General features: G+C 36.9%; 2 protein-coding genes across 2 annotated transcripts; both read right to left on the minus strand.

Annotated features, from left to right (window-relative positions):
- Positions 1–7,095: 7,095 nt before the first annotated feature.
- MEPE (matrix extracellular phosphoglycoprotein) lies at positions 7,096–18,950 on the minus strand. The gene is made up of 4 exons (XM_004756107.3): positions 18,897–18,950; positions 15,859–15,912; positions 14,869–14,961; positions 7,096–8,819 (listed from the first exon to the last, which is right to left on the minus strand). Exons 1-4 carry the CDS (start codon positions 18,948–18,950, stop codon positions 7,368–7,370), a joined length of 1,653 nt encoding a protein of 550 aa, XP_004756164.1. The 3' UTR covers positions 7,096–7,367.
- A 21,077-nt stretch (positions 18,951–40,027) lies between these two features.
- LOC101673394 (integrin binding sialoprotein) lies at positions 40,028–54,725 on the minus strand. The gene is made up of 7 exons (XM_004756108.3): positions 54,647–54,725; positions 52,138–52,205; positions 51,994–52,044; positions 51,819–51,896; positions 47,301–47,366; positions 41,902–42,066; positions 40,028–41,084 (listed from the first exon to the last, which is right to left on the minus strand). The coding sequence occupies exons 2-7, from the start codon at positions 52,189–52,191 to the stop codon at positions 40,539–40,541; spliced, it is 960 nt and encodes a 319-aa protein (XP_004756165.1). The 5' UTR covers positions 52,192–52,205; positions 54,647–54,725; the 3' UTR covers positions 40,028–40,538.
- Between the last annotated feature and the right edge of the window lie 17,364 nt (positions 54,726–72,089).

Consider the following 72,089-nt stretch of genomic DNA (forward strand, 5'->3'; position numbering starts at 1 on the left):
TGGTTCAGTCTGCCTTCGGCTCAGGTAATGATCCCAGGGTTCTGGGATCAAGTCCCTCATCAGGCTCTCTGCTCAGCGGGGAGCCTGCTTCTCCCTCTCTATCTCTGCCTGCCGCTCTGCCTACTTGTGCTCGCTTTCTGTCAAATAAAAAAATAAATAAATAAATAGGTACCCACTGTGAAAAATAGTATCAAGTTTCCTCAAAAAATGAAAACTAGAAATACTATATGGTTCAATAATTCCACCACTGGGAATTTACCCAAAGAAAATGAAAACATTAATTGGAAAAGATATATGCACCCTATGTTTATTGTGGCACTATTCTAATAGCCAAGACATGGACACAACCTAAATGTTCATCAACAGGTGAATGGATAAGGAAAATGTGGCATATCTATTATTTACATATAGATACATATAGACACACAAACACACACACAGAGTCAAATATTACATAGCCATCCAAAAAAGGATGAGATCCTATCATTTGAGACAGCATGAATGGACCTAGAGGGTATTATATCAAATTAAATAAGTTAAACTGAAAAAGACAAATACTGAATCATTCTACTCTAAGTGGAAAGTAAAAAGAAAAAAAAAAACCAAATAAATAAACAAAAAAGCAGAATCAGACCTCTAAATAGAGAACAAACTGATGGTTGCCAGAGAAAGAGAGGGGTGGAGAGATTGCAAAATGGGTGGAGGGGAATAAAAGATACAGGCTTTCAGTTATGGAATGAATAAGCCATGGGAATAAAGGTACAACATAAGGAATATAGTCAATGATATCATAATAGCAATGTAACGGGACAGATGGTAGTACATGGGTGGTGAGCATAGCATAATGTATAAACCTGTCAAATAACTAAGTTGTACATCTGAAACTAATGTCACATGTGTCAACCATACTCAAATTTAAAAAGGTAAAACAAGTTTTTAAGTACTTTTGCAATTAAATTTGCTTGGACTTCCCAATTTGTGCTCATAAGTGATGTCTGTCTTATAGTTTTCTTATTTTGTTCATTTTTTAAGGGGTCGATATCAAGGTCATTTTAGCTTTACTTGATGAAGTGGGCAGCTTTCCATCTTTCTCATTACTACCAAAACAGTGCAAAGTGCATGTATCATTCCAATTATCTATTCATTGAAATTATGAGAGAATATACTAGCAAATCCATTTGGCAATAGGGATATTTTGAGAAGTAATTCTTTGATAACATCTTCCAATTTCTTTCCTGGTTAATAATATATTCAGGTTTTAAGATTTCTTTAGGATTTGTATCTTCCCAGAAAAGGCTACTTCATAGAAATATTCTAATTTATATTCACAAAATTGTTTTCATTTTTATGTTCTATTTTACCCAGTGTTATATTCTTATTTTCATTAGCAGTTTTCTTTACTTTTTTTTTCATATATTTTTATCCCCAAGGGTACAGGTCTGTGAATCGCCAGGTTTACACACTTCACAGCACTCACCAAAGCACATACCCTCCCCAATGTCCATAACCCCACCCCCCTTCTCCAAATCCTCCTCCCCCCAGCAACCCTCAGTTTGTTTCTCTCTGAGATCTTTCAGAGGCTTCTCTCTATCTTACTGCTTTAAATAAAAATTGTAAAATTATAGTTGTTTAAATTCTATTACTAATCTGTTAACCTAACAATAGTAATAATCTACTTAATATTAAATATAGCAATGATCATATTCCTAATTATGGAGTACATATGCTATTCTACACTATCCTCATGAATTTATAAGGTATTGTCCATTCAATAAAACAGCCCACTTGTAGCTCTTCCTGTTCTTTTGTAAAGCAAAAACCACATATGTTCATGTAGATTTTCTTACAGATGTTGGGTTAATCCACTCATCATTTTTAGTTTTTTCTCATCGGGTTTTTGGCCTTGAGATTACATTGGAGTTTTGTTTTCCTTCTTTTCATATTTCTTCAGTAAGTTTTTTGTAAGCCTTTATTCATTACTTACCCTTCTGTTCCCAATTTCCCTTTCCATGACTTTTATCCAGACCCATCTATTTCTTCTCTTTTTTCTTTGGACTGTTTAATATTATATATTTTTTATTTTTAATTTACTATTATTTTTTTAAAAAATACCTTATTTATTTGACAGGGAGAGACACAGCAAGAGAGGGCACACAAGCAGGGGGAGTGGGAGATGGGGAAGCAGGCTCCCCACTAAGCAGGGAGCCTGATGCAGGACTTGATCCCAAGACCCTAGGCTCAGGACCTGAGCCAACGGCAGACACTTAAGGACTGAGCCACCCAGGTGCCCCTAGGTATTTTTTTTTAAAGATTTATTTATTTATTATTTGAGAGAGAGAGAGCGAGCAGGAAGAGGGGCAGAGGGAGAGGGAGAGACTATCCAGCAGACTCCATACTCAGTATAAAGCCTGATGCAGGGGTCGATTTCACAACCCGGAGACCATGACCTGAGTCGAAATCAAGAGATGGACACAACTGTCTGGGCCACCCAGGTTCCCCTAATATTATATTTTAACACCTGTGATTCCAGATATCAATATCTCGACTAGCAGGGTTTACCTTATTAGAAGTTGGTTTTTGAAATCTGGACTTCTATGAAAGCATCATAATGTCTTTGCCACTGTTGCCATCTTGAGTACCTACTTAGTTCAAAGCAGATCCTAATATGCTGAGTGAAGAGATAATATTATGTTTTTCTAGACTATAGCAATAGTCCATGGATATATATATATATTTTTCAAATACTTATTTGACAGAGAAATCACAAGTAGGCAGAGAGGCAGGCAGAGAGAGAAGGGGGGGAAGCAGGCTCCCTGCTGAGCAGAGAGCCAGATGCGGGGCTCAATCCCAGGATCCTGGGACCATGACCTGAGCTGAAGGCAGAGGCTTAACCCACTGAGCCACCCAGGCACCCTGTCCATGGATATTCTTACAGCCGGTCTTCTGCCTTCCAATTCATCCTACACTTCTCACCCACTACCACTTCCCCATCCTATAGTTGAAGTGATCTTTCTTAAGCTCTAAAATACTATCATTTAAGGTCATTGACTATCAGGCCCTCATTTGTCTCTTGGAACTGATTGTCTGCAGCACCTCTGAATGTATATTACCTTAAGGAAAATGGATTTACTTTATGTTTGCTCTTACCTTCAGCTGGAGTCATCTCTTCCCTCAGAACTCCTATAATCTCTTTATTTATGTTTCTATCATTGAATTTACCACAATTATCTTGTGTCTTTTGTAGGCCTTTCTCCTTGACTAAATAATAATCTCGATAAGGGCCAGGAGCATCTCTTCTCTCCTTTTGATCCCCTTGGAATTTTGTGAGATGTAGTCATTTAGTAAACGTTTTACAACAGAACTGAATGTTATGTCAAGCAGAATCAGATACATCGTCCTGACTAGCTAGATTGCTAAAAACAGAGGAACTCTAGCTGCAAAATCAAGGTAGATATTTTTAAGCAGAGATATGTAGGATGGTGAGGTTGGAGGGAAGTAGCCAGCATTGGAATAAATGCCAGAACCTAGAGCAATTTTTTTCTTTTTGGGCACAAGGTGGCAGAATATGCCCATTTTATGCAATCAATCATTGCATAAAAGGCCCCTTTGTGAAGCTGGAGTTTTCTGCCGTTTTGGAAATCTATGTTTGTTTAAAAAAAAAAAAAAGTGAAGCAGTAGAGCTTGATGGCTGAAATCTGTGTTTGGATACAACACAGATCCATGGCCTGACTGCAGGTTGTGTTTCCGCATCTGTGGTCCTTCCGTTTTGGTCTCAGCCCTCTATGTCTGGATCCCTTGGCAAGGCATCGAAGAAATCGAAACTTTTCCAGTTTCCCTTAAATGGATGAAAATCTGAACATTGTCAGTGTTTTAAGTGACTGTGCACCAATATTCAAGCTTGGTGAGAAGAAAATCTGAGAGAATTGAAATGTGCAATTTCTCCACTAGATAGCAGACTAAGACTGATGGCCTTTGGAAACTCTGCCTGCAATTACCCAAAGAAAACATCCGTTTTCTCCACCAGTTCATTTCTTTTCTTTACAACACCAAGTGTTTTTCATGTGAACAGTCCATTTACTTGTAAAAGTCTGATATAATCTGGGATATAAGTAGAGGGTTGATTTCAATTCATTTTTTCTGCAATTTAAATTCTGAAGTAGTTTTCTTCATTTCATTAACTGCTCAGGGTTTGTGTGTGTGTGTGTGTGTGTGCACGTGTGCACCAAAATTGTCTTTTTTCTTTAAAAAACCAAATTACGGGGCACCTGGGTGACTCAGTGGGGTAAAGCCTCTGCCTTCAGCACAGGTCATGATCTCAGGGTCCTGGGATGGAGCCCCACATGGGGCTCTCTGCTCGGCAGGGAGCCTGCTTTCTTTCCTCTCTCTCTCCCTGACTCTCTGCCTACTTGTGATCTCTGTCTTTCAAATAAATCAATAAAGTCTTAAAAAAATAAAAATAAAAAAATAAAAAAGTAAAGTACTAGGAAGAGCTTACTCTGGAATTCTGTTGGTGAGTAATTTATTAGGAGATATGTTAACTTTTCATGGACACTATTTACTATTGTACCTGGAAGATGGAGACTAAATGAGGGAAAGAAGATATTTCTTGTTTTCAGGTTCAACTTGCAGGTTCTCTCTTGCTGTGTGTCTGTGTGTGTACACATGCATATGCGTGTACACACACAGTCCATGTATAGTGTTTGTATATTCATCCATCCATATATTGAATGCATATTCTGTATTATGTCTATCTATCTATGTGATGTATGACAGTACAGTGACTGTTTAAGAGCAAAAGACTGTTTAAGATCAAATCCTATCTTACTGGTTGGGACACTTACAGTTCTGTGGCCCAGTTTCCTCAACTGTAAATTGGGGATAGTAATGGTATCCATATAGTCAGACGGTGTGCAGATAAATGATTGTAACAGAGCACAGCACATTTAGTGATTATTATTTGGGTGTATGTGGAGAATCTGATTTTTTCCATAGCTTATATTGCAATTTTTATTTAGCAAAAAAAAGTACCTTCTATCAACCTAATGTACAGTTTAGATTTTTTTAAGGCATGATGGTGTTGTATTGACACTGCTGTTTTTCATTTGTGTTATATACATTATTCAACTCAATAATCTAGGTGCTGTCCAGAATATACCAGTCATGATTTCTGCTTTTTGGAAACTCGTATCTTAGAGAGACAAGAGAAGTAGTAGGCACTTTTCTCTACCTTCTACCTTTCTTCTTCTCTTGGTCCTTCTCATTTAGAAGAATATCAGAAACAGAAAGGTATATGAATTAGTAATTCAATTCAGCTATCAAAAAAAAAAAAGAACAGTTGCTTAACACAGAGAAAATTGTTTTATTCACAGAACAAGCATTCTGGGGGCAGGAGGCTGATGGAGCTGGGGAGCTAGTTTAGTGGTATCTCTGATTATTTTGTCTTTTTGTGTTAGAAGACCTACATTTCTTCTGTGTGTCTCTTTTACTCTCACACTTCTACCACACTCACAATACCTCTGACACAAGCCAGGTGAGTTTTCCCCTCACACTAAGCACTTTGTGATACCAGCTGTATGTCCTACAACTTATCTTTGACACTATCTACCTAGAGATAGCCTCAGATCCCACAGGTTAAGACCTCAGTCCCATAAGACTGCCCCCTCCCCAATTCAGATGCCAGTTGTATGTCTAGGTTGTCACCTATGGTTCTGACTTATTGGACATAAATCAGACTTTCCCACAAACCCCTCCTCTGTTTCAGTTAATTGGTTAGAGCAACCCACAGCATTCAAGAAAACAGTTTACTTCCTGTTTACCAGTTTATTGTAAAAGAATAAGATAAATGATAGTGATGGACATCCAGATGGAGGAGAGGTGAAGGGTAAGGTACGTGGGAAGAGGTACAGAGCTTCGACGTACTGTCCAGATAGGTTACCTCCTGTCCCCTCCATGTGTTTGCCAGCCTGAGAGCTCTCAGGACACCAGACATTTGAGGTGTCTCTAGAGGCTTCATCACATAGGCATAACTATTAACTCCATTGCCAGCCCCTCCTCCCTCTGAAGAATGGGGGATTAGGACTGAAAATTTCAAGTTTTTAATCTGGCCTCTTTGGTGACCAGCCCCCATCTAGGAGCCCACCAACAGCCACCTCACTAGAACAAAAGTTCCACGAAATTCCAAGGGATTTAGGAGCTCAGTGTCAGGAACTAGGGTCAAAGACCAAATATTAGAACAAAAGATGCTCCTAGTGCCTTTATCACTTAGGAAATTATAAGAGTTTTCAGAGTCCTATGCCAAGAACCGGAGCAGAGACCAATCTGTATATTTTCTGTTGTCTCACACCTTTTCTTCATGGTTACAAAATGCTGCTGTGTCCCGGAGCATCATGTTCATGTCAAGCAAAGAACTAGGGTAAAAAAGCTGTAAAAGCTTCTCTTATCAGGAAGAGCAAAAGTCCTCCAAGAACCTCACTCCCCTCCCTTACCAGGCAGCTTGCGTCTAATTTCCAGAAGAGTGTCAGAAGGCCATTAGTTGGAAAAGCATCTAGATGAAAGATTGGGGAAAAGAAAAAAACTGGAAGTGATTTGGGATCCGCCAATGAAAACTCTCCACCAAAGTCAGTTTTGGTCTGGTCTTTGCACTCGCACTTCTCCTTCTCATTCTCCTTGTTCCTCCCATTCCCTTCACCCCTGTTTATTCTATTTCCTTCCTTGTCTGGAAAAGTGATAACATAGACCTTTGTTTTAGGAAAGAAAGCTTGCCTTATAAGAAGTTATAAATGTGCAACACGGGAAGGAAGTGTAGAAAGATACGAAGCAGGATATCTCTGGTACAGCACAGGGAGGTCAGATGAAGAAGGAAATGCGGGTTTAAGCACAGTGGGATGAGGGAATGTGGTTAAGCTTTATTCAACAGATTAACTTCGCAACACTGCCTTTGCCAGAAGGAGAACTAATCTCGTTGCCTCTGAAATAAAGCACCACAGACAACAGACGTTTTAATAGATTATTTAATTATAGATTATCATATGAACAATATTATTGCTTTTCATATCTATAGAGCAAACCAACAAAGGCTTTTGTGACATTTACAAACTAGTTTTGATGACATCTATTCAAATGTTACCTATTCCACATATCCTTAATTAATTTTTCTTCTTGAAAAAGAGCATGGTAATTTTGAATAGAATCTCATACTGTGACTTTTACAATAACAACAAATCTCCCCAGGAGGCCAGGTTTCTTGGCTTACTCAATTCTCTGCTCTGCCCTTTCTCACCTGGTATGCTCTCAGGTGGCTCTCCTTTTCTGTAAGGTTACAGATGACTAGATATTTGAACCTTAATCCTGCTGGGAATTTCTAGTAGCTAATCACCATCACTCTCACTGGAACTGCCACTGTCAGATGATTCACTACTGTCATGCTTTCTAGGGGGGCTAAACCTTCTCCTGGAATTGGGTTTTCTGTAACCCCAGGAGCCTTTCCTTTGTGACACGCCCTTATTCCGTGTAGAATTTTGTCTGTGGGGTACATAATGATTTTTTCTGCTGAGGCCATTATGGGAACCTATTTCATTTTTAATTTCATTATCAAGATCATGAGAAGGAGCAAGCTGGCCCCGACTTTTGCCCTTATTGGGAAATCTTTGTTTTTCAATTGAGATTACTTGATTCCTATTAGAATGCTCCATATCTTTTCGGCTACCACCTTTGCCATTTTTTGGAATTTCATTATAATTAGTACTTTCAGCAACATCTCTACTGCCTTCTTTCTTTTTCTCTTGTGAGGGTAGATGAGGATGAGGGTAATGAAACTCTACTTTCCCTTGGTGAGCATTTTGGCTGTTGGCATCTACTCTGTTTCCTTCTTTTCCAGGGAGTTCCTTAAAGTTGGTGCTACCTATGATATCATTGCTGCCTTCCACTAGACTTACATCAGCAGTGCTTGCCTCTTTTCTTGTTTCATCCCTGGTTCCAATGGTACTTCTGCCACTTTCTTCTTTCTCTGGAATCTCATTATAACCTGGCCCTCGTCCATCAGGACTGATGGTATTGGCTTCAGTTGGGCCAAAAAACTCTGTTTGAATATCTGCACCTTTTAAGTCAGGACCAATAGGTTCTCCTTTACCAGAAATGTCCTTAAAAGGTTGACCATCGCCACTGAAAGGAGAGAGATCATTGTCGCCCCTTTCTTGAAGATCTGGGTAACCACTGCCTTCAAAATCACTGGGGACTTTTTTGACTTTCGGGAGCTGTTTTGGATAGTCAATGTTGTGTTGGGTATGGTAGGTGCTTTTGCTTTTAACTGGAATATTCTGGGCTTGGGAATCTCTTTGATAATTCTTTCTATCTTTTGAGGAGACTTTAACATAGTTCATACTTGCTGGGATTTTGCTTAGAACATTCTTGGGTTTGTTCTCTTTGTTTTCCTCTGCCAAGAGTTCAGTCACAGTCCTTGGCTCCATTATATACTGCAAATTATTTCTGATGAGAGTTGCACCATATTCTTCTTGGTTACGGAATTTGTTCACAACATTGTCTTCATCCTCAGCCCCCTTATTCCCAGTGGATTCAGGATAAATGGACATCTTTAGGTCACTGTGGGCATTTCCTTGGTTATTAATACTATCATCTTCATTTGTTTTCTGTCTGTTCTCAAAAAGAGTTTCAGTTTTGTTACTTTGGTAATTTTCATTGGCTCTAAGAATGGAAGAGTTTTTCTCTCTTTCCTGGGCAATGTTTTCTTTAGGTGCTGGCTCTTGATTTCTTCTTTTACCAAAATTTTGAAGAGCAATATTGTCTTTATTTTTTTCTTCCTGCTAAAGTGTAATTTTCAACATAAAGTATTATTTTATGTTAAATTTTAAAAAATTAATAATTCCTAAGCAATTTAAAAAGAATTACCCACCAGATATGTAAGAGAAAGACTATTAACTCGATAGAGGTTTGTTGGTAGAGATAATTTAGAAATGATCAGAGCAAGTTTCATGGATAAAGAATGAGCAAGCTTTGAAGAATGGGTAGGATCCAAATATGTGATAGGATAGTAGTGAGGATATTTTAAGAATAAGTGGTATATTCAATGTCCGGAAACAGGAAACATTTGAAAGATAATACGAATAAAACTCCATGGTTTGAAAAGAGAAATCCTAAAGAAGCAAAAAATAAGTAAGTTTGGAAATATGGATAAGTGTCTGATCTTGAAGGAGGATCTGAATTTAAGGAGCATATGATTCAAGAGTGGTCCCCCTAAACACAGAGACATATTTGCTAAAATAAAAGAAATTAAAACCATGATTAAAGTCTCAATGACAACATTATTTGTTGTTGAGACAAAGACAAATATTTGGACCTAAAGTGGAAGTTCACTACTAAAATTTTTATGATTACTGCTCTAAACAATAAGATGTTTAAATGAAGATTGATAATATTTTTAGCAAAAAAAAATGCTGTCTCATCTTGCATAAGCCATTGCAAGTGAAATGGAGTTCATATTTTAAAAAATAATTATTCTCTCTGTCTTCCTTTCTGTGTGTGTGTGTGTGTGTGTGTGTGTGTGTGTGTGTGTGTTCTTGCCCTGGTCTTCAGAGATATTCATCTGCCTAGAGTGAAATTTCCTTTTTCTTTTCATTTCTTCTCCCCCAATCCTTATTTTTAGAAAAAAGACCAATAGATGAATCTAGGTAATACTCAGCTTCTGACATTCAAACAAAGGATTTGCAGCAAGTGTTACAAACCCAGCTGTTGTCAGAAAAAGGATTCATTACCTTTCTTTTCTTCCCTGTTTGTCATGTAATAAACTAAATTTGATAGTTTAGATAAATAGTTCTCAAATTTAGCATTTATCAGAACTGTTTGGAAGGTGATAAAACAAAAATTGTTGAAACCAATGGCCAGAGTTTCTGATCCAGTAGATCTGGGGTGAGACTCTAGCATTTGCATTCAATAACATTTCCCAGGTAATGTTGATAGTTGCTGGTCGATAGACTGTATTTGAGAACTACAGTTCTAGATCATAAGGTGAAATATGGAGATCTAGACAAGGAAAGTCCCTGAGTGATAATGGGATGAAAAAAAGAAAGTGAAGAAGGAAAGTGAAGTGTTTATACATGTATCTCCATTTGTCCTTTTTGGGGGGAGCCTATAAAAAGGCTGCTTCATAGGCTGTACTTTACCAACTTGAGGTGCAGCCAAGTTGCAATAAGCTTGGCAGAACAATATGGTCAAAAAGAAAAAGGGGCTGACAGCAACTTTGCCCATGACACTCACAGTATTTCTATGGCATAAGCTAGATATGAAAGAGTCTGGTCGAGAATTTTCCAGAGGGTATCCTCCACAGTGATACCCTCTGGAATCAGAGGTGGCTCTAAATCAATGAAAGGGAGTCACGTAGAAGGAACATATACACTATGGACAAAGGTGAGTCATACTCAAACACACAGGGGTCTAAATTGTTTACGAGAGCCAAGAGAGACTGAAACACCACTGGGCCCCAACCAAGACTATACTGTGCTGATTCTAAGCTATGGCAGCCAGAGACCTCATTTTATAATACAAGCAGGCAGGATAGCATACAAGTGGTCAAGCAACATTGCCCATGCATGTCTGAGGATTCCACATCTTCCCTTCCACTGTGGTGGAAGCCATGTTTGTACATATGGTATACTGTATGTAGTGGATGATATAAGCCATACCCTATTGTCTCATATATCTGTATGCCATCTTAGAGAAGAGAAAGAGAGTATCTGAGTGTTTTTACCCAAACTAAAGGACTTACTTAAAGAACTATTATAATGATTTGATAGCCTTAAGTTTAAACAGGCTGAATTTAAATTAATTTCTGTAGACTCCCCCCTTCCTCTCATTACCCTTTGGGTAGGAACTCTTGAGCAACAGAACAATTATAAACAGAATAAATAAGATACTTTCTCTCTACCTCCAAATTGTAAGGTGAGGTAAAATTGACAACACCATGACATAGGCTTTTGAACTGGTGAGTAATATGAAATGGAAATAAGAGGCATTAATCGAAGGACAGGGGCAAGTAGGAAATGTGGCTGGATGCCCCATGTACTAAGCAATACCTGATGACTCATGGAATGGCAGAGGCAGTAGACCTGCAGGACCAAAGACGGGGGTGTAGAGCGGTGGGACAGGGACCTCATATCCAACTGGGGTTCTCACAGACATACAGGGTGCTGGAGCATTCTAGAACCTGAGACTCGAGGGTAAAGAATTTGGATTTATTTTGCAAAGGGTGAAGAGCTAGTGAAGGTTTATGAGCAAGGGATTAACAAAATAAAAATCAACAGCTCAGGAGGAATAGCAGTAAGAAAGAACAGTTAGGAGGATTTGTAGCGTTCAAGGCTGAGATATAATCGCTTGGATTTGGATTATGCCAGAGAAAAACACTACAAAGGAAAAAAAAAAACCCTTCTACTGGTGTTCAGCCAGAAGGTGGGTTAATAACTAAAATGGACTGGAATATTGACCTGCAAAAATGAAGACAAGAGAGAAAGAGAACAACTCTAATATCGGACAGATTGATGCTGTGAGAATGTAGCACCTGAGCTCAAAAAACAATACCTAGTTAGAGAAAGGGTCAGGTATCCCAGCCTCACAGGGTCACCCAGGGCAAGTCCTTCCCAGTTTCATGACCTATGGTCAGCTGTTCCTTCCTTGAAGACTTTACAGGCAAATTGCTTGTAACGTTTTATGTGAGATCTTTTCATTTATATTCTAATTTTCATTGTGTTTTATTTTTCAAGTTTTTTGTAACCTGCACCTAGTAACTGATGCCCAATTAAGGTTATTTCCTCTTTCATATGCAATCTTTTTAATATCTGGAAAAGTTAAGATTTTCTCTAAACTGACTGGATGCTTTCTTTCTCTTCTCCAAGTTAACACTTGTGGTTCTCTTTTATTAGGTCACTATGTTCAGGACTGTCATCTGACTACAGATTTCCTTTAGCTTGTGGGGTTCCAGATGGCCCCCGACTCCGATGTGGCCTGGGTAGCCTGGGCACACAGCTTCTAGTAGCTTCCTTGCCCTGACCACCTATTTTTACTAATTTTTACAAATTTTTTTAACTATTTTTACTAATACAGCTTAATTTTGTCCCACTTTTTTTGGCCACCACTTTGGTCTGTTGGCTGCTATTGAACATATAGACATTTTCTTGAATGTATTAATTAAATATGTGCAAATACATAAATGCTCCCAGATGGAGGAAGAAAGTAGAGACAGGTTGGAGGCTTGCACGCACACAGCAAGGGTATAGGGAAGATAAAGGAGATGGAAAGCCCACATTCAGGGAAGTCAGGATAATGGGGAATCATATTTAGTGGAACAGCAGGCAGGAGGAGTCAAATGGTCTTTCTTGATCCATCAGTCAAGGGTTCATTGAAAGTAGGTGTACTATGGAAAGATCACGGTTACTGGATGCCCGACCCTGCCATTGATGAGCTATGTGACCTTAAAAACCTTATTTTACTTCTCTGTGGCTCAGCTTTCTTAATAGGAAAATAAGAAAAATGATAGTTGTCTTTCAGGATTGTTGGGAGAATTAAATGGTTTTATGAAATGTTATAATGTGTATAAAGTATCTAAAATAATGTCTATGTGTAAGATGAATTCTATATAAATGATGGTAACTATCATTTCATACAGAACCATATACAGCCCTTTATCAAATGGCCGTTTGCTTCCCTACCTATTGTGAGTGATGGGAATGATAGTGGTTTGATTATTGGATGCACAGCTGTTTTCCCAGGCTCTGTCCCTCCTTAACTGTTGTGGTGGTAGATGGAGATGGATGAATTCTGGGCCCTTCTATCCATGTACTACCTGAATATCACCCTCTGGGAGGGTTCTGCGAGCTTGCGACCCCTGAGACTATGCTATCCTAAATGTATTTTGCTTGATCTTCCTTTTAATCTCTTTCTTTGGTCTGAAAATAAGAATACCATTTTACCTGGAGGACTGCTTGTTTTCATACATGTATCTCACTGTTGCAAAACGGGGGGGGGAAAGTGTTGAATCAGCTCATTCTTGAATCTCAAGATTAAAAATACCTTATGAAAATGCCTTCTACCTTTAGGAAACTGCTTACATACAGCATGCTAAAGTTAGAACTTGTAATATCTTTAAGTTACAATTTGAAATTATTTATTTGTGGGAATTATGATATTGCCTGATCTTTTATAGTGGCAGAATGTTCTGAAAATAAGTAAGATTTTTCTGTGGGGAAAAATATAATAGAAACAAACTTTATAGTGAATTATTGCTGAATTAAAAGTATTTTGAACATTTGACTTATTTTAAGTCATTGAGTCTTGGAAAGTTTCACGTGGACATTTATATTTTCTTTTGAAATCAAGTTTATTTGCTCATTGTGAATATAGTCTTTTGAGTTAAACAGATGCGTTAACAAATCAGTAGTTTGGGATCATCCCTTTTAATTTTGTTTCTCCCCTTACTCTGCGGTGGGAAAGTTTGTTTTCTTTCTGGTGCTTCAACTGCTTTAAAAACAGTATCATGTATACTAATGAATTAAGTGCATTTCACTAAGGACTGAATAGAGCTCTTTTATAGATGAAAACATGGAGCAACTTTTAAACTGTGGAATGTGATGGTCAATCTTTTTTGTATTTGTTATTTTAAATGATTTCTGGTTGCATCGCTAACTGCATGGTGGTCCTTATATCAGTTGGCTGGTCTGATTTCCTGTGTTCTGTCTTTCTATCTCCATGCCCTAGTTCATATTATTCTTTTTGTCTGGAATGGCCTCTCTCCTCTACTTGTTTGCTCAAATTTCTCTCATCCACTTGTTTGCTTAAATTGTACTCAGCCTCCAAGGCCCAGCTCAATTATTTCCATTATGTAGGCTTTCCCTAAACACCAGACTAAGAGCTAATCTTTTTCTACTCTAAGCCCCTAAAATCATATTTTTGGGGGTACTACTCTCACAGCACTTTGCACATTCTGTCTTGAGTTTTATAATGATTTTATAAATGCATTTTTTTTCTTTTCTAACTCTAAGTTCCTGGAGAGAAAGAATTAAGTTTTCTCAATCATTTAATCTCACAAAGTATCTTGCACAATAGGAAGAGCTCAACATACATTTATTATACCAAAAAGTTTTAACTTACTTAATGTAACAAATTAGCTTAACAGGCAGTTAGTCTTAGAGATGCCATCTAAAGAATAATGAGCAGAACAAAATAACATTCTGAAGAGAAGCTACCACTTTCATGGGAAATGAAGCCAGATTTGGAAAAAGTAAATAGTCCTTTTGCTGATGGCATTTTAAGCTGTTTCCAGCTCTTCGGCCAATGAATCTGCAAAAAGGGGCTGAATGAAAAGAATTATTGTCCTATTCCAGGGACAAGGCCCTCATTCTTTCTCTTCCAAGCATTCTGACCCAGAATGGAGTCATCAGTGGAATGAATTTAAGGGACACTAAAACATGTCACTCTTTAGGCTAAAGTGATTTCTTCTGTTAGTCTTCTAATCCTCATCATTAGAACACATGATAGATTATGTTCAGAAACCCTCCTTATAAAAGATCAAACGTTACTTGGAAGCAATAAGCAAAGGTCACGGGCATTAGAGGTCCACCAGCATCACACCTGCTGGGGAAGGTCCCGAAGCGGGGCAGGATTTGGGCTAAGCTGTAGGGTGGCCCATCTGTGTGAGTTCTATAACAAAGTTGTTTAAGAAGCCAGGGACTATAGAAAAAGGGCAAAAGCACCCACCAGACAGAAACCCAGAGTAATTAAAATAAATTTGTCTCCTCTACATTTTCCCCTGTGGTTAGTCCAGATTTTGGCTCATGGTAAGGATCTTCTCTCAGAGATTTAGCTTACCTTTATGTCACTTTGATTTTTCCTCCCAGATGATGTGTAAACATACTTAAAAATATAATACCCGTGTTTCTCATGGTGGCCTTTGTACGTTATCTACAAAAACATAACATTGTATTAAGATGTGTTTATATCTTATTAACTTGTCTGGCTCTCTTTTTGATTGTACAAGATATTCTTTAACTTAAGTGAAGTCAAATTCTGCTTCTGACAAATGGTAGTTCTTCTTATAATCACAGAAGAGCACCTATAAACCTTGTCCCTTTCTTTTCTACATGTCTGTAAGTCTGTTTGCTCTAAGGATGACTATCAATGGCTCTCTCTCCCAAGGCGTATTAATTTTATTAACAAATTTCAATGGACAGGGAGCATGTGGAGATATTTGCAGGTGGGAGGGGCTGTAAGGAAAGGAGAAATGTGGGTTTTACAGTATTCATGTCTGATGTCAAATTGGAAAGACACAGCATGATCATTCAGACTCTGCTGTTTGCCATTTTTTGCCTTTGTAATTTTCAACTGAGATAAAGAACAGAAGATTGTTAGGTCCTAGAACAGAATTTCTGAGGCTGCCAGGAGAAACCATGGTAGGCTGCAATTTGGTGACATGAAAAGCTGAGGATAGTTGTTTTACTTTCTACATGCATATGGAATTCCACATTAAGATTCGTTAACTCCCTTTCCATTGTTTCCTCCCTCATTTGTTGTTTTGTTCTCGTGTATATGTGTGCGAAAATAGCTTGCTAATAATACACCAGGATTTTTATTCACTTCTTCTGGAGAAAGAAATCACAGTGAAGAGAAACAAATCCCCATTCAGAATGTTTCTCTTTTCTATCAAACATTGTCTGAATTAAGTGCTAAAATTATGTGGTGTAATTTTGCATTTCCATTCTAAGTGCACAGGAATATTTTGACAGTTAAAAATTTCCTCTCCTGAGTTTTTTCTTTAAAAGAGTTGAAATAGATTTATCTGAGAAGAATAATTCTGTTTACCCTCTGTTCTTCCACACAGTCTTCCTTAGTTTTCTCAGTTTGTGGCAGAAATGTCTGGAAGGAAACAAGAAATACAACTTCACAAAACATTCATTCTTTCGTCCATTTCTGCCAACAATAAATGTCTCATTTATTTTTCTCTTACTGGGTTGTATTATTCAATGTGGAAAATCATTCCAACCAAAGAAGATGGATACATTACAATAATATTTGTTTTAGTCTTACAAAACAGGGTGCCAGCATTCGTCCACCAGAGGGAGACAATGACATAAGCATTAGAACCACACTCATGCACAGAATTGCCAAGTTGGGGAGGGGTGTCACTCCAGATGTGGAAGCTTGGATGTTGCTGATATCAACTGAAAAATAAATTTTCACTGACACATTGGAAATTGTTTAGTATCAATGAACCAAAATCAGAGTCCTGTGATGAGAATTATGTTTGCATGAATTGCATGAATTTAGAGTTTGCTATACAAGCAAAGACTTGATGCTGCTGGTGGTCCAGCAAAAGTAAAACCATAGCTCTGTCCATAAGGTGTAGGATCATGTCCAAGGATGAGACTTTGTTGTTGCCAGTCACCTGAGCAGAGATTTCTGTCAGGGAAAGGAAAATGGAGTGGCCTACGGATTGGGACAAATACTCTTCTTTTTTATTCTTTTATGCATGTAAATTTAGATCACTGTATCACTTCCCAAAAATATCAAAACAGTTAAAATAATTTTGAATATGGGGCCCTACTTATAGGCAGACCTGCCTAAAAAGAAAACATAAAAAAGACTTTACAGAGCTGTGTTTTTGTATACTATCTGATTCCCATAATAACCCCTATGAGTTAGGCAGTTAATAACCCAGACATAAGTAGAAAGTAAATTATTTACACTTAAAATGCAAAGTTATAGAAGTAAAGGAATTGTTTCTTGAATTTTACATTAAGTTTGGGATATTCAGCATCTTCTCATAGAACACACACACCCATGAATTAAAAACATACTTGTTAGTATAGAGTACCTTAATGAAGCTGGCAGCAATAAGTCATGAACTTACAACAAAGTAAATTTTAACAGTGTTTGTAGTCTAATTGCATGTTGATGAATATTAATTGAATTGAATGGCCCAATTTCCATCTTTTGTTTTCTTCCACTTCCAAATTTTGTCTTTGAAGGAAACCAGAATGTCACTCCCAAAATATGCTTCTTTAACATAAGAATTATTTTGAACTGAAGGCAGTTAAGTCATAAATGCAGAAAAAGTTCCCCCTTTTCTGCCTAAAGGTAGGAAACAAAGTGTCTTGTTACTGGTGGCCAGCTCTTAGCAGTTCAGAGATGACACTGGAGGAATCCACAAATCTTGTGAAACTAATCCTAATCTTTCTCAGTAAGGAATATAAGGACTACCTAGACCGGGTTGGATTACCTTTAGCCCAAATTCCTTTGTCTTATCAATTTTTCACAAATTTGTTTCTTCGTCTAAAAGGTGTAAAAGCTTCCTGCTTTGGTTACCTTTTTGGGTCTTCATTCTCATGACTGCTCCCATGCACATGTAGAAATTTAATAACATTTGTATGCTTTTCTCCTGTTAATCTGTCCTTATCAGCTTAATTTTCTGACAGAGCCATGAACACAAAGAGAATTGAGGAAAACTTCTTTTCTCCTACAGTTTGAATTTAGAATATAATTCCAAAACAGATGTAAGTGACTCAATATATTCCAATTTCTGATACCACAATCTATTAATAAACAATTTAGGTAAACATCACATTTAGTCATTCATAATTCAAAATTTTATGTATGTCCTTGCTGAGCCTTTTTCATCTGAAATATGCATCCCTCCCACCACCCCTCACACCCACTTTTCTGTTCTCCCACGCTTGAGGGTGGCCTGCTGGCTTTTTCTCTTGACCAGTGGTCACTGAATTGATATTGACATAACAGTTACTGGAAAATGGTCAGAAGGTGCCACTTCAGCTGCTCCTTGGAATGTGTTGCTCAAAATAGATTCATCCTCAGCTGGTGGGTTTGAGCCGGGTCAGCAAGACCCACTCAACCTCTGTCATGCTTAAGCACATGCCCCTGTGGTCGTGGTTGAGCTGAGTTGTGTGAATTGGGCCTGGCAGATGTCTATTTTTAAGCACTATGGCCCACTGCAGGACTGCCAAAGGATATGCGCTAAGAGGGACCATACTTTCCTCAACTTCTGCTGTCCTTACTGGATGGCATCATTCATGCTCATCACCGGGTTTCCCAACTGGTCACTCAACTGGCTCAGGACCTATATTTAAGCACTTCCGGCAACAGAATGACTACTTGTTTCCATGCTCTCCAACTGAAATGGTTGTTCTGAAAGGCTAGGATGCTTTTCAGACATTGTCTAATTAGCACTGTGTCTGCACAGCAGAAAATATCGGTAACACTCAGCATTTTCACAAGATAATTTAGTCACATCCTGAATACTCATCTGGGTGAATCAGAGGGAGAAAAAAAAAAAAGAAATTGCAACTCAATTTATGTTAAGCTTAGGGGTCCTTCTTCCCATCTTTAGCCTTGCACATGAAGAGAAAATCATTAGCAGGATTTCCGTATTGGTGGGTTACAAGAATAAGAGAAAAGGTCTGGTTTCTTTCTATTGCCAACGTATTTACAAAATCTAGTTGGCCAGCTGTAAAACTGCCAAGTCAAATTTTTTTCAGTTTTTAGTAAAATATCGAGAATCTCTTTAGATGTGTTAAAATTTGGGTCTCTGAGCATTTACTCATTAACAGTTGATTTGAAACACTGTGACTAGTTTTCCCAAAAATATATTTTTTGGCATTTCTTAAAAGGCAATATGTTGACATTTATAATTCAGCACATGTTTATTGAGGTCCTCCTTGGTGATAGACATTTGCATCAAGTGCTGGATGCTTTCTTTTTGTTTGGTACTTTATTGCAACTGAACTAGGTAAGGGTTACTAATTAAAAAAAGAAAAAATATTGCTTAGAAAAAATAAAGAGACCAGAAGATAATATGATGCATAAATGAGTTTATAAATGCTTACTGGTGCTGCCCAGGTCACGCCGAAAAGAAGCAGTCCCAAACAGACAATTTGCATCTTTGAGACTCTCTGCAAAAAAGATAATAATATTTTACCCTAAAGCATTGTCAAGTTTGAACTATATTCCTAAGAATAAATAACATCCTTCTCCCAGTAGTTCGTTTCCTTGTTTAAAAAAAAACATGTATAATTTATATCCAAGTATAGATACTTTAAGAGCCTTCGTATGTCTAATTATTCTGATGTGAAAGTGAAAATTGGCGAATATTATTAAAACAATGAGGTCAGTTGATAGAAATGAATTTTATAGATATAATTACTTGTTATATTATCAGTCCAAACTTTTCCTTTTGTGTTTAGAGATAATTTAATTTAATTATTTCTATAATTCATAATAATATTAATCTAATGTAACAACTCATAACAGACTCTTTATATGGGTGCCAGCAAAGCAGGTCTCACTGTGAGGAATAAAGTCTTATCTGCTACCAGGATAGTTCCCCAATATATGTCCTTATATTCGTTATATTCTGAGCTAGTAACCATCCATGGGCTGGAGAGTGAAACAATTTATGTAATCCATATATTAATAGCTAAAATTTATTGAGTACTAAAATACCTCTGTGCTAAAAGTTTTACATATATTCAATTATTGAGCTTCATGACAACCCTATGAGTTCGATGGTATTACTCTTCCTTTTTTTTTCTTTTTAGTTTTTTATTTTTTATAAACATATAATATATTTTTATCCCCCGAGGTATAGGTATGTGAGTCACCAGGTTTACACACTTCACAGCACTCACCATAGCACATACCCTCCCCAATGTCCATAACCCCCCCCCGTTCTCCAACCCCACTCCCCTCAGTAACCCTCAGTTTGTTTTGTGAGATTAAGAGTCACTTATGGTTTGTTTCCCTCCCAATCCCATCTTGTTTCATTCATTCTTCTCCTATCCCCTTAACCCCCGCTGTTGCATCTCCACTTCCTCATATCAGGGAGATCATATGATAGTTGTCTTTCTCCAATTGACTTATTTCGCTAAGCTTGATACCCTCTAGTTCCATCTACATCGTCGCAAATGGCAAGATTTCATTTCTTTTGATGGCTGTTTTAGAGTATGAAATAGATAGAAAGTCAAATAACTTGCCCTAGAACTCCCACGTATTAAGAGGCAGAACTGGGATTAATATTCAAGCAATTTAACTACAGAGCCAGTAGTCTTAATGATGACTCTATGCCATCTTGAATAAGTTTTTATTCTTTCGTCTTATTACAGAAAAGTCTACATGTAGTTGATTTAAAGGCAAATAATATTTCATATTGAGCTCAACAAAATTAGGTGTAAACATTAACATTTAGCTATGGATAAATGTATATATTTATACTTTGGTGAATATTCTAAAAGGACCTAGTGAGCTCATTTAAGTCAAGTAGCCATTATAGAAAAAGAATGTCAGTATAACTGTGAATTACTAATCTCATGGTTTCGAGTAATATTAAGCATTTACCACATAGACATATAGCAACCAATATGAGCATAAAAAAATTTACACCACTTTTTGAGATTATCTGAGGAAAATGCTCTTAATGACAATAATCTAAATACTGTTGCTATCTTGAAATTTTTCAAGGTAAAAATTTTTATTTGAAGCAATAATGTAACTGTTAAATATATTCTAAAGCTCTAGTCTACTCTCTTCTAAAGAATATAATTTTCAAGATCTTAATTTTAACTGTAATTTAGCCATCCAAGTATTTTAGAGATAAGGACATTACAAATAATTTATCAAATGATTTAGTGTTGCTTAGTAGAAATGTCTGCACAGATGAGGTTTAAAACTATGAGTGTGATCACATTATCCTTATTCTGGTTTGTAAGTGAAGGTAGAGAGTAAAATTAGTAACTTTAAATTATGGTGAATCTTGATAATGCTAAGACTTAATCAAAGAAGAAGTTGCTATCAAGCTATCAGTTTTAGTTGATGATTTCCAGAACTCGGCAACACATTTTATATTTCATAAAACAAAGCACTAAATATTACACAGTTGTGCTGAGCAGAGAATACTTTCAATATACATTCATTTTCAAAAGCAATCTCCCTACCAGATGACATATACCTTGAAAATGTAAACTATGTTATAAAGCTATTTGCTATCAAGAATATCAAGAGAGCCAAATTACCTGGTATCTTTTACCTTCAGAATACCTGGCTTCTTCCACAGGATTAGCAGTCTCTGGGAAAATTTTGCTGAAATTTAAAGTTTGTTAGAGTTCCCAATGGCCAATCAGCATAGACTCACTTAGCACTAGCAAACAATTTGTTACCAGTGCCCACAGATAACCATAGGGGGCAAAGTAATTTTAATCTAAAAATGTTTTTGTGGTGAAAAGCTGCTATCAAATGTTCCAGAAAGTAGGATAAACAGAACATATAAATACCTCAGTTTGGTGTATGATGTTGTCAGATAATTCAAATTGATTTCAGAACTATTAATTAGGACTCTCTGAATAACAAGTTTGTAAGTGGAAACATTTTAGCTATCCTTTTGTGTAGAAAGTTTATAATTTCAATTTTTTCTGTATTAAACCCAGCAACACTTAACAAATATGTATTGGGTACCTAATATGTGACAGACACTGAGGAAACAGCAGTGACAAAGCAGACAGAAAAAAATAATCTGGTGGGGAAACTGACAATAAACAAAATAAGTAAAATATATTGTGTAGATAGTGAAAAAGACAAACTCTAAGAAGAGAAAGTATTGTAAGGAGAGGGGATGACAAACACTGTGGGTCAGGACATAGAGACACTGAGTTGAAATAGTAGAAGGCCTCACTGAGAAGGTGACTTTTGAGCCATGTAAACACATGGCATCTAGGGGAAGAACATTCTAAGTAGAAGGAAGGGAAAGATGAGAGCCCCAGAGACAAGACTGCTGACTTGTTCCAGAAATAGAGAAGAGGGCATTTTGGTTAGAAAGACTGAATGAAGTGAGTAGCAGGAAATGTAGTAGTAAAAAAAGGTCATAGATGGCAGATGACATAGGGCCTATAGATCATTGCAAGGCTCTTGACTTTACCCTGAGTGAGAAGGTTCCCCTGGACGTTTTAGGCAGAGAAGTAACTGTAGAGTAATTGAGGTAGGAAAAGGCAGACATGGGCTAGGAAGCTCTCAAGGTAATCCAGGCAAATGGTGATTAGGAATCAGAGTGATGACAGAAGGTGTTGGGTAACTGGTCAAGTTCTGGATATATTTTGAAAGTAAAGCCAGTAGGATTCGTTGACATACCAGATGTGGAGTATGAGAGAAAATCAAGAATTAAGGGTGACTCCAAAGTCTTTTCCTCTGAGCAACCAGAAGGAAGAATTTGTCTTTTATTGATATGGAGGAAACTGTAGAAGAAGTGGTTTGGGGAGAAACATTGAGAGTTTTGGTTTGGATATGAATATTACAGAATGGTCAATTTAGGACATTGACTTTCTCAGTGAAACAGGTAGTACACCCATATTAGAATAAGCCTTTCTGGGGCAATTGCCTGCTCTCTCCTCTTTTGCCCATTCTGTGTGCCAAAATAATGATTGCAATAGTTCGGGTTAAAAATACTACAATACCTGAAGGGATAATTTACATTAGAACTAAATATGAAGCATTAATGTACAATAATGTAAGAATTATTTAATCCATACCAAATGATAAGAATTGGTTAAACACAATTTTAACAAACTATAAATAATAAATAATGAGATTTAAATGTGAACTTCCCATTTCTCCCAACTTCTGAAACAGACAAAAGCCAAAATAGAGAGGAGAAGGGAGTCGGGGGTAATTGGAAGGGGAGGTGAACCATGAGAGACTATGGACTCTGAAAAACAATCTGAGGGTCTTGAAGGGGTGGGAGGTGGGAGGTCGGGGTACCAGGTGGTGGGTATTATAGAGGGCATAGATTGCATGGAGCACTGGGTGTGGTACAAAAACAATGAATATTGTTATGATGAAAATAAATTTAAAAAATTTTTTTAAAAAGCCAAAATAAAACAAAAAAACAACCCTTGGACAGCTTTAGCTGAGAGAATGGTGTCTTTTCTAGTTCCGGCTGAATCCCTATTTTTGCTCTGTCAAAATTCTGCAGATCCTTTTTGAGTTCTGGAGCTGGTTTTTAAAACACTCGCCAGGACTAGAGTTTGAGCTATTGGACTGGAGCTATTGTTGATTCACCATTCAACCATGGATATTAGAATATTTGAGGGTTGTCATTAATGACAGAGACATTTAGATCCAGTAGATTTGGAGTCAAACAGACCTGAGTTCAAAAACTGACTCTAGAGGCGCCTGGGTGGCTCAGTGGGTTAAGCCTCGGCCTTTGGCTCAGGTCATGATCTCAGGGTCCTGGGATTGGGCTCTCTGCTCAGCAGGGTGCCTGCTTTCCCCTCTCTCTCTGCCTACTTGTGATCTGTCAAATAAATAAAATAAAATAAAATAAAATAAAAGAACTGACTCTACCACCTGTTTGTTATGCTCAGTTGCCTAAGCATCTAAATGGGATCTTTCTGAACTTCCATTTCTTCATCTGAAAATGAGGAGCATAGTCACAAGCTAAACTTTCATTGAATGATAACTTTGCTGTGAGCATTGTCCTTAAAAACATTTTCACCACATAAGGAATTGGCTGTAAGGCAATTTTGTCATAAAAGATAAAAATAATTACTGTTTGACAGTTTGGCTTAAACATTTGGTTTGATTTCTCCATTGACGACAGTACTCTCATTTTTATATGATTTAAACCTTACCCTCATAATTGTCTATACAATGGTGAAGAGTTTTGAACCTACATTTCCCACAGAACTTAATAGACATTTACCACCAGACATGTGACAATATGCCAAAAACAAACAACAGTGTAGAAGGCTTTCACAAGGGGACACAAAGTTTAGTTATAATATGCATCCTAGTATTTGGAAACTGATATTAAGATTTATTTATTTATTTATTTATTTATTTTTGAAAGTGAGAGAGTAGGAGTGCATGCGCATAGGCAAGCACAGCAGGGAGGAGTGGAAGGAGAGGGAGAGAGAGAATCTCAACCAGACTCCCCCTGAGAATGGAGCTGGTGAGGGGGAGTGTTCCTTCTCACACCCTGAGATCATGACCTGAGCCAAAATCAAGACTCAGATGTTTCATATGATATGGAACAGCTGCACTGAAGTGTTGGTTTTCAAATCACTAGTTTCTGATGTGAAAACAAATCTGAGTATCTTCTGAAAAAAATTTTTTTATGAATATCATCTTCTCATTTAGAAAAGTAAAAGTTTAAAAAATAAAAGGGAACACAATTATCAGTATTGTGATGACAGTAATGATTTACTTAAATCAATCTTTTTTTTACAGTTGATTGGATGCTTGTTGACGGTTCCATGTTTAGTATTACAAACATGTATCTATCCGTTTTGTTACAGCAGTACCTCATAATAAACCACTCCAAACTCAAACAAAGAAAAAAAAGAAAAAGAAAAAGGCCTAGGATGCTTAACTGAGCCATCCAGGCCCCCTTATACTTCTCTTAATGGAGGAAAAAATTTTAGTGAAAAAAGAAAAGATGTGATGCCAATGAGATGAATCTTCAGGCCAAAAAAAAAAAAAAAAAAAAAAAATAGAATTCTATGAATGGAAGACATTTTGATAACACGGGCCTAGATATAATCTATAGAATAAAATCAGTTATTTGTGCAATATTAGCCCAAATCTGCACTATACATTTTGAATGTACTCAATATTTTATATTTTGGAGCAAAGTATTTTTAATGTTGTTATTCATTTTTCATGTTTCATTATGCCCCCTCTAATGAATGCCCCTTTTATTTTTCGTGATTGTATCTTTTACGGCAAAGTTGCTTTACGGTCAGTTAGGTATGCGAGGAAAATGCTTGCGGTGGACATGCTTGCCGCGGAGATGTTCCGGGTGAAGCTGCCTAGAACCTGTGAGGTATTTCTCCTATATGTCACTGACGGAAAATGTCTACTTGCATCTAGATGTATCGTGTTTAATAAGAGAATATTCTTTGAATTTTAAGAGAAAAAAATTGCTTAGCTACTAGTCCTAGCAAGGAGTAAACTGGCAGTAGCTAAATATATATGCTCCCAAAGTTAAAATGAATTCAGAGCTTCAGGGGGAAAAAAAAAAATCAACTTGGGCCTTAAATTTAGAACCTACAATTGACAAAAGAAAAAAAAAAAAAAAAGAGCCTATTCCGGTTTTAAGGTTGCAGAGAAGAAACTGCAGCGGCGGGGGGTGGGGGTGGGGGACAACCAAGAGTGATCATTTGCTAAAGTTTTCTGAGGTGGAGTTGTTACTTCTACCCTCTTGACTTGCCCCGAGTTAAGCTTAAACTACAAAAATTCAGCGTAAGTTTTCTAGACGTTTTTGTGTCATGAACAGTTTTGCTATAACATTTGCTAGGAATAAATAACCAGAGATAAAGAGCAGTGTTCTATTAAAAAAAAAATTATTCTCACACCATCCCTATTTAACTGGAAAACAACACAAAACTAGGAAGCAGTAGAGAAGGCAAGAAATGGACGCTTGGATTTTCTTCTGGTGTTTGGCTGACAGTTGAAGAATGGACGACACCTCCGCAGATTATATACCTAGCCTGGCTTTCCTGGGTCACACTGACCCAGAGTCGCTCCTCGAAGAGATTTTAAGATGAAAGGAACCCATGTCAATGTTAACTGAGCCATCCAGGCCCCCTTATACTTCTCTTAATGGAGGAAAAAATTTTAGTGAAAAAAGAAAAGATGTGATGCCAAAAAAAAAAAAAAAAAAAAATAGAATTCTATGAATGGAAGACATTTTGATAACACGGGCCTAGATATAATCTATAGAATAAAATCAGTTATTTGTGCAATATTAGCCCAAATCTGCACTATACATTTTGAATGTACTCAATATTTTATATTTTGGAGCAAAGTGTTTTTAATGTTGTTATTCATTTTTCATGTTTCATTGTGGTGGCTTTTTCATTTCTTACCCTTCACTTGAGTGAGTGCAGTCATATAAAATGTTAGTTAACTGGGAACCTACACTATCAGTTCCAGCTATTGGACCCTCATCTGGGAGTAAGGTTTTAGTTGTTTTGTCTTGTGTTCCCATCTATTTCTGGAATGTTCCACCCATCTTCCCTGTACTTGTGCTCTAAGCCCAATTGCTTTGATAGATATTTTTAAAAAAATATTACAGGAAATGATTTTATCTTCTGGTATCTTGATCCCCAACTTATTTTTTTCCCTAACTTATTTTTAACACTATTCTGCAACACATTTCTCTGTATCATCTTAGGCAATTAGAGGTAAACATATTATTACACACAGAGAGAGGGAGAGGGAGAAATTATATAGTATATAAATATATATATAGTAATTCCTTTTTTCTAATTTACTTACACAGCACATGTACATTTCCTCTCCAGACTCAGTGGGGTATCAGTACAGTGTTGTGATTAGAAAATAGGGGCGGTGTTGAGTTATTTCCTTTTTACCTATAAATGTCTATAAGAAGACATTTTAAAGATTTGTCAAGGCTTTAGGCTTTTCATAGAAGTATTTATTCCCCCTTAATCTTCAGAATGGAGTCCAGAATGGGTGTGCTGGGAGTCTTATCCTGTGTTTAGAGAAGAAAAGGTTTTTGTTTTAAATATGTTAATTCATGTGTATATCAATATTCATCCTAAATTACAGAAAAATGTCACTTTTTCTAAAATATCACTTGCAACCAATTTTCTCATCTACCCTAAAATTATTTTTATTTTTAGTTTTTATTTTTTTTCCTTTCAGTATTTGAGAATTTCAACAGAAGTACATAAAAATTTCAGCCAGATAGGGAAACATGGAGGGTCACAGAGCAGCATGAAGCTAGCTGTGTTCATTTCTCTAGGCTATTTGTTTACTCATTCAGCTATTAGTAGCAAAGAGAAGACATGTCAATATAATTTACTTTTATTTTTATATTAGAAAGATGTCTTATTACACCTTAAAATGTAACTCAGAGGATGTAGTTAAAATATAATTATAATGATACCAGTCTTTTCCTTCAGGACATGGTGACATTGCTGGAAGTGGCTGTAAAACTTTGTTGTTACCTCAAGGAGGGGAAATGTCTTTCATTCTCAAAATAGTGTTTTTCAGAGGTTGCCGTTTTGTTTTTCAGGACTGAGAATCTTGTCCTTAGGAGACAGAATATGACAACATTTACCAGCTAGTTATTCATTGCATTGGGCACATACTAATATTTTCTTACCAAATTGGAGCATATGCCCTCTTCTCAGTTTTTAGTTTTCAGTGTTAGTATTTCATTTTAGCTCTTCTCTCATGACTTTCTTACTTCTCATGAACCCAGATTTTCTCTATGCTTGTCAACTCCTGTTCCAGTTATTTGTTGGTTATCTATTGGTCTTTAACATACCAATATAGGGCTGCCTGTGTGGCTCAGTCAGTTTAGCAACTACCTTTGGCTCAGGTCATAACCTCAGAGTCCTGGGATTCAGCTCCATGTCGGGCTTTCTGCCCAGCAGGGAGCCTGCTTCTTTCTCTCTGTCTCCTGCTCTTCTGGCTTGTAATCTCTCTCTCTCTGTGTGTCAAATAAACAAATAAAATCTTAAAAAAAAAAAACCCAAAAACCAATATATTATATTCTCTCAAGGTTCTGTAGTGTGATTTGGTTTAGCTATGAGATCCTCACTTGGGATCTTTCATTTGGAATATTCAGAGAGGAGAAAGCGCAAAGTCTTATTCAAAGTTATCCAAGACTTGACTGAACTGTCCATCCAAGATGGTGCCTTCTCCATATGACCTCTCCATATGACCTCTTCTCTCTCTGGTAGAACAGACTGGACTTCTTACATGGTGGCTCAGTACTTTAAAATATTCAGTGGGCTAAAAGCTCATTAACTGGATTTGTTGGCTTAATAAAAATTCCCATGCAAATAACATTCTATCATATTCTGTTCTTTCTCAGATGGGCTCCTCTTTTATTTCATGAATTCCAGGTCTCAACCAGACAGAAGAAGTTGTTAAGCCAGTTTTGTGAGTTAAGCCTGGAATTGTTATGGAGTCATTATCATTATGTTGGTCAAAGTCATCAGATCCAGAGGACTGCGGAAGTAGTTTTTCCATGCCTTGATGTAGAGAAGTGACAGTGTCCCATTGCCGAAGAGCTTGTAGAATGGGGATACCATAGGAATCATTTTTGGAGACTACAGTGTGCCCAAGTCAATCTCTGAATACAGTGCAGGTATTGAGCTTTCAAAAGGCATTCAATTCAGAATGTTTGGTATACCTGTGTTAGTGAGGGTTCCCCAGAGAAACAGGACCATATAGGAGATATATATTTATTCATATGAATGTGAGCCCATATATGTATGTATGTGTCTGCATGTGTGCGTGTGTGTTTGTTTGTTTGTTTATTTCCATATGTGCTCACATGATTATGGAGGCTGAAGTCCCATAGTTTGCCATCTGCAACCTGGAAACCTAGGAAAGCCAGTGATATAAATCCAGTCTGAGTCAGGGGAACAGATGGCATAAAACCCACTCTAGGGGCAGGAGAAGACAGATTTCTTAGTTCAAGCAGCCAGGTAGGAACCAAAAACTGCAAATTCCTCCTTCTACTTTTTGTTTTATTCTGGCCCTAAGTGGGTTGGATGATGCCTACCAATTGAAAGGGACAACCTACTAAGTCCACATATTCAAGTGCTAATCTTACTGAGTTTTACTTAGAGATAATATTTCATTCGGACACCTCTGTTGACTCAGAATTGCTGTATCAAACACCAGAAATTTTACTGAATTTTAAAGTACAGTTGGAAATAAAGGGCCAAACTTCAAGTTAAAAAAAAAGAAAAGATCATCAATTTACTAATAGTTTGTTTATATCCTAAGTGATAAAAGCAGCTAAATTTTAAAATTAAATGTTTTTTTTAAAGATTTTATTTATTTATTTGACAGACAGAGATCACAAGTAGGCAGAGAGGCAGGCAGAGAGAGAGGGGGAAGCAGGCTCCCAGCTGAGCAGAGAGCCTGATGCGGAGCTTGATCCTAGGACCAGAAGGCAGAGGCTTAACCCACTGAGCCACCCAAGTGTCCCCAAATTAAACAGTTTATCATGGTTATGACTTTATATAATCATCTAAAATAGGAATCAGTAATCTATGGGCTGTGGACCAAATCCGTTCCATCATCACAAAGTTTTATTGGAACACAGCTGTATCTGTTTGTTCACATACATCAATGGCTGTTGTTGCTACAATGACAGATTGCAGTAGTTGTGACAGAATCCATGTGAACTGCATAGCCAAAAATGCTTACTAACTGATCCTTTAAAGAAAAAGTTTACTGACTTTTGCTTTACAGAAAGGTTTGGTGACCCCTGAGTAAAATAGTGAGGGTTAAATTTGTATTTTAAAAAGAGATGACATGTTCTCACTCTGATGCATGTCTTATCTTTTATTTCTATTAACATATAATGTATTACTTGCCCCAGGGGTACAGGTCTGTGAATCATCAGGCTTACACATTTCATAGCACTCACCATAGCACCTACCCTCCCCAATGTCCATAACCCAGCCACCTTATCCCTCCCCCAACTCCCCAGCAAGCCTCAGTTTGTTTCCTGAGACTAAGAGTCTCTTATGCTTTATCTTGCTCCCAATCCCATCTTGTTTCATTTTTTTCCTCCCTAGCCCCCACAACCCCCCACCCTACCTCTTAACTTCTTCCTATCAGAGAGATCATATGCTAATTATCTTTCTCTGACTGCCTTATTTTGCTCAGCATAATACCCTTAGTTGCAAATGGCAAGATTTTAGTTTTTTTGATGGCTGCATTCCATTGTGTGTGTGTGTGTGTGTGTGTGTGTGATACACACACACACGCTGCATCTTCTTTATCCATTCATCTGTTGATGGACATCTAGATTCTTTCCATAGTTTGGCTATTGTGGACATTGCAGCTATAAACATTGGGGTGCATGTGCCCCTTTGGATCACTACATTTGTATTTTTAGGGTCAATACCCAGTAGTGCAGTTGCTGGGTCATAGGGTAGCTCTATTTTCAACGTTTTGAGGAACCTCCATACTGTTTTTCCAGAGTGGCTGTACCAGCTTGCATTCCCACCAACAGTGTAGGAGGGTTCCCCTTTCTCTGTATCTTTGCCAACATCTGTCGTTTGATACAGGTCTTATCTTTTTGGTACTCTAGCAGTCATAAAATTGAAGAAGGGAGACCTGAGAAAGACCAGAGTAATTTGCATGGGAACTTTTACAATTAAACCAACAAGTCCAGTTAATGAGTTCATAACCCACTGAATAGTTTAAACAAGGGCAGAAATATTTACAAATATTTGCACTTGGTTAAACAAAAGTCTGAGTGATTGCTTCATGGTTTCCCTTTAACTAGTATTGATTCTTTTTTTTAAAGTGAGACTCTTATTTCCTGACATTATATTATCCTTTCCAACAAAGTGTTTTTATATTTTTCTGCTTTTTTCCCCACTTTCATTATTTCTTCTCTTGGTCATTCAGAGGGATTCACTTACCTAGAGATAGACTGGGTTTTGTTTGTTGTTTGTATTTTTAATGAAAGAAATCCAAATGGAAAGTTAAAGTTTGGTTTTTCAGTTCAGAAAGGGTAATAGAAAATCATCAGGGTTAGTCATGAAAGAAGCAGGGTGTAGAATATGTCACAATAGTAAATTGAAAAGCGGGGCAGGGTGATATTTAGTGTTCTCCACTGATTAAATGTGGGTTACCTGACTGCCATCCGGGGAGTATATTGATTGAGAGGCATCATGTTGAAGGAGATAGGAAGGGCTTGAAATGAGGAGATGGGACCTAGAGTGACCACAGAGAGAGGGACAGAGTCCCTCTCTGCCCTGTGGCCACCCTAATAACCAAGACCATGCACCCCCACAGTATGGCCTATGCTGAGAAGACTTAGTTTACCGTTGCCTGGTGAGGGCCCGCATGTTTGCTCATCTTGTAGAAGTATTCCTCCTCATGTCTTAAGACCTATCTTAATTTACCCAAACTCCTTTATGTGGCCAGCCTTCTTTATGTGATCCAAGAAACTTATAAACCTCCCAGACTTTGGGATCTGGAAGAGATGTGTAGGTGAAGAACTCTATCGCCACTTCCTGAGAACCTGGCATGTCTCCATATGGACCACATGGGCAAAGGTTGACTATAGTCTGACCTGAGGCTTGGCCAAGTACCCTGTGATTCCTTCTGGAGCAAGGAGGGATAAGCAGCCCTGAGAAGAAATTCCAGAGACAGTTGCTCTCCCACCTCTCCATCTTCTGGGAGTTGGTCACGAAGCTATTTCTCATCCATCTCCCTGGTTTCCGTTGATCATAAGACTTTCAGCCTCTTCCCCTTTAAGGCTCCACTGCAGATTTCCTTGGAAGTCTCTCTACTTAGCCATATGTGAGAGCTGGCTCCTCCACAGTGGAATGACCTACTTCCCTGTGCTATCTGTCATCTGGACCTTTTGGCTCAGTGATCATCCTCTGGGCCCAGAGAGCTGACACCATGCTGATCCTGCTTTTGTTCTCTGTGAAAGTAACAAACTGTTTAACTTCATTTGAGCTTGGTATCTCCCTGCTGGCTGAATCAGTGGTTATGACATGCAAACCTAGCAGCTGCAGTTGAGATCCTTAGGGCCCTGTTACACATCACACTGCCTTTTGGGCAGTGCTTGACAGTTTTGTCCTATTTTGACAACAGCATTAAGGGATATTTTCCTTGTTTACTCACAGTCTCTGTTCTCAAAAAGATCCTTTTTTGGGGGCACCTGGGTGGCTCAGTGAGTTAAAGCCTCTGCCTTCAGCTCCGGTCATGATCCCAGGGTCCTGGGATCCAGCCCCTCATCAGGCTCTCTGCTCAGCAGGGAGCCTGCTTCCTCCTCTCTCTCTGCCTGCCTCTCTGCCTACTTGTGATCTCTGTCTGTCAAATAAGTAAATAAAACCTTTAAAAAAAAAAAAAGATCCTTTTTTGATCATCTGAGCAGGACATGAAACCTGTAAAATTATATCTTTTTATTAATACCAAAGGACAAAGAAGTAAAAACATAGATAGGGTTGCTGCATGTGCTCTTATCCAAAATTTCCTCTTTTGATTCCCAGTTAAGTTCACCCATTTTAAAAGGTGACTTTTCTCTATAAAGAAAGAAGCTGTGAGAGATATATGGGATGTGGACTTTGGAGCAGATTGTTTTTCTCCACTTCATAGCTGCATCATCTCAGGCAAGTTACTAAATGTCTCTGTAACTCAGTTTCCTTACCTGTAAAATGTGGTAGACTTATAGTATTTGTTGAGAATGTGGTAATGTATGTAAAAATGAGGTAATATATGTAAAATGCTTAGAATAGAAGTGGCACACAGTAGGTGTATAATAAGCATTAGCTCCTATATCAATGAAAATCATGGTACTCGGGGCACCTGGGTGGCTCATTCGTTAAGCTTCTGCCTTTAGCTCAGGTCATGATTCCAGGGTCCTGGGATCAAGTCCTGCATCAGGCTCCCTGCTCAGCGGGAAGCCTGCTTCTCCCTCTCCCCACTTTCCCTGCTTGTGCTCCCTCTTTTGTTGTTTCTCTGTCAAATAAATAAATAAAATATTAAAAAAAAAAAAAAAGAAAATCATGGCACTCAGACTTTAAGGTGCACAAGAATCACCTGTCCACTCCTAGTTTCTCATTGAGTAGGTCTTGGGTGGTGCTCCACAATTTGCATTTCTGATGCTGCTGATCAGATGACTATACCCAAGGCCTCAATCTCATCAAAAGCTTTTGTTTACAAAGATGCATTAGGGCAAGAAAAAACATGTTCTTTGAGTTTCGGAAGGACCAGGTAATTATACAACAATTGGATGCACCCAAGTGTTAAGATGGAGAAAGGAAGGGGAGTGGAGAGGAGAGAGATGACGATCCTGAGCACCTCATTAACATGTTGGGCTCTAAACAGCAACTACAGAGTACACACCACATGTAAGAGATGAGGTGATGAGGATTAGAGGAGGATATTTACTTTCAATAATAACATTACTCAAGCCCATCTAACTTGAGAGTTCATGCACTTTGCACAATATGTAAAAACATATGCCAAAATATGAGAAGACCCTTGGTTTGAAAATACTCTTTCGGGATGCCTGGGTGGCTCTGTCGGTTAAGCCACTGCCTTAAGGTCATGATCCCAGGGTCCTGGGATCAAGTCCTACATGGGGCTCCTTCCTTGCTCAGTAGGGAGCCTGCTTCTCTCTGCCTCTGCCACTCTGCTGGCTTGTGTGCCCGCTCTCTCTCTCTGACAAGTAAATAAAATCTTTAAAAAAAAAAAAAGAAAGAAAAAATATTCTTTTTTTTTTTTTTTTTAAATTTTTTATTTTTTATAAACATATATTTTTATCCCCAGGGGTACAGGTCTGTGAATCACCAGGTTTACACACTTCACAGCACTCACCAAAGCACATACCCTCCCCAATGACCATAATCCCACCCCCTTCTCCCAAACCCCCTCCCCCCGGCAACCCTCAGTTTGTTTTGTGAGATTAAGAGTCACTTATGGTTTGTCTCCCTCCCAATCCCATCTTGTTTCATTTATTCTTCTTCTACCCACTTAAGCCTCCATGTTGCATCACCACTTCCTCATATCAGGGAGTTCATATGATAGTTGTCTTTCTCTGCTTGACTTATTTCGCTAAGCATGATACGCTCTAGTTCCATCCATGTTGTTGCAAATGGCAAGATTTCATTTCTTTTGATGGCTGCATAGTATTCCATTGTGTATATATACCACATCTTCTTGATCCATTCATCTGTTGATGGACATCTAGGTTCTTTCCATAGTTTGGCTATTGTGGACATTGCTGCTATAAACATTCGGGTGCATGTGTCCCTTTGGATCACTACATTTGTATCTTTAGGGTAAATACCCAATAGTGCAATTGCTGGGTCATAGGGCAGTTCTATTTTCAACATTTTGAGGAACCTCCATGCTGTTTTCCAGAGTGGCTGCACCAGCTTGCATTCCCACCAACAGTGTAGGAGGGTTCCCCTTTCTCCGCATCCTCGCCAGCATCTGTCATTTCCTGACTTGTTGATTTTAGCCATTCTGACTGGTGTGAGGTGATATCTCATTGTGGTTTTGATTTGTATTTCCCTGATGCCGAGTGATATGGAGCACTTTTTCATGTGTCTGTTCGCCATCTGGATGTCTTCTTTGCAGAAATGTCTGTTCATGTCTTCTGCCCATTTCTTGATTGGATTATTTGTACTTTGGGTGTTGAGTTTGCTAAGTTCTTTATAGATTCTGGACACTAGTCCTTTATCTGATATGTCGTTTGCAAATATCTTCTCCCATTCTGTCAGTTGTCTTTTGATTTTGTTAACTGTTTCCTTTGCTGTGCAAAAGCTTTTGATCTTGATGAAATCCCAGTAGTTCATTTTTTCCCTTGCTTCCCTTGCCTTTTGCGTTGTTCCTAGGAAGATATTGCTGCGGCAGAGGTCGAAGAGGTTGCTGCCCGTGTTCTCCTCAAGGATTTTGATGGATTCCTTTCGTACATTGAGGTCCTTCATCCATTTTGAGTCTATTTTTGTGTGTGGTGTAAGGAAATGGTCCAATTTCATTTTTCTGCATGTGGCTGTCCAATTTTTCCCAGCACCATTTATTGAAAAGGCTGTCTTTTTTCCATTGGACATTCTTTCCTGCTTTGTCGAAGATTAGTTGACCATAGATTTGAGGGTCTATTTCTGGGCTCTCTATTCTGTTCCATTGATCTATGTGTCTGTTTTTGTGCCAGTACCATGTTGTCTTGATGATGACAGCTTTGTAATAGAGCTTGAAGTCCGGAATTGTGATGCCACCAACGTTGGCTTTCTTTTTCAATATCCCTTTGGCTATTCGAGGTCTTTTCTGGTTCCATATAAATTTTAGAATTATTTGTTCCATTTCTTTGAAAAAGATGGATGGTACTTTGATAGGAATTGCATTAAATGTGTAGATTGCTTTAGGTAGCATAGACATTTTCACAATATTTATTCTTCCAATCCAGGAGCATGGAACATTTTTCCATTTCTTTGTGTCTTCCTCAATTTCTTTCATGAGTACTTTATAGTTTTCTGAGTATAGATTCTGTGTCTCTTTGGTTAGGTTTATTCCTAGGTATCTTATGGTTTTGGATGCAATTGTAAATGGGATTGACTCCTTAATATCTCTTTCTTCTGTCTTGCTGTTGGTGTAGAGAAATGCAACTGATTTCTGTGCATTGATTTTATATCCTGACACTTTACTGAATTCCTGTATAAGTTCTAGCAGTTTTGGAGTGGAGTCTTTTGGGTTTTCCACATATAGTATCATATCATCTGCGAAGAGTGATAATTTGACTTCTTCTTTGCCGATTTGGATGCCTTTAATTTCCTTTTGTTGTCTGATTGCTGACGCTAGGACCTCTAGTACGATGTTGAATAGCAGTGGTGATAATGGACATCCCTGCCGTGTTCCTGACCTTATTGGAAAAGCTTTCAGTTTTTCTCCATTGAGCATGATATTTGTGGTGGGTTTTTCATAGATGGCTTTGATGATATTGAGGTATGTGCCCTGTATCCCTACACTTTGAAGAGTTTTGATCAGGAAGGGATGTTGTACTTTGTCAAATGCTTTTTCAGCATCTATTGAGAGTATCATATGGTTCTTGTTCTTTCTTTTATTGATGTGTTGTATCACATTGACTGATTTGCGGATGTTGAACCAACCTTGCAGCCCTGGAATAAATCCCACTTGGTCGTGGTGAATAATCTTTTTAATGTACTGTTGAATCCTATTGGCTAGTATTTTGTTGAGTATTTTCGCATCTGTGTTCATCAAGGATATCGGTCTATAGCTCTCTTTTTTGGTGGGATCCTTGTCTGGTTTTGGGATCAAGGTGATGCTGGCCTCATAAAATGAGTTTGGAAGTTTTCCTTCCATTTCTATTTTTTTGGAACAGTTTCAGGAGAATAGGAATTAGTTCTTCTTTAAATGTTTTGGTAGAATTCCCCCGGGAAGCCGTCTGGCCCTGGGCTTTTGTTTGTTTGGAGATTTTTAATGACTGTTTCAATCTCCTTACTGGTTATGGGTCTGTTCAGGCTTTCTATTTCTTCCTGGTTCAGTTGTGGTAGTTTATATGTTTCTAGGAATGCATCCATTTCTTCCAGATTGTCAAATTTATTGCCGTAGAGTTGCTCATAGTATGTTCTTATAATAGTTTGTATTTCTTTGGTGTTAGTTGTGATCTCTCCTCTTTCATTCATGATTTTATTTATTTGGGTCCTTTCTCTTTTCTTTTTGATAAGTCGGGCCAGGGGTTTATCAATTTTATTAATTCTTTCAAAGAACCAGCTCCTAGTTTCGTTGATTTGTTCTATTGTTTTTTTTGGTTTCTATTTCATTGATTTCTGCTCTGATCTTTATGATTTCTCTTCTCCTGCTGGGCTTAGGGTTTCTTTCTTGTTCTTTCTCCAGCTCCTTTAGGTGTAGGGTTAGGTTGTGTACCTGAGACCTTTCTTGTTTCTTGAGAAAGGCTTGTACCGCTATATATTTTCCTCTCAGGACTGCCTTTGTTGTGTCCCACAGATTTTGAACCGTTGTATTTTCATTATCATTTGTTTCCATGATTTTTTTCAATTCTTCTTTAATTTCCCGGTTGACCCATTCATTCTTTAGAAGGATACTGTTTAGTCTCCATGTATTTGGGTTCTTTCCAAACTTCCTTTTGTGGTTGAGTTCTAGCTTTAGAGCATTGTGGTCTGAAAATATGCAGGGAATGATCCCAATCTTTTGATACCGGTTGAGTCCTGATTTAGGACCGAGGATGTGATCTATTCTGGAGAATGTTCCATGTGCACTAGAGAAGAATGTGTATTCTGTTGCTTTGGGATGAAATATTCTGAATATATCTGTGATGTCCATCTGGTCCAGTGTGTCATTTAAGGCCTTTATTTCCTTGCTGATCTTTTGCTTGGATGACCTGTCCATTTCAGTGAGGGGAGTGTTAAAGTCCCCTACTATCATTGTATTATTGTTGATGTGTTTCTTTGATTTTGTTATTAATTGGTTTATATAGTTGGCTGCTCCCACATTGGGGGCATAGATATTTAAAATTGTTAAATCTTCTTGTTGGACAGACCCTTTGAGTATGATATAGTGTCCTTCCTCATCTCTTATTATAGTCTTTGGCTTAAAATCTAATTGATCTGATATAAGGAATGCCACTCCTGCTTTCTTCTGATGTCCATTAGCATGGTAAATTCTTTTCCACCCCCTCACTTTAAATCTGGAGGTGTCTTCGGGCTTAAAATGTGTTTCTTGGAGGCAACATATAGATGGGTTTTTTTTTTTTTATCCATTCTGATACCCTGTGTCTTTTGACAGGGGCATTTAGCCCATTCACATTCAGGGTAACTATTGAGAGATATGAATTTAGTGCCATTGTATTGCCTGTAAGGTGACTGTTACTGTATATGGTCTCTGTTCCTTTCTGATCTACCACTTGTAGGCTCTCTCTTAGCTTAGAGGACCCCTTTCAATATTTCCTGTAGAGCTGGTTTGGTATTTGCAAATTCTTTCAGTTGTTGTTTGTCCTGGAAGCTTTTAATCTCTCCTTCTATTTTCAATGATAGCCTAGCTGGATATAGTATTCTTGGCTGCATGTTTTTCTCATTTAGTGCTCTGAAAATATCATGCCAGCTCTTTCTGGCCTGCCAGGTCTCTGTGGATAAGTCAGCTGCCAATCTAATATTTTTACCATTGTATGTTACAGACTTCTTTTCCCGGGCTGCTTTCAGGATTTTCTCTTTGTCATTGAGACTTGTAAATTTTACTATTAGGTGACGGGGTGTGGGCCTATTCTTATTGATTTTGAGGGGCATTCTCTGAACCTCCTGAATTTTGATGCTCGTTCCCTTTGCCATATTGGGGAAATTCTCCCCAATAATTCTCTCTAGTATACCTTCTGCTCCCCTCTCACTTTCTTCTTCTTCTGGAATCCCAATTATTCTAATGTTGTTTCGTCTTATGGTGTCACTTATCTCTCGAATTCTCCCCTCGTGGTCCAGTAGCTGTTTGTCCCTCTTTTGCTCAGCTTCTTTATTCTCTGTCATTTGGTCTTCTATATCACTAATTCTTTCTTCTGCCTCATTTATCCTAGCAGTTAGAGCCTCCATTTTTTGATTGCACCTCATTAATAGCTTTTTTGATTTCACCTTGGTTAGATTTTAGTTCTTTTATTTCTCCAGAAAGGGCTTTTATATCTCTCGAGAGGGTTTCTCTAATATCTTCCATGCCTTTTTCGAGCCCGGCTAGAACCTTGAGAATTGTCATTCTGAACTCTAGATCTGACATATTACCGATGTCTGTATTGATTAGGTCCCTAGCCTTCGGTACTGCCTCTTGTTCTTTTTTTTGTGTTGAATTTTTACGTCTTGTCATTTTGTCCAGATAAGAGTAAATGAAGGGGCAAGTAAAATACTAAAAGGGTGGCAACAACCCCAGGAAAATATGCTTTAACCAAATTAGAAGAGATCCAAAATCGTGAGTGGGGAGAAAGGGGATAAAAAGAGGTTCAAAAAAGGAAAGAAAAGAAAGAAAAAAACAAAAGAAAAAAAAAAAAAAAAAAAAAAAAGAAAAGAAAAGAAAAGAAAATTTTTAAAAAAAGAAGAAAACACCTAAGAAAAATGTAAAAAATATATATATATATATTAGATAAACTAGTAAAAAATCGTTAAAAAAGAAAAAGGTAACAGTTAAAAAAAAAAATTTTACCCGAAGGTGAGAAAAAAAAAAAAATGAAAAAGAAAAAATTAAATTAACTGCAAGACTAAAAAAAAATCACAGGAAAAAAGCCATGAGTTCCGTGCTTGGCTTTCTCCTCCTCTGGAATTCTGCTGCTCTCCTTGGTATTGAAACCGCACTCCTTGGTAGGTGAACTTGGTCTCGGCTGGATTTCTTGTTGATCTTCTGGGGGAGGGGCCTGTTGTATTGATTCTCAAGTGTCTTTGCCCCAGGCGGAATTACACCGCCCTTACCCGGGAAGAAAAAATATTCTTTAGGGCTCAAGTCATTAAACCTGGCTAAGAAAATTGTGATATAGGGCAAGCTTACTTTTCACCAGTGTTCCCATCATTAAAGATTTCCTGCTCACTTATGGCTCGACATCCATTACTGACAAATATACACTAACGAATAGAATATATGGTAAGGAGCACAGATCCTAAAACCAGTCTGCCTTTGTTTTACCCTCAGCTTTGCCACTTGTGACCTTTTGCAAGCTGTGTATCTCTTTGTGTCTGACTCAGTTCCTTCATCAATAGAATGGGGGATGACAAAAATAACTACCTAATAGAGTTCTGTAAAGATTGAATGAATTATTAGAATAATTGGAAAAATGTGAATATGATCCGTATATTATAAAATACTATCATAGCAATGTTTAGTTTCTTTAGAATGAGAATGAGAATGGTATTGTAGCAATTTAGGAGAATTTCTTGTTTTTATACTAAATACTGAAGTATATAGGGGTGAAGCATTATGATGTCATGATGTTTGCAACCACTCTATAATGGTGTGTGTGTGTGTGAGTTTTCTACTTCATCCTTCTCCCTACCCCACCTAAAACCAGATCAAATCAGAGTAGGGTTGCCAGATACAAAATAGGATGCTCCATTAAATTTGAATTTTATATAAATAAGAATGATTTATTTAGTATAAATATGTCCCAAATAATTCACAGAGGCCAAGTAGTGCATGGAACATACTTAAACTAAGAAGTTTTTCATTGTTATCTGAAATTTAAGTTTAACTAGGCATTCTATAGTTTTGTTAAACCTGGCAACTCTAATAAGAGCCATTTATTCTCCTGATATATATGGTTGACCCTGCCCACAAACATGCCAAAATCTTAGTTATATTGATTTATCCATGACAAAATACTTACAGTTCTTCTGAGTTTTAAACCATACTGGAAATAAGCTTTTTCGTTTAGCTTAGTTGTTCCCCATTGGATTCATCGTTTTCAATTCTGAATCTCTCTCTCTCTCTTTTTAAAAATTATAACATATTTGAAAGACTGCATTTTTATTTGTGATACAACCCATGGATAGAATATACATAAAGATCACATAAAAATACATGAAGCTGATAATTAAACATAATATACAGTGTTGGGTAGGTAGGTGATTAAAGAACTACACATATTTTATATATAGTGTCATTAATGTTAATTCATAGAAGCATGTCTTGCATGAAGAGTAGTTTTAGCAGTTAATAATAGTACAAACATGTTAAAAATACTATTTATAGAACTACAACCTCAAAACAGGTAATCAAACTCCATCTCATGGATTGGTTTAAATGGCCCTGATTTACAATAACCTTTCAATAATAAACCAGGGAAAAGCAGTAAGAAGCCCATTACTTGCAGAAGCAATTACAGAAAATTACTTTGGAACAGTAGCACCATTCTACATTATAATATGCACATTTGTTATATTGCACCTTCCTGAGTTGAACTTTGAAAATGGTAGCCACATGAAATGCCAGAATGGAGGAATTCATCCCAGGCTGGGCCTTCACTGATGGCGGTAGTAATAATCTTGACCATCATAGCCATCGTAGCTACGCCCTTTATAGTAGCTGTACTCATCCTCATAGGCTCGGTAATTATCCCCACGAGGTTCCCCATTTTCATTTTCATAGACTTCATATCCATTGTCATATTCATTAGTGCCTGTTTGTTCATACTCTTCCTCATATCCGGTGGGGGTGGCTTCCCCAGACTGTTGGGTGGTAGTCCCATAGAACTCTGGTGGCGGAGTTGTAGGTTCAAATCCACCATCTGGTGAGGTTGTTGTCTTAGAGTCACCATTGTCCTGCTTTCTAGCCACTGTGGTTCCTTCTGTCTGGGCTTCAGTGACACTTTGTTCTTCACCTTCTTCTCCATTATCTCCATCACTGCTGCCATTACCATTTTCTGCCTCTGTGCTGTTACTACTGGTGCCATTTATGCCTTGCCCATTTTCATCCACTTCTGCTTCATTTTCTTCATTTTCTTCATCTTCCTCTTCTTCTTCATCACTTTCCTCCTCTTCTGTAGCCTTGTGTCCTTTATCCCCAGCCTGTAAGGAAAAGTTTGAAAGAATCCAGATCTAGGTATGAAAATGTAAAAACCTAAAACAATTAACTTCATTCAACTCAGGCTATACTAAGGCCTTATTCTAGATATATTTTTGAATTGAAGCTAGCTTAATTTATAAAAGAATTAGTGGGTGTTTTAAAAATTCAAAAACACCTTCGGTGGGTGTTTTAAGAATTCAGGATTAGTACCTCTGAAATTGGGTTTTGACGGAGAAGAATGTACTTGATAAATAAGTCTTCTCTGTGGGAGATGCTTCTTATAGCTTTGCTCTTGACTTTGTCTTAGAGCCCTCTTCCCTGAAATACAGTGGCATCTTGCAGGACCTTTTATTCATTGCTAAGATGCTTGCTTGTCCTTAGTTTTCTGCTATAATGTAGGAAGTCAGTGTAATAACCTGGGATGAGAACTTGTGTGGGAAAAGAGCTTTCCTTATTTATAAACAGAGATATTGAGTCTGCTCTTGCTTTTTCTTTTCTTTTTTTTTTTTTTTTTAAAGATTGTATTTGTTTATTTGACAGAGATCGCAAGTGGGCAGAGAGGCGGGGAGAGAGGCAGGCAGAGAGGGGGGGGGAAGCAGGCTCCCCACTGAGCAGAAATTCAGGGCTCCATCCCAGGACCCTGAGATCATGACCTGAGCTGGAGGCAGAGGCTTCATCCACTGAGCCACCTAGGTGCCCCTGCTCTTGCTTTTTCAATGAGTTAATGAAGATAATGTAAAACATCCTGTTTGGTGTCTAAATAACCTTTGATTTCAGTAAAGAAGTGAAATCAGATTTAAATTTTTGAGGAATGATTACCTTCTTGGGAAGTTGGATTGCAGCTAAACCTATATACCCTGTTCCAGGTGTGGTCTCTCCATAGCCAGGTGTGGTAGAAAGGGTGGTATTCTCAGCCTCATCTTCATCTTCGTTTTCATCAGAATTTGCATTCTCTTCATTGTTTTCTTCTTCATTTGAAGTCTCCTGGCGAAAATATCCAGAGCAAGAGAAGTTATTTTGGTTGGAAGAGAACTCAAAATTTGTTGATGTCATGAGCCACAATTGAGAAAAACATTGTATTCCTCCAGCAGCTCATCACCTAATGCTAACAGTTTCTTCCTCTTGTGCCATTTACACTTCTCACTTATTAGAACTCAACTCAGTTATCTCTTTCTGCTTATCTCACTGTAGTCTGTTTTAGACATTTCTGTATTCTATTTAACCAAGAAAATATGCTTTTATAATAATTTCAGCATAACTGACGATATCCTCATATTATATCCTGGATGCCTTAGGCTCTTAAAGTCTTTTTTTTTTTTTAAGATTTTGTATATATTTATTTGACAGAGAGAGAGATACACACACACACACACACACACACACACACACACACAGTCAGAGAGGGAATACAAGCAGGGGGAGTGGGAGAGGGAGAAGCAGGCTTCACGCTGAACGGGGAGCCAGATGTGAGGCTCCATCCCAGATCCATGGGACCATGACCTGAGCTGAAGGCAAATGCTTAATGACTGAACCACCTAGGCACCCCAAGGCTCTTAAGGTCTTATCAGTACATGGTAGCAAATAGATTCTTACTTTTGCTGACAAATCAGCTGAGAACTTAGACCTGTTTTTCAAGGTAGGATTATTATTCACTTTAGAAAGGGAAGGTGAGCTCAGAAAAGCTAAATAACTTGCTTAAGTTCTTATGTGTGATGAAGCTGTATCTTTCTAATTTAAAAAGCTGAGCCCTTTGTAATGCACTGTGATGTTTTTGATGAAGAAGAGGATTTATATGAATGTCCACACTACAACTAGGATATTTTTTCTGGAAGGAATTCTTATGGAATTCTTATTTACTGGCAAAAAAAGTGAGCATTTTTCATAATGCTTTCAAGTGTATCTAGACAAAAAAAATTTTAATTCAGAAGTCATCTGCCAACATATAAGCTAGTTCTGTATTGTATGCAATATTCAGAAAACTTTAGGCATTTGACAATCAATTTTACCATGCAATGAAGAAAGTAAACACTCCAAGAAATTTTTAGTGGTATATAAAGTTATTGAAGAAAGATGTTTTAAAAGAATTAACACTCCTCAAATCAAAGCTTATTATAATCTTATAATATTACTATAATCTTATTTAACATTGTATTCTTGGCCTTTATGTTGTTAGGCAGTTGTTTGTTAATGGAGTTTGTCTGATGTGATTCATAGCTAATATTAAAAGTCAAGACTTTAAAACATGCATGGATGAAGAGGATGTGATGCATACACATATACATATACATACATGTATACATATATATAATGGATTACTATTCATCCATGAATAAGAATGTAGTCTTGCCATTTGCAATGATGTAGATGGAGCTAGAGAGTATTATGCTAATGAAATAAGTTAGAGAAAGACAGTACCACATGATTTCACTCATATGTGGAATTTAAGAAATAAAACAAACAAGCAAAGGGAAAAAAAGAGAGAGGGGCAAACCAAGAGACAAACTCTTAACTACGAGAACAAACTGATGGTTACCAGCGGTGAGGGAGGTAGGAGGATGGGCTATATAAGCAATGGAGATTAAGGGGGGCACTTGTGATGAACACTTTTCACTGAAAGAAATGAATCACTGTATTGTATACCTGAAGCTCTTATTACCTTTATGTTAACTAACTGGAATTCAAATAAAAACTTAAGATAATCCACAGATTCCAAAACAAAATACTAGAAGAAGAAAATGAGTTTATATAAAGAATAAAAATTTAAAAATAAACACAACCCAGATTCACGCTGCCTTATTACTAAAACAAAGTGACTAAAGAAGAATATGTTTTTTTCATCAAATTTGTAAATTCCACTGTTCCAGTAAACTTTTGGGACTGCTAGAATCCACCCCAAAACAGTCTCTAAACTAATTGTGTCAACCCACAAACACCATGCTGTTTATTTTTTCACATTTATGCTTTATTCCAACAGACTAAACCTTTCAGGGGAGAAAGAGGAAAGATTCTTAGACTAGAACATACAATTAGGGTTCTGTACTGTCATATTACACATGAAAAGCCCATCAAATCGATGGTAGTTCATTAGTGGTGAGGTCATGATTAAAGATCCAAACTCTCAACTCATGAACTTCTGTATTTTCTCCTACAAAGCCCTTTCTTTATTAGATACTTTATTTAAGGATATCCTGTTACAGTGAATTAAAAAGGAAAACAGGTCAGTCTATTAATGGGCATTAAGCATCAAATGTCTTTTTGAATAGAAAAATTAGCAATGATTTTTTAAAAAGATTTTATTTATTTATCTGCCAGAGAGAGAGAGAGAGAGAGAGCGAGTGAGCACAGGCAGGCAAAGTGGCAGCAGAGGCAGAGGGAGAAGCAGGCTCCCTGCCGAGCAAGGAGCCCTATTCGGGACTTGATCCCAGGACGCTGGGATCATGACCTGAGCCGAAGGCAGCCGCCTAACCAACTGAGCCACCCGGGCATCCCAGCAATAATTAAAAAAAAAAAAAAAGTATTATTAACCTATTAGAATGGCTAAAATGACTGAAAGAAACAAGTGTTGGTGAGAATGTGAAGCAACTGATACACTGATAGAGGGAGATCACAGTATACCTGCTTTGGTTGTTTCTACTAAGATTGAACATAAGCATACTTTTTGACTTAGAAGTTTAACCTCTAAGTAAAATGGCCTCCAGAAATAAATGCATATGTTCACTAGAAGGAGTAGTAGAATGTTCACAATAGCCCAAACTTGGAAACTACCCAAATGCCCATCAACAGGAGAGTAATACATTTTGGTACATTCACTTCATGAGATACTGACAGTGAGAATGAATGATATACAGTCGTAGAACAATTCAGATCAGCCTTTGAAGTTGAGAGTAGAAGAGAAAACACACAAAATAATGTACAATGTGTGATTCCATTTACATAATAAACAAAAATAGGCAAAGCCAGTATCTTGTTAGGACTTAAAATAGCAGTTACACTTGACGGTTTTGGTTAATGAATGAAATGGAGCACAGTGTATGTGCTGCTTTTTTATATGGGTTACACTTGTGTGTTCAGTTTCTGAAATTTCAGTGACCTCTATACACATGATAATTGTGTATATTTAATTTTTTTTAAAGATTTTATTTATTTGTCAGAGAGAGAGAGAGGGAGAGCAAGCGAGCACAGGCAGACAGAATGGCAGACAGAGGCAGAGGGAGAAGCAGGCTCCCTGCCGAGCAAGGAGCCCGATGTGGGACTCGATCCCAGGACGCTGGGATCATGACCTGAGCCGAAGGCAGCTGCTTAACCAACTGAGCCACCCAGGCGTCCCTTGTGTATATTATATTTAAATAAATTTTTTTAAAGTGAGGCTGAGGGTTTAGGAGTGGAAAAAAAATGTTAGATTGCCAAATAGAAAACATTCCCTAGTATCCTCTCATATGAATATAATTCCTGGGGATTCTATGTATTTAACTTGAATTGACAATGAAATTTTAGGGAGGAAATGGGGAAAAAGGAAGTTCTAGAATCTCTTCAGGATAGAAGCCTCCAGGCTTATTTAACCACTTTCCTATGGTCACTTTCCATAAATGATGTTTGGAGTATTTATTCTCTGAAGTTTTCAAAACCAAACTCCCAGATATTTTTGGATACCATATATTGTATAAGAAACTGTGCTAGGTAATGTGAGGAGGTGTAAGGAGAGTACAGCACTGCTTCTCCCCAAACCAGAGATGAAACATATGGTCTCTAGTCCTCTGGGTCATGAGAAGTTTCAGATTACTTTTGGGAAGATGATAAATGTTCAGAGATTGTTGGCAACATTCTGAGTGTGCATGATTTTATCACAGTTTTAAAGGAGTCCTAATCTTCCTCCATTCCCAACCACTGTCATAGCAAATGAAGAACCTTTGCCAAAAGGTATGCAATCTAATTGGGAAATCCAGTTGGCAAGGCAATTTTGTGATCACTGTACAGCTAACAGTTGTAGTAAATGGATTACCTCAGCTTAGTTGTTGTGTAAGATTACTAAATGGAACTCTGGGTAAAATTCTGTGGGATTTTGTAGGTGGCATTTTCCCTGTACTGGCTTGATATTCTTGTAAGGTCTTCCTTATGCTATTAGGGTAAATTATAGTACTGGAGATGATACTTTTTAAAACTATCATATCATATCAAACCATATAAAAATGATTTTTATGGTTAAAAAAATCAAACTAATTATTTGTCACATTTTAAGTTCCCACACTATTTTATTTTCAAGATAACAGATGTTTATGTATGATCCATTTTTGACTGTCACTGCCCATTCATAAGCAGTACTTAAGAATACCCAAATTTAGAAGGTCCCCAAAGAAGTGGATAGCTATAATTTACTCTCCAGGAAAACATACCTAATTAGCATATTGAGCAAGTGTGTCAGTTATAAACATGTTAGCACAATTTCCACGATATACAGATGAATTTTAACTGTGAACTCTACTAATTTGTAGTACTATAGAGAACTGGGCAGTACTATGTGTAGAATCTGTAGTACTATAAAATGCTATATATATTTAGACATCTTGAGTATTCAGATTTCTATAAGAACACAAATTTTATTATTAGACAAAAAACCATGAAATTCCCATATAATTCCCACATAAGAACATTCCCACATAATTACCACATAAGAACAACCCTACTTTGTGGGTCAAGAAAGACCAATGAATTGCAGTATCATTGTAGAGGATATAAATTAGCTTTTCATATACTACCCACTTAGTAAATTAAGTTTAAATTTAATCCTTTTTAATACAAGTATTGCACTGAGTTTAGGTACTCGTCTTTTACCATCATGTTCTGTCCACCTAAGTATAAATAATACTTTCTTTTCTTTTTAACAGAATTTATAAAGTATAATTATAATTTATTGTAAGTTAATTATAATTACATTATAACGGAGATATTATAATGTAATTATAATTACACTTATAATGGAGACATTTTTGGTTTTGTGTACAGCTTACAGGTTACTTTAATGTCAAATTGCAGTAGTATTTTAAACAAGTCATTTAGTTGATTCTAATTCAATAACATTCCCCTTGTCCAAAATAGAAGACTGTGGGTTAGCTGGTAAACTGGCAACGGCTGTTTGCTGAGTCCAGGCTACAGTAGACCAGTTTCCTATTTGTTTTTATGGTGCCTGGTTTGTTATGAAAAATCCTGCAGAAATTCCTTACCTCCTCTTCTTCCTCCTCTTCTGAGCTGTCACCATTTCCATCTTCTTCAGATGAGTCACTACTGCTCTAAAAAAAAGTGTATATATATGTGAATTCATATATATATATGGATATCTATGTACATATTTATGTACACATACTTTCAACACCAAGGAAAATTTCTTGCTGATTGAATTAAGATAAAATACATACAAATATTTACCCTAATGATAATTACCATCTTGATTGATTTATTAGAACAGTTCTCATATGAATCTGAGAGATAAAAGGAGATTAGGGATATATAAAATAAGGTTAGAAAAAGGCATCTTTAGGTATCAAGATATGAAATGAGATACACAGGAAATATGTTGAAACATTTTGTAGAGCAATGAATCACAGAATTATCTAACTCTTTAAGAACAAGGGGATTATCTGGTTCAATTTATTTTATAGAGAAGGAATCAAGCCCAGAGCAGTTGTGACTTCTCCAGCCCGTTCAAAGCAAGTGAACTAGCACATAGATCATGTTATTCTATTTTCTTTATAAAACATAAAGGAAATGATGATTAGGCTTATTGTAAAATAAATGATTTATTTATTTATAAAAGAATGATTCTTTTAAATAATGAGCTCTTGATGAATTTAAATTAGAATTTGATTTGAAATTAGATTTACACATAATTTTTAGTATCTTTCAGTCTAATTAAAGCGGCTTCATAAAATAAGCCTCTCTCTATATATAAATGAGATTTTATATATATATGAGGTAAAAATTATATAAAAACAAAATTAATTCACTTACTCATTTAGGAGAGTTATAGAGTATCATCCTTCTAAAGAGCTCAATATTGAATGAGAATATATTAAACCAAGGAGTCTGCATATAAAAATATAAGTTAACAAGCTTCACTTTTTTTTAAAAGAAAATATAAGTCTAAACATCTGTTATCAGAAACTTTAAGATAGTATAGGAGATTTTTTCATCTTGATAAATTAAATTTTCTTTTTCTTTCTGCAACTACCTCTAATGGTACCAGGTAGATAAATGGGTACCTGACTTAAGATGCTGTTTTCTGCACTACAAATCTTGGCTTTGATTCTGGTGACCTAGTTAAGTTCTGTGAGTCTTAGAAAATATAGCTGCAGAAGAACCTCAGGGTTAGGGATCAGATATGAGGAAATACTCATGTTCCAGTCCTGCCCAGGGCTGTTCTGTAGGGCTCATTCTTCAGTGGCCATGCCATCCACCCAAGAAAAGGGAATGCTTGTCCCCTTGAGCCAAGAATAACCTTGGGTGGAATAGAGAATAATTAGACCTGCTCTTCCACTTCCATGACCTTAATTGTTGTACTTTCCCAGCCTAGAGGGTAAATAAAGCATGGTATTACAGTAAACTATTTTTCCTTGTTAGTTAATAGAGAGGACAGCATATTTTTGCAACGTATTTTGTCTCAGTGGGAGTGTTTGAATCTTTTTACAAGCTTCCTGACCCCTAGCCTTCTTGCTGTCCCAACTACATGACTCTTCAATTAGTGTCTGCAGTGAGAACAATTTTAAAGCTTCATGAAATGCCCGGGAGCCTTAACATTTTCTTTTTTCCTTTCTTTTATTTATGCCAATTTGTAACTAAGACATATTTTTCTTCCGGAAGTCAAATACACTTACACACACATATATGTATGTATATGTATTTTACCATTACTCCTTTCAACTTCTGTCATTCCCATTTATTCAATCCCAAAAGATATGTTTCAGGCATTATTTTGAGAATGAGGATGGTAGCAAGAGAGAAAGATGGAAACGTGGACAATTTCCCTATGTCAGAGACTATGATAGATGAGATCAGTACAATGAAAGGAATTTAAAGTTTCTGCCCTCAAAGAATTCACATACAATTCAAACAACATATGCTTCCTGAAAGAAGGCATTTCCTTAATTAAAAATGCTTAGGTTGTTATGCTTATTTATGCTTCCATTTCTATAGCCAAACAGATAGATAAGCTATAGGTAGACTGTTTATAGCTTTATAATTGATATGACATATTTCATGGAAGTTGGTATTTTAGAAATGATTATATGTAGGGGTGCCTGGGTGGCTCTATCTGTTAAGTGGCCAATTCTTGATTTCCTCTTGGGTCATGATCTCAGGGTCATGGAATCAAGTCCCATGTCGGGCTCCATGTTCAGCAGGAATCAGCTTGAGGATTCTCTTTCTCCCTCTCCCTCTGCCCCTTTCCCTACTTGTGCACATTCTCTCTAAAATAAATAAATAAACCTTAAAAAAAATAAAAGAAAAAAGATATTATATGTAAACACAGATTTGTTTGAATAAAACAAAAATTTCAAAGCCAATACAGCTTAATGCATTTTGGGGTGACAATCTGAGCACCAAATACTTGATAGATTTAGCAGAATAAATAATACAGAGCTATGGGAAATATATAAGTAGACATATAAGGGGAAAAAAATCTGGAAATCAAGCTTTGTAAAGTAGGAGAATAAATCATCAATACTAGGTCAGACCAGACTGTTGGATTGGGGCATATATTTTATTGAGTATTTTAATTTATTTATTTGACAGAAAGCAGGAGAGCACAAGCAGGGGGAGAGGGAAAATCAGGCTCCCTGCTGAGTAGGGGAGCCCGATTGTGGGGGGGCTCAATCCTAGGACCCTGGGATCATGACCTCAGTGGAAGGCAGACGCTTAATGACTGAGCCACCCAGGCATCCTGCCCACAGATATTTTTAAAATACAACTGTCTTACTAACAAATTATATATTACTTGAAATGAGTTTGTCTGCATATAATTTCTCTAAATATTGTATATTAAAAACCAGAGATTTTTGAACTTTGAATTTATCAGTAATAAAAAATATAACATCTCCTAATATCTTTTCACTATGGCTGTTTTAACTGGATCACATTTATATATCTATAAAAATTTACAGATGGGAATATCTCTATGTGATATTTTAGAAAAATTGTGGAGCTAGCCAGAAATTTAAATTTTTATCATTTCCCTTTAGTTTAGGGGAATGTGTGTGGCCACAGAAATATGAACACAGATGATACAAGAGTTGTGGGTTTTCAGAATTGTCTTCCATTCTTTGGTACACTTCAGACCCATAAATAAACAGTGCTCATTTGAATGTTTGCCTCGTTCTCTTTCTTAAACTAAAGGAACAGACATTCCTTTAGTTTAAGAAAGAGAACGAGGCAAACATTCAAATGAGCACTGTTTATTTATGGGTCTGAAGTGTACCAAAGAATGGAAGACAATTCTGAAAACCCACAACTCTTGTATCATCTGTGTTCATATTTCTGTGGCCACACACATTCCCCATAATTATTATGGTGCTATAAATACTTTAAGATTATCATTTCCTATCATTGTATGAGTTAGAAATGGGTTAGCCCAACATATGGTAGGATGCTCTGCCAAGCCACTGTGCTGAGGCATCGTTTTCAGCATCTTGACTGCTTTTAGCATCTCAGGAGTCCCAGGTCAAATGGTGCATAATTGGTGCCCTGAACCCAAACTGTATAGTAGTAAAAATAGCACAGTTCTGGTTTGTTGAGTATTTTAAATCAACACCACACCCTCAAGTTTTCAAAGGCTTTCTTCACTAGTAACCTAGTAAAAACACAAATTCTTATTTTTAGTGTTTGTTATTTTCTTTTTTTGTTTAAAAATTTTAAGGATGTTTTGTTTTTCTCACAGACACTCTCATAATTCACTTCATGAATTTCTCTCTCTCCTCTATAATTCCTGAGCCACACTTCTGTTATCGTGACCAACACAGGTCAGAGGTTCAGAGAATCCTCAGCAATCACCACTGATTATCAGCAATGTTTTTAAAAATGGTCTCTCCAAATGAAACAAGATGGGATTGGGAGGGAGACAAACCATAAGTGACTCTTAATCTCACAAAACAAACTGAGGGTTGCTGGGGGGAGGGGGTTTGGGAGAGGGGGGTGGGATTATGGACATTGGGGAGGGTATGTGCTTTGGTGAGTGCTGTGAAGTGTGTAAACCTGGTGATTCATAGACCTGTACCCCTGGGGATAAAAATATATGTTTATAAAAAATAAAAAATTTAAAAAAATGGTCTCTGCTATTTATGAAGTTAGTCTTTAACTTACCAGTTAAAGGGCTCTAAATTATCAGCTGTTAAGAGCTGTATGACAGTATTGTCTCAACTATAACATGACAGTTAGTGACCTCATCACTGACTTAATTGTCAACAATAGATAAAGTGTTCATTTCATCAATGTGTTAACCAGAATACCTGGACTCTGTACCAAGATGTTTGCTTTTATTATATCATTCTAGATTGGGCCCAAATGATATGTATATCTCTGCTTTAAAAGAGAACTTAGGAATACATTTTATTGTATTGTATTAAAAACAAACTTTTTATAATAAGTAAATCTTTCTGGCTGACCAGTGAGAATTGAATTTAGTTGTTTTATAGTTAAATTTGATCCCCTTTAAATTGTAATGGGTGGGAAAGAAAATTATTTTTTATGCTTACCTGAGCTAGAAATCGTTTTAGAGGAGGATAAAAGTAGGCATGCTTGTAAAGAGAATATCGTGGCCGGTACTTAAAGACCTGCATAACCAAAATAAATGACATATTCATGTTTAATGTATAATAAATCTAGAGGAAGAATATAGTCAGACCAAGAATGTATGCTAAACATAATTACCCCATTTTCTTCAGAATCCTGTAATTTGGCTCTTCGATGCAAATTTTTCATCTGTTTGAAAGAACATTTAATTATTACATACTCTATCTTTTACATAAAAAGGCAAAAAAGGAAATAACTATAGGTTTTTAATATAGAACTTACTGAGAAAGCACAGGCCATTCCCAAAATGCTGAGCAAAATTAAAGCAGTCTTCATTTTGGTGATTGCTTCTGGAATTAATGAAGCGGTAAAGTTAATAAATATTAAAACTAAGAGTGTAACTTTTATACTCATACTAGAAGGTGAAATATTTGTTTTCATTTCTGTCCAGTTATAGTTTGACTAAGACCAATTTCCTGGCTTTTATTTTTAAATTGTTCCTTTTTTAAGTGGTAGAAAACTAACTTTACCTGTCTGTTTAAGTAATCTTTAGTTCTGTACTTGGTTTTACCCTATCAGCTGTGATTTGTCAGTGGCAGACCATTTCATTACTATACGGGGCTTTAATGCTTGATGTACTTCACATTGGGGCAAAGAGTCTTCTTAATATCATTGATATAGGAATATCAGCTAAGTTAGTATAGTTCTGTGACCTGGGTTATTTTTTTATATATATATAATTGAAAACTAAGCAAAAATTGTAAACATTTAAATGATTGCTTTTACACCAGTGGTTATTATATATATTCTGTATATTGGTTCTATATGGGTTTTGAACCAAAGTTTTATTTGTAAGATGGAAAATAGGAGCCATTTTCCTATGAATACCTTAGAATACTTTGTATTTTTTTGTGTGTATGAAATGATCCATAATATGTGAAATTCTCTTCTCATAGCACGTAGCACCAGACAGCCATGTTGAAGGATAACTATGAGAAGAGTTCATCAGAGTTTCACCTTGGGATATCAGGGGCAGATTTCCTCAAATCAGGTTATTCTTCAGTGCCATTTACGCTTTCCATCACTAATGGGGAGATTGTCACAGGGTGGGTCAAGGGCTTTTCAGGGTCAGAGCAGTAGTCATCATGGAGACTATGGAATTCTATGGAAGAATTCACTTCTATGGAAGAATTCTATAGAATCCAATTCTGTAGAAGAATTGAAGATTGACTCTCAGAATGGGAATAGTTCTCAAACAGTCCTGGGTTTTGCGGCCATGCAAAGATCTCACTTCCACATAGATTCCTCATAAATAAAAAGTGAGAGATAGTAAAATCCTATCTGACTTTAATTTCATTCTATTTGATAGAACGCTGTTTTAATAGAGGTTGAATAAACTTAGCTAAAAGCCTGCTAATACCCACCCATTTGCACTGACATATGTTTAACTGAGTGTTTAACTGAGAGTGACAGCTATGGCAACATTTTAGAAACAATATGTAACAATGATGGCAATTTCCCCATAAACACACTTGAAAAGGTAATACTTAAAATGTATGTATGAAAGCCATGTCATATACTGTATTCTGTGGTTCGATTTTGCATTTTGTCATTAGCCACATTTATTGCTTCCTTATTGAATATCTAACACTAAAACATTACACAGAGTAAAATTTAAGGCCTGGAGACAGTGTCTTGGGTCCCAAGTCACACTCTATTTGTGGCAGACTGGGTTTTTTTGATTTTGGTGTCTACAGACTTCCTCACAGTTCTGTCTACTTTAGTAAAAGTTCTTGATGGCCACACAACGATAAAAGAGGCTTTGCCCCTGAAGTGGACCCATTTGTCTAAGAAGTTTTTACTGATATTGGGGTGCTTAAAGTAATACTTTGAACTTTGTTACCCACGATCAGGCTTGCTAGCAAGCAGGGAGATTATTTCCTTGCAACTTTATTAAAAGAATCGAATGTTTATGATGTCTTAAAGAGCTAAAAACTTAAATACATGGAACTGTAGAAAGGGTTTTGATTACATAAATTTCTCATAGCACACCGTCAAAACAACTAGGTGAAAACATAGCAGGAATAATATAAAAAGAACCAAGTGATTCATGTAGGCAGCAATTGGCTGCCTCCATAAATCTCATTTTATTTACTTTGTGATTCATAAAAAACAAAGACGTCTATATTGACTACTACTAACCCAGACAACAATTAAAACATTCTTAAAGGATAGTTTTAAAAGTGTAATTACAAGTTTTCATTGGGAAAAGTATGATGAACTACCATTATTTATTTCTTTAGTACTGTGTACTTTTCTATACTGATTTTAGAGCTACGGGATATTTACACTTTGAAACAGAATGTATTGAAAAGACATTGTATATAACTGAAGTATAGATTAGGCATAATTTATGGTGAAATATGCATTCATTACAGCAGAGTTACAAGTGAAAAATAGTATTTCAGTCAGGTTATCTTGAATACATCACAAGGAGAAAACAAATAGTTATTTGTGAGGTGGAGACATAGAAAGTAGGCCACAAAATTTTCTAGTTTACGTGCACAATATTAAGGACTTACTTACATGTGTAGGTTAATAAGCTTAACCTTTTGGAAAAAATCTAAACTCTGAGGTACTAGTTTAATGATAAACAAGTGTTAAATTACATAGCCATTCTATACAATTCAGTAACATCAACATTAAAATAAAAAATTAAAAGCCAGGTCTAGAGATGTAAATTGTGGAGTGTTCAATTTTAAGAAAATGAAGCCATCATAGTAAATCTTACCCTTTTGCTGTTCTGGAGTGAGGAGACAGTTTCACAGGAGTGAGTGACACAGATTGAATATTTCCTCTGCTGTCTCACTCACTCATTTGCTTGCTGTGACTGGCTATAAACTCTTCTTTGCCTTCCAGCAGCCAATCGCCGTCATGGGCAAGGTGATGTCAGAATGTGGATTCTCACCAGAAAACCCCCAAACTTCAACACTTTTTCAAGACACAGTCTCAGTTGAATAAACATGAAATGTGATTCTAGTGCCAAGAGGTTTGCATTGTGGAATTTAATTGAAGGTTCAGATGAAGATGAATAGTTTGAGTTCTGAATATATATAATAATATACTGGATTTGAATTAAAATAAGTAGCAAAAGATTTAACCATTTAAAACTTTTATAATTGTACAAACTTTTCACTGTTGAAAGGAAACTTACTGTAATCAGATACAATCCTACATTATTAATTTAGTAAAAAAAGAAATAATAGGGTGCCTCGGTGGCTCAGTTGGTTAAACAACTACCTTCGGCTGAGGTCATGATTCCAGGGTCCTGGGATCGAGCCTCGCATCAGGCTGCCTGCTCAGCAAGGAGCCTGCTTCTCCCTTTCCCTTTGCCACCTCTCCTGCTTGTGTTCCCTGCTCTCTCTCTGTCAAATAAATAAATAAAATCTTAAAAAAAAAAAGAAATGACAAAGGAAAGGAGCTGATGAGCAATTAATATTTTAATATCAACTATTATATATTTTTCCTAAAATATGCTTCAGTGACTCAGAAATTTAAATTGATATAATTGAAGTCAACACCATCAATTTTGTTCAGTTTACCAAACTTGAATTATTGAGCTTTCCATTGAACCAGGACAGTGGAGAGCCTGTGTCCTAGGACATGAAGAATCAGATATAAGAAGGATCTTGTCCCTGTCTAAAATTTTCAGTTGTGTAGAGAGACAGACTTACAGCCATAGGGCACAGCAATGCAAATATCTACAAGGTTTAGAAATTAGAATTAGAATTTTATAGATTATTAATAAGGGAGGGGTTATCAAGAAAGAAGAGTAAAGTGTTCTTGGGAATAGATTTAAAGGACACAGAAATGAATGAACAACATCATGACACCAACACTATCCAGTTATGCACTGAGTGCTCTTTTGCTAGTTTTTTACTTGTGCTATTTCAGTCCCCCTACACACACACACACACACAGTAATTCAGTGAGACTATTCCTATTCTACAGGTGGGGTAAGTGGGACACAGAGGTGGTAAGTAAGTTCTGGGTTGCATGGGATAGTAAATGGGGGAATATAGAGATTAAACACAAGTCTAATTCTAGAGTCTACTTTTAATCACTACATATCCTTGCTGGCATATTCAGAAAGCTTCAATGATTCAATAAACTGGAATATAGTGAGTTGAATTAGTGAAGATGAGGATGGTTGGATAGATAAGCCTTGGTGATAGAAGGTACTATAGGTTACATTAATGAATATAGACTCCACCTTGGAAATGAGAGATTATTAAAGTTGTAAAGCAAAAAAAGAATATATTTAGACTTGTAACTTGGAATAATCTTTTATTGACAAGGTAGATCTTGGTTGAAAAAGACAAGATAACTGTGAAGGAGGGGGGCTTCAGGCAGTTATTTTAGTGATTCAGGAAAGCAATGAGAAAGGTCCGAATAGCAGCTGTGGGGGTGGAAAGGATGGAACAAATGAGAGAGATATTAAATAGATAAAATTAACGAACTTAGTGAAAGTAAGAGAAGTGAAGAAACCTAGAATGACTTGTGGATTTATCGCTTGGGTAATAAGTGGTGAGTGGTGAGACCTTATTTCATATAACACATAGCAGAGTAATTGGTGTACTATAATCACTCAGCAAGATGTTAGCAATATATGACATAATGAAAGGAGTAGACAACAGGAAATGAAAAGGCTGGGGTTTTGTTCTTGATTTTATCACTGTATGAAGTATTTAACAATGCTGGGGCTTCAGTTTCATCGATATTTTGAAAATAAGGAGGGTTTATGGGGTGCCTGGGGACTCAGGTGAGTGTCTGCCTTTAGCTCAGGTCATGATCCCAGAGTCCTGGGATCAAGTCTTGGGTTGGGCTTCTGCTCAGCAAGGAGTCTGCTTCTCCCTCTGCTCCTCCCCTGCTCATACTCACTTGTGTGCATGCTCTCTCTCTCTCAAATAAATAAATAAAATATTTTAAAAAATAAAAATAAGGGAGGTTCTAGATCAAAAAAGAGCCAGCCATTGTGTGCCTCTATCACCTGTGGAGCATTCTTTTTTTTAAATTTTTATTTTTTATAAACATATATTTTTATCCCCAGGGGTACAGGTCTGTGAATCGCCAGGTTTACACACTTCACAGCACTCACCATAGCACATACCCTCCCCAATGTCCATAACCCCAGCCCCCCTACTTGGATTTGAATCTGATGAAGCCTATATATATCAGGTTAGAGAAAATTTTCATCTCTGTGACTTATTCATTCTGTAACTGGAAGCCTGTATTTCCCATTGCCCTTCATCCATTTTATTAATCCTTCCACTCTCCTCCTCTCTGGAAGCTAGTTCTATTTATGAGTCTGTTTTTGCTTTTTGTTAGCTGTTTTGTTATTTAGTTTTCACATATACGTGAGATCATATGACATACGTCTTTCTCTGTTGGACATATTTCACTTAGTGTAATATACTCTAGGTCCATCCATGTTGTCACAATGGCAAGATCTCATTCTGTTTTATGGCTGAGTAATATTCCATTGTGTTTATATACCACATCTTCTTTATCCATTCATTCATCAGTGGACACAAGTAAATAATGCTGCAATGAGCATAAGTGTGCATATGTCTTTTTAGATTAGTGTTTAGATTTAGTGTTTCTGTTTTCTGTGGGTAAAGAGCTAATAGTGGAATTACTGGATCAGTAATTTCAGGAACCTCCATACTATTTTCCAACTTACATTCCTACCAACAAATTCTTACCACCCTACTGGTGGCATTCTCTTTACATCCTTGCCCACATCCTTGTCTTTCTGATATTAGCCATTCTGACAGGTGTAAGTGAGATCTCACTGTGGTTTTGATTTGTATTTCCCTGATAATTAGTGATGTTGAGATCTTATATGTCTGTTGATTATTTGTGTGTCTTTGGAAAAAGGTCTATTCAGTTCCTCTCCCCATTTTGGGGGTGTGGATAAAGACAAAACAAGAGTGGCTATAAACTGGTAATTATTGAATTGGTAATAGGTTACCCTAGGGTTTCATTATACTGTTCTTTTCACTTTATGTATGTTGGAAATGGTCTATAAACAGTTATTTTTTAAATGGAAATAATTGAACTAAATCTTCAGCACTTTTTCAGTTTCTAATATTTTGTAATCTCTTAGTTTCAATCAGTCATATGAGGCTGATATATCCTTTCCAATAACCCTCTAGCCCAGTCAAACTCTACCTCTCACTTGATTAGATATATTCATGCATGCTCATCGGAGCGTTTTTTCTAAGGAGTAGTGTTAGAGAAGAAAAATCATAGATCCTTACTAACTCTGCTTTTTCTATAATCAGGGCTGACTCAACAGTGCTTTTTGTTCAGCCTCATTGTCATGATAATCTTTATTTAAGCAGGTTGTTATGAATTGATTCTCTTAGATGACATATGGACACATATTCATCTCATTGGCATGCCACAACCAAGTTGCACTGTGTGGTGAGTCATTTCTGAGGAAACCCCATATTCATTATGATGTATCCTTCTTTCTTACCTACCCCATGTAGTCAGTTGTCAAATTCTATTAACACAACCTCCACAGTTCTTTGGAATCCCAAACCTCTCTCTTTTTTCTTGTCCCTGTTTGTTCAAATTCTCATTACTTCTTGCCAGGTTATAGTAGTAATATTCTGATTGTGGGCATGTTGCCTGTTTCCCCTTCCAAAATATTCTGTGACCACAAGATTTAGAATCAAAGATTAAGGTGGAGTCCTGGTGCTTTCTCTTGCTAGCGTTTGACTTGGATAAACTCTCTCAACATGAAAAGTCTGACCCAAGCTTTCTTTTCCAATATCATTTATACTTCTTGCCAGCTAGAATTGCAAAATGCTCTATATGATACTTAGGAATAGCCAAGTCAAAAAAGTAGATACTTTTAAAACATGTTTTCATGTGAGTCTCTTTGTAGCTCTTAATTGAAATCTTAATAATCTAGAATTTTCTAGAATAAATGATAAAATTTTTTCCCCTCCATTAGAAAAATGCTATAAACTTGGCTATGCCAACATTCTGTTTATTACTGAATTCTTCTATTATTACTTCCATATCCATGCCTTCTCTCTGAAACCAAAAGTTAATAGTATCTAGTTTGGGTACCAACACTCATCTCTACAATATTCTCCTGAACTGTCTCATCAGCCTGATTGCTCTTTGATATTCCATTCCTGGAAACATTTACCAGTCTAAGATTTCATACCCCTTTAATGCTTTGATTTCCAGAATGCATTCTGTCTTCCATCCAGGCTTATCTGTTCAACCTTAGTTGAACCTAGTTGAAAACCTAGTTTTTCCGTTAATGAGTCTCTGGATCTAGGACTTTGTATAATCAGTGAATTGCTGTCATTTACTGAGCATTTACATACAACAGGTTTTTTTTCCTCAGAATTTATAGATCTGTCAAGCTCTCCCTCCCCACTTACTTCCCAGGCCTCCTCTGTTTTTGTGGAAGTCCAGTAATGCTTTTCCTAACCCCACCCAATATTCCAATAAAACTCTCATGTAATCCATAGCCAGAAATAACAAATATCAAACTCTTACCCAATATAAATTCCTATTTAAGAAGTGTCATGTTCTCGGACCTCCTGGGTGGCTCAATGGGTTAAAGCCTCTGCCTTCAGCTCGGGTCATGATCCCAGGATCCTGGGTTCGAGCCCCACATTGGATTCTCTGCTCCATGGGGAGCCTGCTTCCTCCTCTCTCTCTCTGTCTGCCTGTCTCTCTGCCTACTTGTGATCTCCCTCTGTCAAATAAATAAAATCTTTAAAAAAAATAAAAAGTGTCAAGTTCTCTTACTGTAATATTGTGACCTCATGTGGTAGTGGTGGTGGTAGATGTGTGTCCCTGTCATCTGTTTTTTATTGTGAGCTTCTTGAGGGCAAGGAGTGTATCTATTTAGATTACTGTATATAGAATCAGGGAAACCGCATCTGTGGTTATTTACGTAAGACTGGACATTCTCATAGAAACTGACATCAGGTGAACATTAGTGAGATCCATCAATTGATTCCTTGCCCTTTCTAAAAGATAAGGCAGAGGTTAATACACAATGCTGTTAGTAAATGGTAGTTTTAAGGACAGACTAACAGACTGTTCTCTTGAGGTGGTCCTGTCTCCAAAGGAAGGTTCCTGAATTTGTTTCTCTCTCTCTCTTCTTTATTCAAGATTTGGGAGGAATGAATAATAGTTAAGCCTTGTTGGATCTTTCCATAGCTTTCTAAGGTGTCTTTCTCTCTTAATCATATACTCACTTTCTCCATTGACTCCCTTTCATTGGTACTTAATTTTCAAATCTGTTTCATAAAACAGAAACAAAAACCCTCCCATCCAGCTACTCATAAACTTCTTTTTCCTCTTCACAAGTTTCTTGAGAGCTGTCAACTTTACCTTCTGCTCATTTCTCAACCTACTGCAATATGGGTTTTTGCCCGCAAAGCTTTGTGGAAACTTATCTCATACAGATTACCAATAACTTCATTCTGGTTAATCAGTGAGTGCTTGCTAGTTAGCTGGAATGAACACTTTCAGTCACTTCTCTGCTAGCAGGGTTGCAGTTGATGCCACTGACTTTTTTCTCCTTTTTCAAAAGCTCTACCTACCTACCACTTGCATGGTACTGTATTGTCTGGTTTTCTTCTCAATTGCTTTTATTTTTTTAAAAGTTTATTTATTTATTTGACAGAGACACAGCGAGAGAGGGAACACAAACAGGGGGAGTGAGGGAGAGGGAAAAGGAGGCTACCCATGGAGCCTGATGTTGGGCTTCATTCCAGGACGCTGGGCTCATGCCCTGAGCGGAAGGTAGATGCTTAACAACTGAGCCACCCAGGCACCCCTCTTCTCAATTGCTTTTATGTACTGCTCTTCCTCTAGCATATTTTAAACGTTTTTGTTTTCAAGGTTCTGTCCTTGTCCATCTCCTTTTTTCATTCTCCAGGGTCTCTCTGGATCTCTTCCATTTCCATGGCTTCATTTACTCATTTGGATTTTAATATGGGTTTTCCTCCTGCACTTCAGGGTAGAATATTATACTTAAAATGGAAATCTCTACGTGGAAGTTCCAAAATTACCTCAAATCCTCAACTGCTTTTCATTCTGTTTCTGTTTGCTTAAGCTAGAAATCTGGATATTCTCCTTATCACCTATCTGTACTTTTCTTCTTTCATCCCACTGTAGTCCTATCGATTCCAATCAGTCCCACAGCCCTCAAATCTTACTTTCATCCAACACCCCACCACTACCACTGTTATCTTATTTGAGGCCAGTATTGTTTCACCTGGGCTAATATAAGAACATCTTTACTTTCTCTCCAATCTGTTTTCTATACCATGACCAAAATAAATTTTCTAAAACACCAATAATATATTTTCAGTCTTTGCTTAAAATCTTCTATGGCTCTAATACCTTCATGATAAAAGTTAAACTCTCAATGTTATATAGAAAGCCCTTCAGGGGTGCCTGGGTGGCTCAGTTGGCTAAGCTACTATCTTTGGCTCAGGTCAAGATTCCGGAGTCCCAGGATCGAGTCCTGCATCAGGCTCCCAGCTCTGCGGGGAATCTGCTTCTCCCTCTGACCTTCTTCCCTCTCATGCTCTCACTCCTCTCTCAAATAAATAAATAAAATCTTAAAAAAAAAAAAAGTTCTTCAGTTTCTTGCTTTTGCATAAGACTTCAGCCCCACCCCTTACACTTTCTTGCTTCACACTAAGCTTAAGTTACGCTAATGTATTGCATTTCCTTCCCTGTGCCCCATGTCTTTTTCTGGGAGCCTTTATACATGCTATCTTTGTCTGTCTAACTTTGACTTGTTATTCAGAACTCAATCTGAAGTTACAGCCTTCAGGAATCCTCTCCTGATTCTTATTTCTGCCTTGGCTGACTTGGATACCTCTTCTATGTTTCTAAGCACTCCTCCTCTATCGTGGCTGGTTGCTTATCTCTTTTGCTGTTTGGCTGGATTGAGACTTGCTGAGGACAGGGAAAGGATCTTATTTACCACTGTATCTCCAACCACTCATCATAGTGCCTGGAGTAGGGCATTTATTCAATAAATGTACTAAAGAATGGCTGATTGACTAAGAACGAATACCTAAAAGACTAACACAATATTTCACAGTATTTTTTCATTATTGCCCACTTAGGAGAAAAATTTAATTTAAATTAATGTCCCCCTAAGGAGTAAAATCAAATACTAAGGATTAAGATTTTGTTGGAAAGAGTTGGGCTTTGAAAGGTCACATACCACTGTAATATCTAAGAATGGGGAAGGGAATCTATAATGAATTCTAGAAGGCAGTTATCATGTCTATATCTGTACCAGCCTAGATTAAGGAAAGAAGAAACAATCAGAAACTCTTTTCTACATATAGACAGATTAGGGGCTACTTTTTAAAAAAAATTTATTAATTTGACAGACAGAAATCACAAGTAGGCAGAGAGGCAGGCAGAGAGAGAGGAGGAAGCAGGCTCCCTGCTGAGCAGAGAGCCTGATGCCAGGCTGGATCCCAGGACCCTGGGATCATGACCTGAGCTGAAGGCAGAGGCTTTAACCCACTGAGCCACCCAGGCGCCCCAGATTAGGGGATACTTTTAATCTTGCTCTTTATTTAATAATTTTCATCACCCTTCTTTTTTGTTTGCTAGCAAATTTCTACTTACCAGAGTACAGTAATAGAACCTTCTGTTTCATGCTATTACCGAATTATTCACTTACTTTGTAAATAAACTGATTGTTTCCTGAATGTTCACTTTGTGGTGTTAAATATCTAATACCAATATTGTGTGTGTGTGTGTGTGTTTATCAAATCAGCACATTCTTTAGTGAAAAACTGAAAAATGTTTTCTCAGAAATAATTTCTGAGATTTCACAATTCACAAACATAGTCTTTTAGTTACTAGCTGGGGTTATATTTTTGGTATTTCATAGGTTTTTCATTGCCTTGGGCCTTCTGCAATGATCCGCAATAATAACAGTTTGTGATTCCACAGAAAACAAGTCACTGCCAGCCTTTAGTTGTGGTCTTGCTGTAATTTTGTATGATATGGCTCATTGCATTGCATCAACCATAAAGTTTACAGCACTTATTGGAAATCCGAGGCCAGCTGGCCATTTGATGGACTTTTATTGGGATTTACTTTGATATTTTTTGCTTGAATGTGTCCAGTGTAGATTCTTCGAGATACCTCTGGTTTAGCACATTCCAAGCAAATGTCTCCCCTTTGGAAGAATAATTTATCTATGTCTCATTTTCTTGAAACTAGTTTGTCCCCCTACGTGGGTTCCCATCTAGATTTTCTGTCCTAAACATTTCTGATTTTAGAGTTTTTTTTCTTTTTCTTTTGATATTTTCTAGTTAATTAATTGATTTTTTCTATATCCTCAAATAACTTCTTCTATTGCTATCATGGTACTGTAAGTATAGAAAGAACTTATTAAATATTGGATGACTGACTGAATGATTGATTTTCTTGTATATGACTCTTATTACTGAGGGTGAAGTCTTCCTACTATTCCAGAATTTGAGCTGCAGATGTGAGTTTCTTCCTCCTAATCCTACCTACTTTTACCCTAAAGAATAAGATGTCAGTTATTTAGATTCAAAATTATAAATGCCTAGGAAATGTATATCTTAGAGGGATTTTTTTTTTTTTTTTTTGAGAGGGAGAGAGAGAATGGGAGAAGGACAGAGGGTAAGGGAGAGAGAGAATCTTAAGCAGGTTCCACACCCAGAACAGAGCCCTAGGCAGGGCTTGTTCTTACAACGCTGAAATCATGACCTGAGCCAAAATCAAGAGTGAGACACTTAACCAACTAAGCCACCCTGGCATCCCTCTTGGAGGGATTTTTAAACTCAAGATGGTTTATATATATGTTTTCATATTCTCCCTGTAGAGCCATCTCCTCAATTTTTAAAATATAAAAAAATTTAAAACACCATAATAAAATTAGATGGAATAAAGTGATGGTGAGTTAAATGATAGACCAACTCAGAAATAAGATAAATCAGATTAAGCAAAAAATATAACAACTCTGGAAAACATGATCTTTTGTTACTATCATCATTATTATTATCAAAAATGTTGAAATGCCTATTTTTACCTATCTTCCATCTTGGAAGAACAACATCTCTATATGTAAAAAAAGTCTGATATTCTTTTTCATTTTTAGGTTAGAAATATCTAAAGACCTAGAACTTGTCATTCCTTGATAGAAATATAAAATTAAGTGACAGCCCAAATAGGCCATATTCAGTATTTCCATCAAAAAAGGAAAATAGTGGGGTGCCTGTGTGGCTCGGTCATTAAGCATCGGCCTTTGACTTGGGTTGTGATCCCAGAATCCTGGGATCGAGCCCCGCATTGGGCTCCCTCCTTGGTGGAAGGCCTGCTTTTCCCTCCTCCAAGCCCTCTGCTTGTGTTCCCTCTCTCACTGTGTGTCTCTGTCAAATAAATGAATAAACCTTCAAAAAAAAAAAAAAAGAAAGAAAGAAAAGGAAAAGAGTAAATACAATTATGGGATGGTGGACTGGAGAGCCCATTAAAAGTCAAATTTTGTAAACTAATTCTACAGTGTTAGAAAATTTGTTAAAACACATGGAATTCTTTATTTTTCTTTAAATCTGATGAGCTGGCATCAGGAGATGATGTCTTCCCTTGGTGTTGTAGCTTACATCTAGGGTGAGGGGTCAAAGGATTTACCTACAATTTCAGGCTGATTCAAACCAGAGCCTGGTCCTCCTTGTAATTATGTTTTCCTATAATAGCTCAAAAGCACCTGCTCCACATTCAAGTTCATACTTAATTAAGGTAAACGGGTAGAGTGTCTGCTTCTGTTGGTGCTACGGTGCCAAAGAGTGAAAAGCCACCACCCATGGAGACCAGATTTGGTCTTTGTGGTGGAAGGCGTGTTGGCCACCATGAGAGACAGAAGTTCCTAAAACATCCCAATCCATAGGGAACTTCTGTCTCTCATGGTGGCCAACACGCCTTCCACCACAAAGACCAAATCTGGTCTCCATGGGTGGTGGCTTTTCACTCTTTGGCACCGTAGCACCAACAGAAGCAGACACTCTACCCGTTTACCTTAATTAAGTATGAACTTGAATGTGGAGCAGGCGTTTTTGAGCTATATTACAGGAAAACATAATTACAGCATGGATGAAACTAGAGAGTATTAGGCTAAGTGAAATAAGTCAGAGAAAGACAAACACCATATGGTTTCATTTATATGTGGAATTTAAGAAACAAAACAAATGAACATGGGGGGAAAAAAGAGAGGAAAACCAAGAAACAGACTCTTAACTATAGAGAACAAACTGATGGCTACCCGAAGGGAGGTCAGTGGGGAATGGGTTAAATAGGTGATAGGGATTAAGGAAGGGACTTGTGATGAGTGCCAGATGTTACATGCAAGTATTGAGTCACTAAATGGTACACCTTAAACTAATATTACAGTGTATGTTAACTAACTGTAATTTAAATAAACACTTAAAAAATGGTAATAGTTTCTATTTAGTACTAGAGGGGAACTTCACAAAAGAGTAGTTTATTTTGGAACAATCAAATCTAAAGGACTTAAAGAAGGCAGTGGAGTATATCAAATGAAGTACTGGATTGCAAGGGCACGACTGTCCATCTCAGGGTCCCTGTGGGGACATTTTGTAAGAAAGGGACAGAAAATTCAAAGCTTAAAGAGGTTCTTCCATGATACTAGTGGCGAAAATTATTTTTTTTTTGCCTCATTTGTTTTCTAAAGTAAAATTCGTATTTCAAGTTAGACTTTGATTGACACAATCTAGACATTTATCCCAAAATATGAAGAATTAAAGATTATAATTTTCTAAAACACATTTTTGCTAAGTAATAGTATTCCTCTACTGCTTCTTCATTATTCTCTGTACCCTTTTACTTGTACTTTAATGTAGCTATTTAATTTATAACTAGATTCAATGTTATATGATTGTCATTCACTTTACAGTAAATGTAAAAGACATTTTAAACTCTCCTGAAGTAATCTCTATATGTCAATAACTCTAATTTATTTTTTATAAATTAAGTAAATTTTATAAAATAAATGCCTTTGGTCATGATGTAAAGACCCTCTTCCTACTGAGCCACTTAGAGTGTGAAGGAATTAACCCCAATTTGACAAAATAGTATACTACTTACTCTTAAGACTATTAATCACCGAGCAGAATAATAAAGGAAATTGAAATTGATGTAAATTGTACATCTGGGGTTTCACAGCAATATTGTTTTTAAAAACACTTCTGAGAAAAGTGAGAGAAATTGTTTCTTGGAGCAGAGTGAGTTAATAGTGTTCTTTGATCAAGGCAGAACAATTAGTTACATTTTCTGGTTAATGCTCTACTCTGTATTAATTTGAAGTGTCTTTTCTTCCACTCATCTGATTTTTATTCCATTGATTAGTTTTGCCTTAAGTGGGATGTTCTAGTTAAGGTCATAGAAAATTTAATTTGTATAAAATGTAATCAGAGGTATCATAATTTATGTATCAAAATTAGAATATATTGAGACTATAATTTGAGTGCTGGCTCATATCCTATAGACAGTGAAAAGATTTAAATTAAAAACATTTTTTGCATTGTTTTATGTAGATGATTCTGTGATTGAACTTACATAAGGCAAATTAATGCATTAAACTGGACATACTCTGATGGATAAAACCCCCTAATGTTTTCAGTTTAATAAATAAAATCGCAGTCTGAGTTTTTCTGTCTGGTGGTGGAATTGGGGCCTCTACTCCATACCATCCTAAAGGCCCAGGCAGATAGAGGCTTTGGGATATATAGTATATGAGCTTTTAAGTCATGCTGGTTATAAGGAACCAACTAGCAGACGGGAGAAGTAAAGTAGATCATACAATGGGAGATTTATTTTGGAGAACAGAACTAGAAGTGATGTATATCATTTCCACTCTTAAATATAGAGTACAAACTGGTGATTGCTGGAGGGGTGGGGGTAAAGGTGCCCCCCCCACCTTTGAGCAAAATAGATGAATGGGATTAATAAGTACAAACTTCCAAAGTGGCTGCCTCAATTTACATTTCCACCAACAGTGCATGAGGGTCCCCTTTTTTCCACATGCACACCAACTTGTTATTTCTTCTCTTTTGATACTAACCATTCTAATTTTTGTGAGGTGATCATAGAGTAGGCAATTAGTTAGACTTCGGCTGGAGGCAAAGGCGGTAATAAATAGGTGACATGTTAGAATGCTGACGGCACAACACCCTGACTTTGTGGCTTTTACCGTCCTGACCTCATGTCTTGCAACACCCTAGGGCTGGCAGACCAAGAGCCCCAGGTACAGAACATGTGCTTTCCTCTTCAACCTCTGCCCAGGGTAACCTCTAGCTTCATTATAGTATATTTACATTGTGGTTTCAACACTTCTACCCTCCAAGGGGGGAAGATGGTCATGACCCATAACTTCTGCAAATATTAAAAGGAAAAACAGCCCTAGCCCCAGTGCAGTTGCCACCTCTGGGCCTACCCATTCTCCCTTCTTGACAGTGTAGTGTCCATAATAAACTGCTTTATACTTGCTACCTTCCTCTAGCTGTCTTTTTTTGAGCATGGATCCTCACTTAAATCTTTCATGGGGAATCCAAAAACCGAAACCTCCATTCACACAATGCAGACTCTACCACCAGTAACAGTGATAATTTCATTATGGTTTTGATTTCTATTTCCCTGAAGGTTAGTGATGTTGAGCATCTTTTCATGTGTTTGTTGGCCATCTGTATGTCTTCTTTGGAAAAGTGTCTATATAGATCCTCTGCCCGTTTTTTAATCGGATTGGTTTGTTTTTGGTGTTGAGTTGTGTAAGTTTGGATTTTAGCCCTTTAGCAAATATGTCCTCTCATTCAGTAGGTTGCCTTTTCATTTTGTTGATGGTTTCCTTTTCTTTGCAAAAGCTTTTAGTTTGATATAGTCCCAGTTGTTTGTTTTAGCTTTTGTTTTTCTTGCCAGAGGAGACAAACTTAAAAAAATTATTGCCAAGACTGATGTCCAAGAGTCTACTGCCTATCTTTCTTCAAGGAGTTTTATGGTTTCAGATCTTACATTTAGGTTTATAATCCATTTTAAGTTTATTTTTGTATGATGTAAGAAAGTGATCCAGTTCCATTCTTTTGCAACTAGCTCTCAACTTTTCCCAGCAGCATTTATTAAGGAAACTGTCTTTTCCCCCATTGTATATTCTTGCCTCCCTTGTCATAGATTAATTGGCCATATAAGTGTGGGTTTATTTAGGCTTATGTTGATCTATATACCTATTTTTGTGATAGTCCCATACTATTTTGACTACTTTAGCTTTGTAGAATAGTTTGAAATCTGGGAGTATGATACCTCCAGCTTTGTTCTTTCTCAAGATTGCTTTGCCTATTTGGGGTCTTTCATGGTTCCATACAAATTTTAGGATTATTCTCTTTCTGTGAAAAATGCTTTTGACATTTTTATAGATTGCTTTGAATCTTTAGATTGCTTTGAGTACTATGAGTTATATATTAAAGTAACAATATTGGTTTTTCCAATCCATGAGCCTGGAATATCTTTCCATTTATTTGTGTCATCTTCAGTTTCTTTTATCAGTGTCTTCTAGTTTTCAGAGTACAGGTCTTTTATGTCCATGATTAAATTTACTTGTAGGTATTTTATTCTTTTTGGTACAATTGTAAATGGGTTTGCTTTCTTAATTTCTCTTTCTGCTAGCTCATTATTAGTGTAGAGAGAACATATTTCTGTATATTTTGTACCCTGGAACTTTACTGATTCAATCTTTGTTCTAACAGTTTTTTGGTAAAGTCCTTAAAGTTTTCTTTCTATAGTATCATGTCATCTGCAAATAATGACAATTTTACTTCTTTACCAATTTAAATATTTCTTTCACTTTCTTGTCTTATTATTGTGGCCAGGACTTACAGTACAGGTGGCAAGAGTAGACATCTTCGTCTTGACCTCAGAGGAAGAGCTTTCAGCTCTTTACCAGTAAGTATGACGTTAGCTGTGTGTTTGTCATATATAGTCTTTATTATGTTGAGGTATGTTTCCTCTATACCCACTTTGTTAAGTTTTTATCATGAATGGCTGTTGAATTCTGTCTAATACTCTTCTGCATCTACTGAGATGTTCATGTGATTTTTATTCTTCATTCTGTTAACTTATTTAGCATGATGATTGATTTCTGGATATTAAACCATTTTTGCACATCTGGAATAAATCCCACTTTTCACAGTGAATGATCCTTTTAATGTATTATTGAATTTAGTTTGCTAATATTTTCTTGAAGATTTTTGCATTTATATTCATCAGGGATATTTAATAGTAATTTTCTTTTTTTGTAGTGTCTTTGTCTTGTTTTGGTACTGGGGTAATTCTCCTCTTCAATTTTTTGGAATATTTTGAGAAGGATAGGCATTAACTTTTCTTTAAATGTTGGTAGAATTTACTTGCAAAGTTGTCTGCTCTAAGACTTTTGTTTGGTAGAAGTTTTTGAGCACCGATTCAATTTGGTTACTAGTAATCAGTCTGTTCAGATTTTCCATTTCTTCTTGATTCAGTTTGGAAATTGTTATGTTTTAGGAATTTGTTATTTTCTTCTAGGTTGGCCAGTTCATTGGCATATTATTTTTTTGTAGCAGTCTCTTAAAATCTTCTGTATTGCTGTGGTGGTGCTTGTAACTACTTTTTGTGTTTTATTTATTTGAGTCCTTTTTCTTTATTTCTTGACTAGCCTTGATAAAGATTATCAGTTTTGTCTTTTCAAAGAACCAGATCTTAGTTTATTTTTTATTTTTAAAATCTTTATTTTATTTATTTGTGTGTCATCTTTATAATTTCTTTTACTAACTTTGAGCTTCATTTGTTCTTCTACTTCTTTTGCTTGTAAGTTTAGATGTTTATTTGAGATTTTTATTTATTTATTTATTTATTTTTGTCGCCATGAATTTTTTAGTTTCCTCTTTGACTTCTTTGTTGTCTGGTTGTTTAAGAGCATGTTGTTTACATTCTAAGTGTTTGTTTTTTCCAAAACTTTTTTCTTGTAATTGATTTCTGTTTTTATATATAGCTGTGGTCAGAAAAGATATATGATTACAATATATTAAAAATTAATTTTTCCTTCAAATATCATTAACATACAGTGTTATATTAGTTTCAGGTATACAATATAATGATTCAACAATTCTATACATTATTGAGTGAACATTATGATAAATTTACTCTTAATCCCTTTCACAAATATCACCCATACCTGAAACCACCAGCTTATTCTCTGTATTTAAGCATCTTGAGGTTTGTCTCTTTTAGTTTGTTTTGTTTGTTTCTTTTTTTTTCCCTCAGTGTTCCAAGATTCATTTTTTGTGCACCACACCCAGTGCTCCATGCAACACTTGCCCTCCTTAATACCCACCACCAGGCTTGCCTATCCTTGCCTACCCCCACTCCCCTCCCAAATCCTCAGTTTGTTTCTCATAGTCCACAGTCTCTCGTGCTTTGTCTCCCCCTCTGTATTGCCCCAATTCACATTTCCTTTCCTACTCCTAATGTCCTCCATATTATTCCTTGTGCTCCACAAGTAAGTGAAACCATATGATAATTGACTTTCTCTGCTTGACTAATTTCACTCAGCGTAATCTCCTCCAGTCCCATCCATGTTGATGTAAATGTTGGGTATTCATCCTTTCTGATGGAGTCATAGTACTCCATTGTATATATGGACCATATCTTCTTTATCCATTCATCTGTTGGAGGGCAGCTTGGCTCTTTCCCCAGTTTGGTGATTGTGGCCATTGCTGCTATGACCATTGGGGTACGTATGGCCCTCTTTTCACTACATCTGTATCTTTCAGCTAGATGCCCAGTAGGGCAATTGCAGGGTCATAGGATAATTCTATTTTTAAACTTTTGAGGAATCTCCACACTGTTTTCCAAGGTGGTTGCACCAACTTGCATTCCCACCAACAGTGTAAGAGGGTTCCCCTTTCTCCACATCCTCTCCAACACCTGTTGTTTCCTGTCCTGTTAATTTGGGCCATTCTAACTGGTGGAGGGCGGTATCTCAATGTGGTTTTGATTTCAGTTTCCCTAATCACTAATGATGATGAACATTTTTTCATTTGTCTGTTAGCCATTTGTGTGTTTCTTTGGAGAAGTGTCTGTTCATGTCTTCTGCCCATTTTTTGACATGATTATCTGTTTTTTGGGTGTTGAGTTTGAGGAGTTCTTTATAGATCTTGGATATCAGCCCTTTGACTGTGGTGTCATTTACGAATATTTTCTCCTGTTCTGTGGTTTGCCTCTTTGTTTTGTTGACTGTTTCCTTTGCTGTGCAGAAGCTTTTGATCTTGATGAAATCCCAAATGTTCATTTTCGCTTTTGTTTCCTTTGCCTTTGGAGATATGTCTTGAAAGAAGTTGCTGTGGCCAGTGTCAAAGAGGTTACTGCCTATGTTCTCCTCTAGGATTTTGATAGATTCCTGCCTCACATTGAAGTCTTTCATCCATTTCGAGTTTATCTTTGTGTATGGTGTAAGAGAATGGCTGAGTTTCATTCTTCTATACATTGCTGTCCAATTTTCCCAGCACCATTTATTGAAGAGACTGTCTTTTTTCTACTGGACATGGTTTCCTGCTTTGTCAAAGATTAGTTGACCATAGAGTTGAGGATCCATATCTGGGCTCTCTATTCTGTTCCACTGGTCTATGTCTCTGTTTTTGTGCCAGTACCATGCTGTCTTAGTGATCATAGCTTTTTAATATAGCTTGAAATCAGACAATGTGATGTCCTTAGTTTTTTCTTGTTCAACATTTCCTTGGCAATTTGGGATCTTTTCTGGTTCCATACATATTTTAGTATTGTTTGTTCCAGAACTCTGAAAAATGCTTGTGGAATTTTTATTGGGATGGCATTGAAAGTATAGATTGCTCTGGGCAGTATAGACATTTTAACAACGTTTATTTTTCCGATCCATGAGCATGGAATGCTTTTCTTTTTGTGTCTTCTTCAATTTCTTTAATGAGTGTTCTGTAGTTCCTCAAGGACAGATCCTTTACCTCTTTGGTTAGGTTTATTCCAAGGTATCTTATGGTTCCTCATGCTATAGTAAATAGAATAGATTGTCTAATTTCCTTTTCTATATTTTCATTGTGAGTGTATAAGAAAGA

Source organism: Mustela putorius, unplaced genomic scaffold (assembly GCF_011764305.1).
Source record: "Mustela putorius furo isolate JIRA1106 unplaced genomic scaffold, ASM1176430v1.1 tig00000382_pilon_pilon_pilon, whole genome shotgun sequence".
In the NCBI taxonomy this organism is placed as follows: Eukaryota; Metazoa; Chordata; class Mammalia; order Carnivora; family Mustelidae; genus Mustela; species Mustela putorius.

What these genes read in the sequence shown, in the direction of transcription:
- MEPE (XM_004756107.3), bottom strand. Translation starts at nt 18,950, where the DNA reads ATGCAAATTGTCTGTTTGGGACTGCTTCTTTTCGGCGTGACCTGGGCA. An exon ending in GCGTGACCTGGGCAGCACCA is followed by an intron (nt 15,913 to 18,896) that starts GTAAGCATTTAT and finishes GTTTCCTTCCAG; the next exon opens with ACATTTCTGCCACAAACTGA. An exon ending in AAAATCAAAGTGACATAAAG is followed by an intron (nt 8,820 to 14,868) that starts GTAAGCTAAATC and finishes ATTACACTTTAG; the next exon opens with CAGGAAGAAAAAAATAAAGA.
- LOC101673394 (XM_004756108.3), bottom strand. Translation starts at nt 52,191, where the DNA reads ATGAAGACTGCTTTAATTTTGCTCAGCATTTTGGGAATGGCCTGTGCT. An exon ending in TAAAACGATTTCTAGCTCAG is followed by an intron (nt 47,367 to 51,818) that starts GTAAGCATAAAA and finishes ACTTTTTTTTAG; the next exon opens with AGCAGTAGTGACTCATCTGA. An exon ending in AAGAGGAGGAAGAAGAGGAG is followed by an intron (nt 42,067 to 47,300) that starts GTAAGGAATTTC and finishes TATTTTCGCCAG; the next exon opens with GAGACTTCAAATGAAGAAGA.